Source organism: Choloepus didactylus, chromosome 10 (assembly GCF_015220235.1).
Source record: "Choloepus didactylus isolate mChoDid1 chromosome 10, mChoDid1.pri, whole genome shotgun sequence".
NCBI classification, from domain to species: Eukaryota; Metazoa; Chordata; class Mammalia; order Pilosa; family Megalonychidae; genus Choloepus; species Choloepus didactylus.
The window spans coordinates 100,354,393-100,409,632 of NC_051316.1; the positions used below are offsets into that span (position 1 = coordinate 100,354,393).

Below are 55,240 nucleotides of genomic sequence, written 5' to 3' on the forward strand. Positions count from 1 at the left end.
TCAGATATGGCCCTCTCTCTCTCTCTAACTGAGCCACCTCAGCAGGTGAACTCACTGCCCTCCCCCCTACGTGGGACCCGACTCCCAGGGGTGTAAATCTCCCTGGCAATACAGGATACGACTCCCAGGGATGAATCTGGACCCAGCATCGTGGGATTGAGAATATCTTCTTGACCAAAAGGGGGATGCAAAATGAAACAAAATAAAGCTTCAGTGGCTGAGAGATTTCAAATGGAGTCGAGAGGTCACTCTGGTGGACATTCTTATGCACTATATAGATAACACCTCTTAGGTTTTAATGTATTGGAATAGCTAGAAGTAAATACCTGAAACTACCAAACTCCAACCCAGTAGTCTGGATTTCTGAAGATGACTGTATAATAATGTAGATTACAAGAGGTGACAGTGTGATTGTGAAAACCTTGAGGATCACACTCCCTTTATCTAGTATATGGATGGATGAGTAGAAAAATGGGGACAAAAACTAAATGACAAATAGGGTGGGATGGGGGGGATGGTTTGGGTGTTCTTTTTTTACTTTTATTTTTTCTTCTTATTCTGATTGTTTCTGATGTAAGGAAAATGTTCAGAAATAGATTGTGGTGATGAATGCATAACTATATGATCATACTAGGAAGAGTTGGATGATTGTATGGTATGTGAATATATTTCAATAAAACTGAATTAAAAAAAAATAAAAGGCAAAATATTTCCTGTGGGGAAAAAAAGAATCCTATGTAAATTCTAGAACGTAAGTGTTGGTAGGAGGTTTTGAAAATTTGTTAAATTTCTGGTCATTTGTTCAGATATGTTTATAAAATTCTAATGACATATTGTGAAACCTGTGCCATACAGACTCCGTACAGTGACTTCCCTATACTTAGCCACTATTCCTTCCTGCAGAACTGTAAAAAACTGATCCCAGATGGCTGAGCACAATGGGGATGTAGTGCCTGGAGACAGGTAAGGGGAAGTCGTGTCTTTCTAGGAGTCTGGAGAGCCCCTTGGGCTCAGGTCCTGAGGCATGGAAAAGCCTTTGCTTCAAAGGTGGGGAATGATGTAGCTTTGTCAATGTGGGGACAGGCCAGCAGCTGGCCTGATAAGAGGTCCTAGGAAAATCTGGGGCCTGTGCTATACTTATAAGTTGTTTTCTATGCTGTAATTCCCTTTCAACATTCCTGAATCTTCAGTGATGATGATGATGATGATGATGATGATGATGATGATGATGATGATGATGATTACTAACAGGTGTGACCTTTTCTTTATTGCATTCAATTCCCTAAGGAAAGGTTCTGTGTCCATGTCTGAAGTGCAATGGTGCAGGATAGTCATGTTCCCTTCTCTCCAGCCAGACTAGATGTGTGCCTCTGGCTGGACAGCTCTGTCAGGAGAGCAAATCCACAGCAATCAGCCTCATGACAGAGGCCTGCACAGAGGAGCACACCCAGATTCTACGAGGCAATTCCCAGGAAACACTCAGAAAGATCTGGAAAACAGAAATACAGCCTTCAGGGCTCCATCCCAGATGAGCTGAATTGGAATCTCCAGAAGAGAGGCTTAGGAATTTTTCCAGGCTTCTTGGGTGATTCTGAGGCAATTGGCTCTGTTCTATGCTATGGAACAGCATTTGGAAAAGACCACTCATTCTATACCAGGGCGTCTCATAAACAGCTACCTGAGTAAGAGGAGGCCAGAACTCAGTAACTTCAACAGCCCTCTGTTTGTTGCTATAGTATAAGGTAGACCTGGAAATATCTATCAGCACCTCAGTGGGCATCTTCATCTTCCTTCCCTCATTTGCCTTCCCAAATCTGCTTGCTCCATCATGCTACCTAGAATTAAAGATGCTTCCCCTTAGACTCACCTTCTGTTTCCCTGCCTAGTTGTCACTGGAGCCATTAGTTTTAAGGACAAACTGCCCAAAGACCTCGGTCTATTATTGCCCTGGAAAAAAAGGGGGGGAGGCAATTATAAAGAGCATGACTCATCAAAAAAAGTTAAATTAAAATTTAATATCCATTCCATAGAAGGCAGAAAAACTTAAAATTCAGTTTAGAAAGATGGCTTACAGTGGTTGATTTATGTTGAGTAATTAGGAAAATGCAAATCAAAATCACAGTGAGATAACATTTCACATGCAACAGATTGGTCAAAATATATATATACATTGCTATATGTATAGGTATATATATATTGATACAAATGTAGATAATATTTCTGACATTTTTGAGCATTGGTGAATGTAGAGAACAATGAAAAGTCTCCTATAATGTTGATAGATGGATAACATTGTCTAGTCACTTTGGAGAACAATTTGGCATGTTTTTTCAGTACTAAATTTGAATATTTGCATACCCAGTGAAAAAGTAATTTGAATTCTAATTATAGAAATTAAAGGAACTCTGGCATCTGTCTTCAAGGAAATAGGTACATAGAATGTTGATTGTAGCATTGTTTGTAAGAGAATAAAAAAGTAACCAAACTAAATTTCCATTGACACAGGAAAGGATAAATAAATTCATGTAAAAAGTATTCATATAAAATGGAATGCTGTGCAGCAGATAAAATTAATTAACTAGAGCTACACTGTATCATAAGAAAAACTCTCAAAAACATGTTTAGCAAAAAACCATGTTGGCTGATGGGTTTGAGGCTAGGAGAAGTCCAAATCAAGGCCTCATCAAGGCAATGCATTCTTCTCAAAGACTGGCATTCTGGGGCTGACTCCTTCCAATCCTTAGTCCTGGCTTTTCCGTCACATGGCAATGCACATGAGGCGTCTCTGGGCCTCTCTCTTCTCTTTTGGGTCCATCAACTTTCAGCTTCAGGCTGCTTCCTCTGTGGCTTTTTCTTTCAGTGGCCTTCCCTATAAGGCCTTCTATAATAGGATTAAGACCTATCCTGGGCCACAGCTTACCTGAAGTAACCTCATCTAAAGGCCCTATTTATAAGGGTTCTCACTCACAGGAATGGACTAAGTTTAAGAACATGTTTTTCTGGGGCACATAGCTCCAAACTACCACACTGTGTGACAAAGGATAGCCTGAAAGTCATCACCAGAACATTCCAGACTTTGGAGAAAGCATGGCCTTGTCAATACCCTGGTTCTGGACTTCTAGCTTCCAAATCTGTGAGACAATAAATTCCTGTTTAAGCCAACCAGAATGTATTGTTTGTTATAGCAGCCCTAGAAAACTAACACAAGTGGAAACAATCCAAATGTCTATTAACAGATGAATGGATAAGCAAATTATGGCATATACATACAATAGAATATTATTTGGCCATAAAAAGGAACGAAGTACTGATACATGCTTCAATATGAATGATCCTCAAAAACATGCTAAATAAAAGAAGTCAGACACCAAAGGTCACATATTGTATAATTCCATTTATATGAAATCTCCAGAAAACATAAGTCTGTATACACAGAAAGCAAATTTGTGGTTGCCAGAGGCTGAGAAGAGGGAAATAAGGGGAGAAATTCTTAATGGGTATGGGATCTCCTTTGGAAATAATGATAAGGTTTGGGAACTAGATAGAAGTAATAGTTATACAACGTTGTGAATATAATAAATGCTACTGAATTGTCTGTTTTAAAATGGTTAATTGTATGTTATGTGAATTTCACCTCAATAAAAAAACATAAACGGTTGGAGAAAGATGTACCATGCTAACACTAACCAAAAGAAATCTAGAGGAAAAAAAAGAAGAGTACCAAGCAAAAATAAAGAAAGCTGGTGGTAACTATAATAATCTTAGACAAAGCAGACTTCAGAATAAGGAAAGTTATCAGAAATAAAGAAGGTTATGATTCCAATTATTTGGTATTTTGGGAATGGCAAAGCCATAGAGATAGCTCAAAAATCAGGGGTTGTCAGGGTTTTGAAGGAAGTGAGGTAGGAAGAATAGATGAAGCACATGGAATTTTTAGGACAGTGAAACTATTCTGTTAATACTGTAATGGTGGATACATGACATTATGCATTTGTCAAAACCCATAGAACTATATAACACAAAAAGCAAACCCTAATGAAAACTATGAACTTTAGTTAATAATAATGTATCAATATTGGTTCATTAATTGTAACAAATGCCTCACTCTAATTTAAGACAATCATAGTAGGGGATGCTGGGGTGAGGGATTGGAAATATGGGAATTGTCTGTACTATGAGCTCAATTTTGTTGCAAACGTAAAATTGTGCTAAAAAGTAAGTCTATTTGACAAAGTAAGTGGTCTAAATATTCTAACTAAAAAACAAGACCCAACTATATGCTTTCCACAAGAAATACACTTTAAATATAAAGACACAGATAATTTAAAAGAAAAAAGATGGGAAGAGATATACTATGTGAACATTAATCAAAATAAAGCTAAAGTGGCTCTATTAATATCAGGCAAAGTAAATTTCAAAATAATAGATATATCAGGGTTAGAGAGTGAGATTATATAATGATGGAGTCAATCTATCAAAAAGATATGAGAGTCCTAAATGCATATGCACCTAATTTTAAAAGTTTCAAAGTATATAAAGAAAAATTGAGAGAACTGAATGGAGAAAAACACAATTCCACAAAGTTAGTTGAAGATTTCAACACTCTCCTCTAATCAATTGATAGGACAAGTAGACAAAAAGTCAGCAAAATACAGAAGACTTGAACACTATCAACCAACTAGACCTAACTGATATTTGTAGAACACTCTACCTGGTAATAGCAGGACACATATTCTTTTCAATTTCACACGAAAAATTCACCAAGATAGACCATTGGCAGATCCACAAAAACCAATGTCAACAAATATAAAAGAATAGAAATCATAGAAAGCATGTTTTCTGACCACAGTAGAATTCAATGAGAAATTAATAACAGAAAGATAATGGGAAATCCCCCCCAAAAAAAATTTGGAAATTAAACAATATACAACTAAATAACTCATAAGTCAAAGAATAAATCACCAAAGAAAGAAAAATATTTTGAATTGAATGAACATGAAAACGCTATATATAAAAATTTGGAGGATATAGCTAAACAATGTTTTAGAAAAACTTTATAGCTTTAAATGCTTATTTTGGAAAAACATTCCACCTTAAGAAACTAGTAAAAAAGAAAATACTAAATTTAGCTCAAAGCAAGAAAGAGAAAGTAAATAGTAAAGCTAAGAGCAAAAGTCAATGAAATAAAAATAAAAACAATAGAGAAAAATCATTGAAATCCAAAGTTGGTTCTTTAAAAGAACAATAAAATGTGTTAACCTTTAATCAGACTAATTAAGAAGAAAAAAAAACACAAGTTTTTGACATCAAGAATGCAAGAGCTGACATCAATACAGATACTACAGACTTTTAAAGGATAATAAGGGACTATTATAAACAACGCTAAGATGATAAATTCAAAAATCTTAAACAAAAAAGACAAATTTCCTGAAAGACACCAATAACCAAGGTCACTAAAAAATAAATAAGTAGCCTGAATAGCCTTATAACCACCAAAGAAATTGAATTTGTAGTTAAAAACATTCTTGCAAGGAAAACTCCAGACCCAGATGGGGTCATTCATTTTATGAGGCCAGCATTATCTTGATAACCAAAACCAGACAAGACACTACAGACCAATTTCCCCCATAAACACAAATGCAAAAAAATTTAACAAAATAATAACAAAGTTAATCCAGTGATATATAAAAAGATAACTCATCTAATCAAGTGGAGATTTATCCCAGATATGCAAGTTTGGTTCAACATTTGAAAACCAATGTAATCCACCTTATTAAGAAAGTAGAAAAGAAAAACCATTTATTTGACCATCTCAATAAATGTTTCAAAAAAAGTATTTCACAAAATTCAACATCTACTTATGACAAAACAACAACAACGAATCTTTTAGCAAACTAGAATAGATCTTCCTTAACATATTAAAGGGCATCTAAAGCTAACATCATACTTAATGGTGAAAGTTTGAATGATTCTCTCCTATGGCTGGGAACAAGCAAGGGATATCCCCTCTCACCACTTCTATTCTACAATGCATCGGAGCTCCTAACCATGCAATAAGGCAAGAAAAAGAAATATAGGTATAAAAAAAGAAAGAAAGAAAGAAAACTTTATCACCAACAACATCTTTGTCTATGTAGAAAATCAAAAAAATTTGACAACAATACTACCAGAACCAGAAGATGAGTTCAACAGAACTGCAGTATCCAAGGTTAATACACAAAACTCAATTTGTATTTCTATAAACTTGTAAACTAACAATGAACAGCAGAAGTTGAAATTTAAAATATATACATCCAATAATTTTTCATCGTAAAATATGAAGTACTTTGGGATGAATTTAAAAAATAATTACAAGACCTGTACACTAGAAACTACAAAATGCTGATGAGAGAAATTAATGATAAATAAATTTAGAGATACATCGTACTCATGGATGAGAAGACCCAATAATGTTAAGATGTCAACTATTCTCTAATTGAGCCATCACAGTTGTCAGCAAATTATTTTCTGTAAAGAGCTATACAGTAAATATTTTAGGCTCTGTGGACCATGTGGTCTTTGTCACAGCTCTCCAACTCTACCATTTCAGTGCAAAAGCAGCCATGAACAAAACATAAACAAATGAGTGTGGCCATGTTCCAATAAAACTTTATTTACAGACACTGAAACTTGAATTTCATAAACTTTTCAGGTGTCATAAAACATTATTCTTCTCTTCAGTTTTTTCAACTATTCTTAAATGTAAAAACCATTCTTAGCTTGCAGGCCACACAAAAACAGGCAGTGGGTCAGATTTGGTCCATCGGTCATAGTTTACCAACCTCTGAGCTATTCAATCAAAATTCCCCAGTCGAAAATTCCATCAAACATTTTGTAGATACTGAAAAGCTGATTCTAAAATTGAAATGGAATCTAAAAGAGCCAAAACAATTTTGAAGAAAAAAAAAAGAGGAACTCACACTACCCAATTTCAAGACTTACAAAGCTCTAACAGTCAAGATAGTGTTGCATTAGGTTTGTGGATCAACAAAACAAAAGAGAGAGTTCAGAAATAGATCCACACATATATGGTCAATTGATTTTCAAAAAGGTGCCAAGGCAATTCAATAGATAAAGTATACTGCTGGAAAAACTGGATATCCATATGCAGAAAAAAAAAGAAGAAATTCAGCCCTTACTTTATACCATAAGCAAAAATTAACTCACAACAGATCATAGATTTAAACTTCTAGAAGAAAACTTAAGAGAAAAGCTCTGTAACATTGGGTTAGGCAGAGATATCTTAGACAAGAAACAAAAAACACAAACCACAGTTAAAATTTTTAAATTCAACTTCTTCAAAATTAAAAACCTCTGCTATTTGAAAGGTACCGTTAAGAGAAAGTAAAGACAAGCCTCAGGCTGGAAGAAAATGTTTGCAAAGAATATGTCTGATAAAGGACTTGTATCCATAATAGATTTTTTAAAACTCTCAAAACCAATAATAAGAGAAATAACACAATTAAATAATGGGTTAAATATTTGAACAGACATTGAGTAAAGAAAATATAAAGATGGCAACTAAACATATGAAAAGATCCTCACCATTGTTAATCATTAGGAAAATGCAAATTAAAATCACAATAAAATACCACTACACACCCACCAAAATGGCTAAAATCAAAAATACCAAGAGGCGGTGAGGAAAGCACATGGAAATCTTATACACTGCAAAATAGAATAGCCACTTTGGAAAAGTTTGGCCATTTCTTAATGAGTTTAATATATACCTACCATATGACCTAGAAATCCCACTCTTAGCTATTTATCCAAGAGAAATGAAAACACATGTTCCCATAAAGCACTGTACAGCAATATTTATAGTTTTATTCACAGTAGCCATAAACAGTCCATTAGTTGATGAATGGGTAAAAAAATTCATAAATACATGGGCACATCCAAACATGGAATATTATTCAGCAATAAAAAGAATGAACTACTATATACATGCAACAGCATGGATGAATCTCAAAAGCAGTATGCTAAATGAAAGAAGCTAGACAAAATAGGCTACCTACTGTATGAAGACATTCAGGAAAAAGAAACAGGAAATCAGATCAGTGATTGCCTGGGGCTGGGAGTTGGGGGAGGATAGTAACTACAGAGAGGGAGGAGGGATTTTGGGGGATGATGGAAACATTCTGCATCTTGATTGCGGTTGTTACATAATAGCACACAATTGTCCAAATTCATCAAATGGAATACTTAACAAGAATGAATTTTATTGTATGTAAATTATACTTTAGGAAACCTGACTTTAAAAAACAAAACCCTAGTAGAAGGTAAAGATGTTTATATTTTAGCCCTTGGGCTAGGGAAGGATTTCCTAAATAAGATCAAAACACATTGACAACAAAATGTCTCAGCATTAAAGCCAAAATCTTTACAACGATTTATCTACAAGGCCCTATGTGAACAGCCTCCGGTGATGGCTCTGACCTCATCTCCAACCTCTCTTGGCTCATTCAATCCAGTCCCTTCCTCAGGGCTTTCGCCAATCCCATTTTGTAGTTTTAAGGCTCCTTCACTACAGTGGACATTATTAGGGACAGCCATGGCCATGCAAGACCCACCCCCCAACTGGGTGCCTCAATTCTAGGTAGAATTCCAGACGGATTCAGGTAGGTCCTGCTTATCTGTTGGAAAGTGGGCAGCTGTGTCTGAGGAAAGAGACTCTTCCTCTAGTACTTCAAGTTGACGACATTGAAGGGCTGTGTTTCCAGTGAAGAAATTGCTCCACTGAGATACTGCCATGCCTAATCACCGCCAAACTTTTAACCACAGATGCCACTTAATTAAACCAAAAAGAACGTCCTTGAGTGGCTAATTAGTGCCAAAGCAGAGGAGCCAGGAGATCATCAAATGGAGTTTCTCTGGGGCCTCGTTAACGGGGCCATGGAGTGGACCAGGCCCCACAGAGGCAGCTCCAGGTGCACTGAAACTTTTCTGATGCTTCACACTCAAAGCCTCCTTAGAGGTTATAATCACCACCACCATCATCAGAAGCCTCTTTACAGCCTGGGTTCTGCCTAACTCTCCAGCCTCATTTTTCTTCATGACCTATCATTCTCCCTATTCCCAGAACAACAAATAAGTTTTCTCTGTTTTGCCACCACTATTTAATTAAAGGTAGCTGCCTAGAGTGCTATTTTGAAAATGATTCAAAGGCTTTGTTCAATCTCAGTGAGAAACAATTCTCTGAGATTAGCAATGTCTGCCATGGACATGGAATGGAGGAGTTTGTAGCATACAAGCTATATTCACCATCTCTGGCCTCAACCAAATCCTAAACCATGATGCATTCCCTAAATACTCAACTCTTCTTCACACCTCCGTTTCTTTGGTTGTAACATCCTTGCCTCTCTTCTCCACTTAGTGGAAGCCTAACTGCTGTCCTTCAAGACCTGACTTCTCTATAGCATTCTCTTAGTGGGATTAATAACTGTCTCTTCTGCATTCCCACTGTGATTTGAACATTCACTTATCGTTGCAATTATTATACTATCCTATCATGATCTGGGTAATTGGGGTGCTGTGCAAGAAAAACTTCTAGAGAGTTCTTGGTGGATGGGCCAAGAGGACAGGCCACAAGGGAGACTAGTAGTGACTCTCTAGTAGGAAAAGGAAAACAAAAAAGTAGAGATATTGGGTTGAAGAGGGGGTGGGAAGACCAAAAAAAAAGAGAAGCTACAAGCACATCCATGAGACACCCTCCCCCTTAGAGATACCAGTGAGGGTTTAGGTACATAGTAGCCCAGGAAATGGAGTGAAGAGTGAGTAATCAGTGAAGAGAGGACAATCTTTTCACCAGAAAAGAAACACTAAAGGATGTTCTTTAGGGAAAAGAGCACAGTTCTGATTCCAGTAATGGCAAACTGGCTTGTCTCATACTGACCTCCTAAATTAATAATTATAAACTCTAGGAAAAATATTAGTTTGAAGGCATTGGAGACTAACCAAAAGCAGGCAGAACTGAGACTGTTGAACTGTAATGAAGTAGCCTTGATTCTCAATGATGATTGTATAACTATATAGCTTTTATTGTGTGACCGTGTGATTATGAAAACCTTGTGACTGACACTCCCTGGATCCAGTGTTTGGGTAGATGAGTAATAAAACAAAGACAAAAAAATATATAAATAATAGGGGAGGGATAGAAAGTATGGGATGTTTTGAATGTTCTTTTTTATTTTTGGGGGGATTAATGAGGATGTTCCAAGATTGATTGTGGTGATGAATGCATAACTATGATGACATCATGAGCCATTGATTGTTACTTTGGATGGTGTGCTGGTTTGGATATATTATGTTCCCCAAAAAGTCATGTTCTTTAATGGAATCTTGTGGGGACAGATTTATAAGTCTTTTAATTAGGGTGGAAACTTTTGATTGAGCATTTCCATGGAGATATGACTCACCCAACTGTGAGTGATTAGATTATCTCCATGGAGATGTGGCCCCACCCATCCAGGGTAGGTCTTGATTAATTCCCTGGAGTATTAAGACAGATGCTAAGAGCCAACCCAAACCCAGATGCTTGCTGATGCTTAGAGATGCAGACAGAAGAATGTTTGGAGATGCTAAGCTAAGAAATGAAGCCCAGAGTTTGCCAGGGAGAAGTTAAGAGAGGACCCCCAGACACTTAGAGAGAAACACCCTGGGAGAAAGAAGCAAGGATGCACATTTGCTGAGAAAGAGGAGCTGAAACACAACCCAGGACCAGGAGACACCAACCACGTCCATTCCCAGATGACAGAGATATTCCAGACACCATCAGCCATTCTTCAGTGAAGTCACCTCTTGTTGATGCCTTAATTTGGACACTTTTATGGCCTTACAACTGTAAATTTGTAACCTAATAAATCCCCTTTATGAAAGCCAATCTATTTCTGGTATTTTGCATAATGGCAGCATTAGCAAAGCAGAACAGGGAGATTATGAACAACTTTATGCCAATAAATTCAACAAAGTCAGGACAAATTCTCTGAAAGACATAGATTACCAAAGTTGACTCAAGGAAAAAACTGAAAATCTGAATAACTCTATATCTATTTTTAAAATTTAATTCATAAGCAAAAACCTTTCCAGAGAGATAACTCCAAGCCCAGATGGCTTCACTGATAAATTCTATCAAACATTTAAAGAATAAATAATACTAATTTTACATAAACTCTTTCAGATAATGAGTGACAACTTTTTATAAAACCACATTATCGGGGGGCCGAACACACAGCACAGAGCCCAGCCGAGAAACCCAGCCTCGCAGCCGTCTCCCCAGCGGGCGGGGCTACTCCTGCCCGGCTGAACCCACAGCACAGAGCTGAGACAAGAAACCCAGCCTGACAGGGTGTCTTTCCCACAGCACCGCTCACATGACACAATATCGGCTGTGGACAGTGGCCTTGAATACACCCACAGCTGATTGTCCCGGAGCTGGGAGAGCGGAGCTGTGCGGAAAGGGGGAAGTTAACGCATCCCATTCAACCATCTTTGAAGCGGGCTGGGAACGCCCCTACACAGCCTGGTGGCCCAGGGCTTCCCTGGAGGCCGGCACTCACTTGTGACATGGCATGGCCCATCCCGCCTCAACAGAGGTCCTGGAAAAGCACAGCAGGGAGTGGGGAACTGCTCGGAAATCCCAGGGAACCTACGCCAATACCAAGGACTTCTGTGTCAGCGGCAGAGAACAGCCTTAAATCTCCGGGAACACCTGGGAGGTTTGATTGTTAAACCTGCCCTTCCACCCTAACCACTCAGGCACACACCCCTCATTGAGGGCAGACAGCACCGACAACACACCCAAATTAAGAGCACCAATTTTACCCCAAAAGAATCAGATCCCCACATACCACAAAGTTGGGGAGAACTGACTTGAGGGGAATAAGTGACTCACAGACGCCATCTGCTGGTTAGTTAGAGAAAGTGTATGTCACCAAGCTGCAATTCTAACGAAGTAAAGAGCAAGTAAAGCAAATGCCAAGAGGCCAAAAACAACAGAAAATCTTAAAGCATATGAGAAAACCAGATGACATGGAGAACCCGAACCCAAACACTCAAATCAAAAGATCCAAAGACACACAGTTCCTGGCAGAATTAATCAAAGAACTACAGACAGGCAAGGAGAGCATGGCACAGGATATAAAAGACTTGAAGAAGAGCATGGCACAGAATATAAAAGACATAAAAAAGACCCTAGAAGAGCATAAAGAAGATATTGCAAGAGTGAATAAAAAAACAGAAGATCTTATGGAAATTAAAGAAACTGTAGGCCAAATTAAAAAGACTCTGGATACTCATAATACAAGATTAGAGGAAGTTGAACAACAACTCAGCCTCCTCGAGGACCACAGAACAGAAAATGAAAGAACAAAAGAAAGAATGGGGAAAAAAATTGAAAAAATCGAAATAGATCTCAGGGATAGGATAGATAAAATAAAACGTCCAAATTTAAGACTCATTGGTGTACCAGAAGGGGAAGAGAAGGGTAAAGGTCTAGAAAGAGTATTCAAAGAATTTGTTGGGGAAAACTTCCCAAACCTTCTACACAATATAAATACACAAAGCATAAATGCCCAGCGAACTCCAAATAGAATAAATCCAAATAAACCCACTCCAAGACATATTCTGATCAGACTGTCAAATACTGAAGAGAAGGATCAAGTTCTGAAAGCAGCAAGAGAAAAGCAATTCACCACATACAAAGGAAACAACATAAGACTAAGTAATGACTACTCAGCAGCCACCATGGAGGCAAGAAGGCAGTGGCATGACATATTTAAAATTCTGAGAGAGGAAAATTTCCAACCAAGAATACTTTATCCAGCAAAACTCTCCTTCAAATTTGAGGGAGAGCTTAAATTTTTCACAAACAAATTCTGAGAGAGTTTGCTCATAAAAGACCTGCACTACTTCAGATACTAAAGCAAGCCTTACTAACAGAGAAACAAAGAAATGAAAGAGAGATATAGAGACTTTTAACAGACATATATAGAATATTACATCTCAGGTCACTGGGACACACACACATGTTCTTCACTAGCGATCACGGATCTTTCTCCAGAATGGACTGTATGCAGGGACATAAAAACAAGCCTCAATAAAATAAAAAATAAAAAAATGAATTCGTTCAAAGCACATTCTCTGACCACAATGGAATACAAATAGAAGTCAGTAACCATCAGAGACTTGGAGAATTCACAAACACCTGAAAGATAAAAATGAGAGGGAGATGAAAACATTCCCGGATAATCAAAAGCTGAGGAACTTCATCACCAGTAGATCAGTCCTAAGCAGGCTGAAAGGAAGGGACACTAAACAATTGACTGAAACCACATGAAGAAATAAAGATTTCGAGTAAAGATCACATGGTAAAACCACATTATCCTTATTCAAAAATAAATCTACACTGGAACACCTCTGTCAGCTGGGAAGGCACGTGGCTGGCATCTGCTGTTCCCAGGTTGCGTTTCAAAACGTCATTCTCCGAAATGTCTCTGGGCTTGTCACTCGTAGCCTCTTCAGCTCCTGTGCATCTAACCATCTGGGGGTCCTCTCTTAGTTTCTGTGGAGAAAACCCTGGGCTAGCATCTCTTAGCTCAGCATCTCCAAAAGTCCTTCTTCCACATCTCCAAGTACCGGCTTTCAATGGCCTTCTCCAAAATGTCTCTCTCAGCTGCTCTGAGCTCCTTCTGTTTGTGAGCTCTTTTATAGGACTCCAGTGATTAAATCAAGACCCACCCTGAATGGGTGGGGCACACCTCCATGGAAATAATTCAGTTATCACCTACATTTGGGTGAATCGCATCTCCATGGAAGCACTTAATCAAAAGGTTCCAGCCTAAGCAACACTAGTACATCTGCCCCCACAAGATTGCATTTAAGAACATGGCTTTTTCTGGGGGACATAATATATCCAAACCAGCACAAGGTGTGACTGTGTAATTGCGAAAACCTTGGGACTGACACTCCCTTTATCCAGTGTATGAGCAGATGACTAATAAAATAAAGACAATAAATAGATAAATAATAGGGGGGAATAAAGGGTATGGGATGTTTGGGGTGTACTTTTTTTATTTTTATTCTTATTTTTATTTTTTTGGAATCATGAAAATGTTCCAAAACATTGATTGTGGTAATGAATGTGCAACTATATGATGATACTGTGAACCACTGATTTACACTTTGGATGAGTATCTGGTATGTGACTATATCTCAATAAAATTGCATTTAAAAACAAACAAAAAATCTACAAACCATTATCTCTCAGGAACATAGACACAAAAATCCATAAGAAGTATTATCAAATTGAATGGCAGCTTCAATTTCAGCTATATTTATAAATCAGGATATAAAAATATTTCATTGGAGACATTTAGTTGGGGAGCTTAGGACATTTCCAAATCAGCAGAGAACTCACCTCTGATTGCTTGTTTGGTTGCATGGTAGGGATGGTCAGATTCAGACCAATGTACAGAATGCTACCCAGAAATGATATTGCAGAGTCAGCCAAAGAGACCCCAAAACCAGGCTATTCAATAAACTAGTGGGCAGAGCTGACGATCAGTCACTGAGCTTTTCAAAGACTTACGGAAGTACATGAGATTTGAAAGGAAGAATGTATCATCCAAAAAACTGAAATGAAATGACAAAATTGAAATTATAAATGTTTAATTGAATGCCTACAAAATGTAATATAACTAGTCAATTAAAACTCCCCTCAACATATATATATACAAAGTATACATATGTAAATTATATTAAATGTAGTATATATGAATTTTCACATGTTAGGTATAATGTAGAATGGGGGTAGCCAAAAACTTAACAGCCCAAAGGCCAGAAAAATATTACTTTGATTACGTGTCATATGGTAACTTTTCTGTTAGCCTAATAAACTCCCCTTTCTTTTTGTGGACAAGGAGATTGCAATTGCTTTTTTTCGTTTCCGGGTTCCTGCGTCACATTCTATGGGATCTTGCCATTGAGCTAATTTTCTTAACCCAGCATCTTAGATCCTGGGAAATTCCTAGAGCATAAGTCATCTGAATGTGTGCTGACTGCATTTTTTATCACCAATGACCTTCAGAATGGGAAGAATATGGATTTAGAAGTCACCCAGACCTGTGCTTGTTCACGACAGGAAAGGGTCTTCGATGGTGTCATCATTTAGCAGAGTAGAAACAGCATTGAGCTGGGAGCACTAGTCCAGGATTTGCCACTTAAAGGTTTTGTGACCTTGTCAAAATTCTTCTTTCTGAACCTTGATCCTCTCATCTATGAAATGGAAGAAAGAACCCCAGTTTCACAGAGCTTCTTTTGTAAGGATTAATAAGATGTTTGTATAATGAGATTAATATAATTCCTGACATGTAGTGGATGCTCAAAAATTGTCAGACACCATTCTCCACCCCAAGCTGTGAATGAGAAGGAGGAAGAAAATAGGCTCTGTCCTGAGATCCTCCCATGGGGACAAGAATTGAGAAGGAACCAAGACAAGAAAAGGCACATGAGTATCACATAGGAATGGGTGGGGTTGGGAGGGGGGGCAGGTGACAGAGCTCTTGGCTACAGGGGAGGGAGGGAAGGGTAAGAGAACCAACACAGGGGGAGATAAATGAGCAAAGTTGTATGTGCCCATTTGTAGGGAGGTGGGGATGGGCTTATGCTCTTCTGAGACTTCAGGGAACCAGTTACATTCAGTGAACATCAGAATGGTATGCAGAATGCAAGTCACAATCAGAAAGGAGAGAGTAAGCCTGGAAAAAGTGAATCATGGACAGAGGGAAGAAAATGTCACTCATCCAAAGAAAATGATGGCCAAGTCTCTACCTGAGGTTTATTAAAAGAATAAGTGGGAGTTATATTAACATCACCAATGCCCACCACATCACTACACTCCCCAACTCTACTGTGATTCGGTTCTGGAGGACTTAGGTGAGGCTATTTGGTGGAAAGAGGCCAACCTTGGGAATTTCAGTGCTGTCTCCCACCACTTCATAGTTGTATGACTCTGGACAAGTCACCTAACTTCTCTGCATCTTAATTTCCTCTCTAGTGAAATAGGAAACCTATTCACAGGGCTGTTATGAAGATTTAACAAGATACACAGATATCGAGTAGGTTCTTGACAAACATTTGTTTCCTTTCCTCTTCTCTCCTGGTGCATGTCACACTCATGAATCTATTTTCTCTTTCCATCAGCCCATAAAGCAAGAGAAGACACAGCAGGAGATTTTGAATAAAGAACAGAAACCCATTTCCATAATAAATATGTTTAAAAGATAATGTTTGAAATAGAGCCTTTTTATGGGAGCCAACATCTGCCATAGAGGCAGCTTTATTCATAATAGCCAGAAAATGGTAACAACCCAAATGCCCATCGACAACAGACTAGATAAATTAATCATGGTTTATTTATACAATAAAATACTTATACAGCAAATAAAATAGATCAAACCACCAATACACACAACAACATGGATGTCAACAGACATTAGGTTGAATAAAAGAAGCCAGACACAAAAAGTACATACTGTTCAACTCCAGTAGTGTGAATTTCATGAAAAGGCAAAACTAATCAATGGTGATAGAAGTCAGAATAATAGCTGTGTGTAGGGGGTTGTTGACTTTGAAGGGCACAGGAGAGCCTTCTAGAGTGCTGGAAATGTTCTATGTCTTCATTTGGTGGTTACTTAGGTTTATTATACATATGTAAAAATTAATAGATCTGTGCACTTAAGATCAATGCTCTTTATTATATGCATATTATACTCCCAAGGGAGAGGAGAGATGTACTGCCATACTGTCCTGAAACCCAAAATACCAAGCCTGAAGTTGTGCAAGCATCTCAAAAGCCCATTTGACTAAAAGAATAAATATTGAGAGTAAAAGTAGTCTTTCGACTAAGACTGAGAGAAAAACAAATTTAAATTAAACACAAATAACAGGTAAGATGGAGAGAAAAGTGTTTCATTATAGCATCTCTAATAATGCCCCATAAAAATACCTTTTAAGTTTTAGTAATCTTTAGTGCCATTCACACATAGCTATTTTAATTTAAAAGTCCATTTTATAGGAAAAGCCTAATTAAATAGAAAAGTGGGTTGTAGGAGTGTCTAATGTCACATTTTTCTTACTCAGACATTATTAGAAGATTGGATTACGTGTACTCTAAAGTCCTTTGCATCTCTGCTATTCTTCTATAATTTCACTTCTTCAGTTCTTTGCTTGCAATTATATTTAGCTGCTACCAGGTCAACATTGGCATCACTGTGATGTTCTGTGATATTCCATGGATAGGGGCCCACCTAGTCAAAGCAGGACTAAGAAAACTCGGATCCACTGGGACAGATTTTTCACGTTTCCCAGCCCCTTTGACCCTCCGTCCCATGGATGGGGAATTTCCCCCTTATGGGTCCCTTCCGTACAAGCCGGAAAACTCATCTTCCCATCGTCCCTTGGAGCTGGAGTACAGGCACGTGAGCTAGGCTGCACCCATCAGATGTGCATTAGAGATGACTTTAATTCTAAGTAGAGCAAAGTGAGGAAGGGGGCACCACTCAGAAACCATTTTCTAGTAAGGCTAGCTGTAGAAGCAGCCAACTTTTGGGGCCACAATAGTGGGTGCCATTGGAGATGCCTGTGCCTGGTGGCAGCAGTGGCATCTCACTGGGGTAGTGGGTGTTCCTTCTGGGGATGAGCATCCGTCTAATTCCCTGGCTCTCCCAGTGGTTCCGTGAGCTACGCAATGTCCTACAATAAATTGCTTCCTGCTTAAACTGGCCGGGGCAGGGTGGGGGGAGGGGGTTCCATTGTTTACACTAAGAGCCCTGAATGAATCACCCACCAAATCAAAACACCAGGAATGCTCATATTGTGAACATCAAGATCATTCACTCCAAAGAGGTCAGCTTGGTACATTTGCAACAAGTTTCCATTTGTAAAATTTCCTACATAGGCTTTCATACAAAACACGGTCCCCCAGTCTAGTCACCTGCATTTAAGAGAGGAACGTCCCTGGACTCCATCCATCCTCCCCTCCCCTCAGTCTTTTGCTTGGCCCCAGCCTCCTCACTGTTCTGCAAGCATCCAAGTCTTCCTGCTGTAGGCTATTGTCCATTCTACCCCAGGGCACTCCTAAAACAAGATCTAATTGTGTTTCCCTGATTAAAATTCTCTCCAAAGCCACCATACTGCTTCTGCACCTCAGGGCACAACCTCTTGGCAGCACCCATTAGGATTTGGCAAGCAACTCACACCAACTCTGACTGATTTCAGCAAATGAAGAATTCATGGAGCAACCCCAGGATGAAAGGAAAAGCTAAGGTGTTGAGAAGGCCAGGAATCTAGGATGCCCCTGGGATACTGGAAGCAGGAACTAACAATCTTTTCAGAGAGACCAGCTATGTGTAGGAATCACAGCCCGCCATCTTCAGTCTCCACGTAACTCCACTCTGGAGTCAAACTACAAGGACAGAGTGTCTGACTGGCTGGGATTGATGCTCAGGCCTCCTCCTTGGCCAGGACAAGGACACTGACAGACCCACCAAGACTGAAATTAATGATGGGGGCCTGGGGATTCTCAGACAAAGTAGGGGTGTTAGCAGAAGAGGCAGAATAGATACTGAGCAAGCAAGAACAAGACACAGATACACCAAGCTCAATTCCAGAACCCTGAAGGATTCTTCTACATCAGAGCAAGCATCCTCTGCCTTCAACAGTGCCCAGAAGGAATGCTGGAAGCAGCCCCAGCCAACTAAGAAAGAAACAAGGATTTTCTGGACTGCAGGACAGTAGACTTAGTTCCCATGACCCTCTCCTGCACCTGATTTCTCCTATTGTTTCTGGACCATCATTCTTTCTGAGGAACTCTAAGCCTGTAATTATGGAGTACAATGGGCCCTTTCCCTTTTCGCCTCTTGCTTTACCCCTTTGTCCTCTCCTCTGTCTTTGCTGGCCATGGGGAGCCCTTTGGCTGGGGAGATGTTCTCAGTGTTAGGACTGGAGGGAAAAGGGGATGTACAGCCTAGAATCACTGCTGCTCCATCTCAGGTCTCCAGAGTGAAGCAGGAGAGAGCAGAGTGGAGTGGCTTAGAAAGGATGTCACACTCACATTGTATTTATCTTATTGAGTTTTTTGTTTTGTTTTGTTTTCTTGCTTATTGTCTGTTTTACCCCACTGAAATAAGAAGTCCATAAGGACAGAGCTTTTTCTGTCTTGAGTACTCAGTGCTGTCCCCAAACCAATGAAACTAACTGGCATGAAGTAAGCACTTAGGAAAATAAATATCTGTGATTTAATGAACAGCATGCATGTAAAGTGGAGGCTACACAGTTCCATCCCATTCTTCTGCATTTGACCCTGGGCCAGACAGGCAAGATCAGGCCTGGCACTGAATCAAACCAGGAAACAGGGAAAGCTGGACTGTCAAAGAGCATAAGCTGTACACTCAGACCTGGGTTCCAGCCTGGTTGGCACCCAGGGGGCACGTTACTTAACCACCTAGGTTTTAAAATGGGGATTATTTCACCTACCTTGTACTGTTGGTGTGAAGATAAATGAGAATTAAAAGTGTAAAACTGGCACACAGTAAGTGCTCTCCTCCCCACATGGCTTTCATCTATGTTGTACCTTCTGTTAGGGAGGAAGTTGTTTTAATCAGATGGTGGGAATGGAACGTGTACTTGGGGATTGTGTACTTTCAGAGATCAGCCTGGAAATGGTAATGCCTAACCCACAAGGAGAAATGAAGCATCAACAGTGAACATTTACACCATGAAAGGTTCCAGGGATCCCAGTGGGAAGTCTCATGCTGCAACCGCTATCACACCTAGCTTGTGGCTAGGAGAAAGGCCCTTTCGCTGTTGCCTCGGCTTGTGAGGGTGGGACCAAAAGAGATACATAGCAGGCAACTTTGGAAAGAGAACTTTATTTAGCCTCATGAGAAAACCTCAAGATCTGGATGGGGACTGAGCTCTGGAGTTTTCCAACCAATGGCATAGAAAACACCCAATCATTCTCCCCACATCCTCAGACCAGGGTCTAAGTGGGGGTTCCAAGAACACCCCATCTCCTTGCATCCTCACAGATTCAGGCAATGCATTCTTGTTGTACATTAGATTCTCCTGCTTTCTGGATATCTCATTGAACAGGAAACTTAATCAAACCAACATTCTAGACATTCACATCAGTTCTGATCTGACACACTAGCCACTATTCTGGAACATTAACCAGGAACACAAAATTCTGGATCACCAATCAGAAAAATCAATGTTCTGGAGAACCACCCAGAATTCTAGAATGGAAGAAAAAACTTCCTAGCTTTCTAGATTATTTAATCATGAGTTCTACATCTAGAATGCCTATATTAGAAGTCAACCAGAAATCTGATACTCTAGGTTGTCAACTAGGGGCCCAATGTTCTGACATGCCAAATGAGAACTACTCCTAACATTCCAGATCATTAAACAGGAATTCAGCATTCTAGAATGACAAACAAAAACACAATATTCGAGATAATCAGTGAGGGACCCAAGATATAAATGTCAGCTCCAACACTCTTGATGTCAAACCAGAAACCCAACATTTAAGACTATAAACCCTGGCCTCAGCATTCTGGAATGACAAGCACAAAGCTCCACCCTCTAGAATGCTGCTGCCCTGTCCCTCAGAGTTCTCTGGGTGGCCACTCCACACCAGGCCTGTGGTCCAGGCTGGGGCTGGGCACATGGAAAGAAACATAGGGACAGGTCTTGGTGTTGAGGCAGACCAGCTTCTTCAGCGTGGCTGTCTTGACAATGTTGAAGCCTATCTCACCACCAAACGTGCTGGACTTCCAGTACTCTGGAGAACAGACGGGATTCCCTAGGAGGCCCTTGAGGGAAAAAGGAGCCCCAATTTCTATCATACTCTCCCCAAAGATGGAGTTTGGATGGCACTTCTCAAGAAGAAGCCCCGGGTAGAACTCCAGGGCATCGATGTCTCCATACAACTCCTCCAGCTCAGCTGCCATCTCCTTCTCTCCTACAAAGAGAAGCTAGGTCAGAGCCACGGTGCCAATAAGGTAAGTCTCGGGAGGGAAAAATTCCCCATCCACCTTTACCTGGGGAGAATAAGGAACTCCAGAAGAGTAATTTGAGCAACTGAGCACATGCATAAAATCTAGCCCAGCTGACACTGGGGCAAAGGGCCAGGAAGGAAAGCACAGATTGATCTTCCTCCAGGGTTGGATCTAAGGAAGGAATGTGCTACTAAGGAAAAAGTCAAGTGGCCTGGATCTGCCACAAAATAGCATGTGACCAGGAGCAACTCACCTCACTTCTCTGGGCCCTCACTACCTGATCTTACAACAGGAGAATGCTTCCCATCTTACTTCCTTCACAGGCAGGTTTTAAGGCCTTAAACTAGTTCAAGCCTCTTCATTCTACTGAAGCTCAGAGATGTAATGTAACTTGTCTGGGCTCACATGGAGATTTAGTGGCAGTGTTCTTTCTGCCACTCTAGACTGTTTATCACGGGAGATTAAAGAGTGAGCGCTCTTTGGCAAACCCAAATATTGCTGTGTCAGGATTATGGGGAACTTATCCACTGGTCCCAGGAACTGCCCAACTCAGTGAGACATTTTCAGAGAGTTACCAAGGGAATGCAGACATTGAGCTTTCCTGAAGGACTTTCCTCAAGTCCTTCCTCCATGAACTCTTGCAGTCCTGTATCAGGTCATACCTGCTCAAAACCCTTCAATGACTCCCATTATCTGTGACAAGGGATCCCCAGTGTGACTGCCCAATAGCTGGGGATCGTGAATATATATATATATATATATGTACAGATTCTTGGAACTACCCTGGCCTACTGAATCATAATCTCTGGGAGAGACATCTGGGATTTGGTCATTTTAATCAGTTTTCTAAGTGATTCTTATGCAGCTGATCCATAAATAGGCATTTAGGAACCATTAGACAGAATAAAACCCAAACTCTTCTTAATGATATCCAATATTCTATCCAATTTGGCCCCTACCTCCCATCACTAATCATCCACATATGCCCCTTGCTCCAGCCACACCTACCACTTAATGTTCTTCCAAATAGGTGTTTTCTTTCTGACCTCTGTGCCTTTGTACTTTCTGTTCCTCTCCCTAAATTGCCCTTCTCTTTATTCTCCACCTGAAAAATTCCATCTATTCTGCAAACCCAGCTGAAAAACCACATTCTCTCCCTGAGCGGGTTACTTACTCCAACATCCCTTTCCCCTCATCACTCTCACAGACACAGTGCATGCCACCATACATTGTCCAAGTGTGTTCGCTCTGTGTATCACTTTACTGTAAGTCCCTCAAGGGCAGAGGCTGTGTCCAGGACAGAGCTGCTCACCTGTGAGCTCCTGGAAAGACGTATAGGGCTTCATGGCAAACCTCTTGCGGTACTCATTGAAGGGCTGCAGCCGCAACTCTCGAGACTCCCTGATAACCTCCGCGGCCACATGCAGGACGTGCTGGTTTATGTTCCTGCCGCCACCGATCTGCCAAAAGATAAGCACAGCTGTAGTCTGAGAGCCAGGCCAGACTGTCCCAGAGCCTGTGTTAGGACCCCAGGAAAAGGACTGCAGGTCAGGAGTCCTCCCTGAGCTAGAACAGAGAGCATGGCTCAGCCTAAGTCACATTGCTGGGGATCTGGCCCCAGATCTGCCACTGTCATGCTTTCAGGCACCCCCTATGAGTCTCATCTTCCTCATCTTTAAAGTGTGGAGCGTGCCAGGAGAACCTTTCTGGGGCCCACCTTCTTCCCCAACCCTTTGAATCTAGGTGGGAACACACACACACACAAACACACACACACACACACACACACACACACACACAGGCCCTGTTAAGGAGAATGCAGGAACTATTAGATTCAGCAGCTAGGACTCTGCAAAGGCCAGCACTGCCACAGCCAAGAGCTCAAGCAGATGTAGAGGGTGCCCTATCTCTGGAGAGGAAAGTTGGAGGGGCAGAAAGGTCTCTGAACCAACAACAGATGGGAACAGAAGAATGGAAGAGAGTACTAGTTTGGGGGTCCAAGAACTGAAGGATCAGTTAATAAATCTGCTCTATGGCTTTCCTGAGATATCTTTTAAACTATGTTCTGGCAGAGCTGACATATGTTTGTCACTCTCCAAATCAGGTTTGTTCACAGAACAGAGATTATCTCTTAAGGGATCCTGCTAAGGGACCTGTTTTTACTGCTTTTTATTCTCTGTATCATAGTATTGAGATTCAAAAAAATTTACTGAGCATCTAATATTTAAAAAGTGAGCCCCGGAGGATCCAAGATGGCAGCATAGAGAGGAGTGGAAGCTAAGTAGTCCCCCTGGAACAACTGAAAAAAAACCAGAAACAACTAGTAAATAATGCAGAATAACTGCAGGGGGACAAAGGTGACCGCCCACTCATCATACACTAACCTGAATTGGGAGGAATGCCCGAGATCACAGCATAAAATCTGTAAGTAAGAACTGCAGATCCAAATCGGGAGACCCCTCCCCCACAGCCCAAGTTACAAAGCCTTGTGGTGCCAGAGAGAAGCTTTCTCCCAGCAAGCGAATAAAGCTCAGCTGAGCTCCAACTTGGGTTTTAATTAGCGAGTGTGAACTGCTCACTACAAGCTATGAATCCCCAACAAGTAGACAGAGGCTTTGGGTGACGACTGACCTTGGAGAGCCGGAGGGTCGCCTCAGACTAGCTCTGTTCCTTTTTTGACCCAGTGGAGAAAGCCTCAGCCATTTTCAGTTCCCAGTTCTGTGACCCAGACGGGTGTGGCACAGGCAGAGAGAGACCATTGAAATGCTAATGATCTCCCCCTAAGGCGTCTATCTTCTGTAACAGGAAAGGGTGGGGCCCAGCTCTACTACCTGCCTTTCATTCAGAACTTACACCAGTCAAGAATTATAGGCTAATCTTTGCATCAGGCAGAGAGCACCCCTGCACGGCCCGGCAGCCCAGGGCTTCCCTTGAGGGATGATGCACACTAGTGCAATAGCACAGCCTTCCCTCAGCAGAGGTTCTGGAAGATCACAGCTGAGAAGGGGTGCCTGCTCGGAAAACCCAGGGACACTACATCAATGCCGGTGGTTTGTGGGTCAGTGACAGAGAAAATCTGGGGCAAAACTGAAATGAAGGCTTAGACTCTTGCAACAGCCTTGAATCTCCAGGAACACCTGGGAGGTTTGAATATTAAAGCTGCCCTGCCTGCCTAACCACCCAGACACATGCCCCACATTCAGGGCAGACAGCTCTAACAACAAACCCAAACTGAGTTCACCAACTGAACCCCACAAAAATCATTTCCCCACACACCACAGAGACAGAGTTGGGGAGAACTGACTTGAGCAGTATAGATGACTCGCAGACGCCATCTGCTGGTTAGTTGGAGAAAGTTTACGCCATCAACTTGTATTTCTGAAAAATTAGATTGGTAATTTTTTTTACAACTTGAAAGAACCCTAACAAGCAAAGCAAATGCCAAGAGGCCAAAAACAATAGAAAATCTTAATGCATATGATAAAACCAGACAATATGGAGAACCTGATCCCAAGCACCCAAATCAAAATATCAGGAGAGACACAGTACTTGGCACAATTAATTCAAATAATTACAATCGAGGAATGAAAACATGGCACAGGATATAAAAGACATGAAGAAGACCATGGAACAGGATAAAAGGGACATAAAGAAGACCCTAGAAGAGCATAAAGACAAAATTGCAAGAGTAAATAAAAAAATAGAAGATCTTATGGAAATAAAAGAAATTGTTGGCCAAATTAAAAAGACTCTGGATACTCATAACACAAGATTAGAGGAAGTTGAACAACGACTCAGTGTCCTAGAGGTCCACAGAACAGAAAATGAAAGAATAAAAGAAAGAATGGGGAAAAAAAATTGAAAAAATCAAAAAGGATCTCAGGGATATGATAGATAAAATAAAACATCCAAATTCAAGACTCATCGGTGTCCCAGAAGGGGAAGAGAAGGGTAAAGGTCTAGAAAGAGTATTCAAAGAAATTGTTGGGGAAAACTTCCCAAACCTTCTCACAATATAAATACACAAAGCATAAATGCCCGGCGAACTCCAAATAGAATAAATCCAAATAAACCCACTCTGAGACATATTCTGATCAGACTCTCAAATACTGAAGAGAAGGAGCAAGTTCTGAAAGTAGCAAGAGAAAAGCAATTCACCACATACAAAGGAAACAACATAAAACTAAGTTGTGACTACTCAGCGGCCACCATGGAGGCGAGAAGGCAGTGGCATGACATATTTAAAACTCTGAGAGAGCAAAATTTCCCACCAAGAATACTTTATCCAGCAAAACTTTCCTTCAAATTTGAGGGAGAGCTTAAATTTTTCACAGACAAACAAATGCTGAGAGAGTTTGCCAATAAAAGACCTGCCCTACTTCAGATACTAAAGGGAGCCCTACTAACAGAGAAACAAAGAAAGGAGAAAGAGATATAGAGAATTTTAACAGACATATATAGAACCTTACAACGCAAATCACCAGGACACTCATTTTTCTCTAGTGATCATGGATCTTTCTCCAGAATGGACCATATGCTGGGACATAAAACAAGCCTCAAGAAATTAAAAAAAAAAAAAAAAAAAAAACAGTTGAACATATTCAAAGCACAATCTCTGACCACAGTGGAATACAAATAGAAGTCAACAATTTTTGAATTGTAACTCCACTCATTTACTTTCTACATGATATAAAATACACAAACTCTAATGACAAATCAGTGGTTTTGAACTCAATGTAAAATATGTAATTTTTGACAAGAACTATATAAAGGTGGGGGAATGGAGGAGTATAGGTACATAGTTTATGTGTCCTATTGAAATTAAGTTGGTATCAAAGAAAAACAAGATTGTTATGGATTTAAGAGGTTAATTTTAAGCCCCACAGTAAACACAAAGAAATTGTCAGAGAATATGACCGTAGAGATGAAAAGTAGAGTATGGGTTAAGAGAAATGGGGGAAGGGGCAATGGGGAGTTAAGAAATGAGTGTAGGGTTGCTGTTTGAGGTGAAGAGAGATTTCTAGTAATGGATAGTGGGAAGGTGATAGCATTACAACATTCTAAATGTGATTAATCCACTAATGGAATGCTAGGGAGGGGGTGGAATGGGAAGATTTAGGGTGTATGTATGTTTCCACAATTGAGAAAAAAAAAAAAGACAGTCTAAATAGATGACAATTGAATGCTAAGGATGACCCTGGATGGGATCTGAGGATGGAGGACAAGAGGCTCAAAGGGACACAGTTGAGACATAAGGAAAAGGAAATATAGAATGTAAGCTCTATATTATTGTTGAATCTCTTGTACTTCTTAGCTGCGCTTAATGAGATTGCATAAAAGAATGTTCTTGTTCATGGAAATTGTATATGTGAATTATAGTGCTTGTTCAAGGATGTGTGCAGCTAGCTCTCATGTTCAGACGACAGAGCAATAGATGATGGATGATAGATAGGGAGAGAGAGAGGGAGGGAGGGAGGGAAAGAAATAGCGGTGTGACAACATGTTAAAGTTAGTGGATCAGGGTATCAGGGGGGTCAGGGAACGCTGGAGTTCTGTGTATGGGATTTGTATTATTTTTGCAACTGTTCCTATAACTTTGAATTTATTTCAAAATAAAATTAAAAAAAAAAAAAAGTGAGCCCCTAGTAACTGACCACTACTAGGAAGCAGAAACTCAGAACTAGAAGGTAAGAGCAAAGTGTCAAGTCCCTCCATTCAGAAGAGATAAAGCCAATCACAGGAACACAGACCACATCTGTTCTTTCTTCTTCCTTCTGCCAATTTGCCTGGAGGGGAAAGGTCATTAGCGAAAATCTTCCCAGAAAACCATGGTTTAACTAAACTTAGAGTTTAACTCCTGTGAAGGGAAGGAAAATAGGGTTCAAAACCCAGGCAACCTGATGATATAAAGAAGGCTCCAGAAAAAGATTCTGATGCATAACAGTTAAGCAGCATTGGTCTCAAGAAAGCGCTATTGCTCAAGATGAATTTATAATGTTAATGCCTAAGAAAAAGTTCTGTTTAAGGTAGAGAATGTGTAATTAGGAGGGAGAGAGGAAAAACATTGTTGCAGGCAAACAAGAACCTTAGAGCAAAAGAAGCAGAATCTGGTTCCAGTCCTGGCTCAACCAAAGCTATGAAGCATTGGGCAAGTTACCTGAGCTCAGTCTCAGTTTCCTCATGTGTAAAAATGGAAAAAGTAAGAGCACCTATCTTGTAGGATTATAGTAAAATAAATGAGACAAAGCATGCAAAGCAGTTATTGGAGTGAGTTACATAATAATCCCCAAGATGTTAGCCATAAGTGATGAACATTAGGGGAAATTCTGCTCTATTATTTCTCATACTCTTTTCCATATCCTGAGAGCAACACACTTCTGTCACACTTCTGCCTTGACCCAAGTACCATCCTGGGCCTTTTCACACACATCATCCTGGTCATTCCTTGAAAATGCTTTGGAAGCCACACAGCACCACACAAATGCTATTGTCTCTGCTCACTTCTGTGTCCCACAAAGAACAGAAACCATAAACCAGCCAGCAGCTGCCCACTGGTGGCAGCACATGCTAAGTGCAGTCAAATTACAGGAGGAAACCTAAATCTATATGGTACCACAACTTCAGGATAGAGCTCAGGGACAAGGATTAGAGAGAAGCAAGAGAATGAGGGTGAAATGAGGGAGCCAGAGAGCAAGGATGAAGGAGCTGGGAGCATCCAACTCAGGGGAAAGGGACCTGGGAGGGCATCGATTAGGAATCCCAGGGAAAGAGGCCTATGATTTAATACACCAGGCACTTCTGCATAAATTACCTTACCCTGAATGTCCTCCTGTTTCTCAAATCACCATGCGCCTTGACTTCCAAGCCTTTGCCCCCATGCTGTCCCCTCTATCTGGAACACAATCATCCCCTGCCACTAATGCCACCTTCTCCCAGACACCTTTTTCCTGGCAAACCCTTACTCGTTCTCCAGATCTCCATTCAGGCATCACTTCCATACCCATGATCCCCCAAATCTGGGTCAGAAGCTCCTCTCTGAGCTCCCAGAGCACCCTGGGCTTTCAGTATTATGGTTCTTATCATGCTCTTACAATTTTGATAATATCAGAAAAGCACTTAGCACAGTGCCCAAGACATAGTAAGTGAACAACTGATGTTAGCAGTAGTATAACTATTATTTATTTCTAGGATGTAAGCTACAAGAGAACAAGTACCCAAGAACCATATCTGTCTTGTTCACCACCATAACCCCAGTACCTGGCATATTGTTGAATGGACAAAGGAACCAAAGAATTAACTAAGGAATGCTCACAATCACCATCCCCATTTTACAGAAGAGGAAACCAGGATTCGGACCCAGGCCTGTGGGATCCCAGAGCTACCCACCCTAACCAGTGCTGCCTCTGAGGCTTACCCGGCCAGCACCCTGGCGAGAGAAGGCATCCACCAGGGCCTCGACTCCGTAATCCAACAGCATGGAGGTGTTGAACAAGAACTGCTCGTAGCTGTACTCTTGGGAACCCACCCGGAAGGAGTCGGGCATGAGCGGGTGCCAGTGGTAGAGCTGGTTGAACTCCACGGCAATGCGGTTGCGGTACTGGAACTGGGCATTGAAGAGCAGCTCTGGGTCAAACTTGAGGTGCAGGAAGTAGCCACTCAACTGCTGCACGTACTCCTCGATTACAATCTTGATGGTCTCCCCTGCACACGGAAGGATGGAAGAGGGTCAACAGAGCACAGAGGCTTGGGAAGCAGGTCAATTCATGGAAAAAGAGATTCTTGTTTTTTACTTCTTTCTTCTTGTTATTATTATTTTAAATTTTAGTTGGCCACTTTCCACTTTGTCTTTTTGTAATAGGATGCCAAAATGGAACTTTCTGTCTCAGTTTTGACTGAGATCCCAAGACAAGACCAGCCACTCCCATGTTTCAAAAGAAGCTTTCTAGGCCAAGCTAAGCAGGACGTGCAAAGAAGGCATCTAAAGACTGGTTTTGTGGCTCTTTGGTGATCACCGTCAGTCAGCCATTAAAAGAGGTTGGAGAGACCACAGAAGATGGGAAAGTGGAAGCTTTGCTTAATGAGAGCTTGCAGCATGCTAACCCCTCAGTGAGTGAGGGGCTTTGAAAAGACCACTCTGACAGCTACTGAAGAAGGTGCCACTGAGGCATAAGGAGAACCTAGTACCCAATATATCTGAAAAGATATATTTCTTATATGTTCTTATATATAAGAATTCTTATGAATAGATTTCTTCCTCTCCCCTGTCATTAACCATCTATAACAGTGAAGTGTCAAGGAAGAAGCAAATTGAACAACCCATAACAAAATGAAAGCTGGTCAGCTAGATATTAAGAGAAACTGATATTTTGGCTGATTGGCCATCAGACAAGTTGGATTTTTGCAAATTGATCTGGAGCCAATAGTTTAGGAACCAGCAGACCTGAGTCCAAATCTTGGCTCCACTGTTAACATGTTACCACAGTACTTAATCTCTTTCCTTATCAGTAAAATATTTTTAATAGCAGTAGGATAATAATGGTTGTGAGGAGTCCACAACAAATGCATCTAATCTGCCTGGCAGAGGGCCTGGCACACAGTCAGGGTCCATACATGTCTGCTAGAAGTACAGGTACTAAGTGTAGGCATGAGGGGAGAATCCCCTCCCCACACTTGCACATCACGAAAGATCAGACTGCAGCTTGTAACCCCTAGTGGTAGACTGAATTATGTATCACAATTTAAACATGTTCTTAGTCTTAACCACTTTCCTGTGAGTGTAAACCCATTGTAAAGAGGACTTCTTGAAATGCTATTTTTACATAAGGTATAGCCCAACCAAATGAAGGTAGGTCTTACTCCATGTTACTGGAGGCTTTATAAAGAGAAGAAACCAGAAGCCAGAAGTTGGAGAAGGCCACGGGGAGAACCCAGAAGTCAGATGAAACCAAAAGAGCAGGCACAAAGAGAGATCGCCATGTGACAGGAGTCAGTGATGCAAGTCAAAGAACCCCAAGTTTGCAGCAAGCCAGTGCCAGAACGTTAGACTGCAGGGAGAAAGCATGGTCTTGCCAACACCTTGATTTTTGACTTCTTGCCTCTGAACCCACGAGCTAATAAATTCCTGTTGTTACACTGGTCCCCTGAGGGGTATCTGTCATAGCAGCCTGGCAAAGTAAGAAACCCCTCGCCACTCAGGAAAGAGCTCCCTTTATGACATGGTAGAAAGTAGCATGAACTTGGTGGTAGCCAGACCTGGTTTCAAGTCTGTCTCTGCTGGGTGGCCTTGGAGAATTCTGAATCTTAATTTCCACAAAGATAATCATATCTGGCCGATAAGGTTGTTGGGAAGGGCTAAGTGAAGACCTGGATGTACAGTGCCCTAGTATGTCCTGCCTTGGGTCACTCACTTTGCTGGGCAGCCACTGGCTATAGAATTTCCCTCTCTGGTCAAACTCTCTGCAGTGCTGGGACTTCAGGACCAGCTCCTCCTTCCTCTCCAGTCCATTCCTGTCCTCAGTGCCTGACTCTTCCAGGCTCCAGTGAATCAGGCACTATAATTGGGACTAGCCATGCCCAGTGATGGGTGGAAATGGGGGAAGGTGGTTACTGGTGACTCAGAAAGAACGTAGTCTGGACAAGGGTGTCTGGGGCCAAGCTACTGGGCAGGAAACCATCTGACATTTTAGGATGCAGACTTGCCCCCCGTGGAGGACATAAAAATATCCTATCCCTGAGTCACTCAGAAGCTTCCAAATTCCAGAAAGGCAGATGCACACAGGGTAGGAAACGTGAGGATTCCTGAAGGCTGGGCAAGCTGGGGTTTGGCTCTGCACACACTGGGGATGTTGTTGCATGCATCTGGGTACAATACAACAAGGAAATTGAAATTTGGAGTGGATAGTCAAATTTTCTATATCACCCAGCTAATAGTCCACCATCATGGCCACCCATTTTCTGAAGGCCTGCTCTGTGCCAGCTGCTTTCCCATTCATCATCTCAACACATCCTTACAACCATCATTATTCCTGATGTACAGATTTGGAAATTGAGGCTCGTGGAAGTGAAGGAGCCTTCTCAGGTTCTCATACTAAGCAGCAGAGCCAGGACTCTGACCGCAACTCCCTGTCCCCAAGCCCACCCGTCTGGGGTCGGCTGGTTTGGATCCTCACCTATGAGGATGAGGCGGGCCGTCTGGAAGAGCTGCTCGTCGTCCCAGGTGGGGTGCTCGGCCTTCAGCAGGTCACACACACGGTTGTGCTCGCGCAGCCAGAGTGTGGCATACAGCATGAGCCCAGGAAGCAACCCAAACACCTCCTGGCCCACAGCCATCTGGCTCCGAGGAGGCACGCCCTGTGGGTAGTGCATCAGCACGGGCGCCTCCTCCACAGACGGTGGGTACATCTCTCCACCCAGCACCTACGGGATGGGGCCACCTGGCAACTTGAGCGCAGGGTGCCTGCACCTGCCAACGGCTGACACCCTCCCACTCCTAGTTACAACTCCCAAGTCACAGCAGGGCAGCTGCTCCATCATCCTTAAATAGGGCCTCTTGGTTCTACCTCCTAAATCTCTTTTAAAATTGGCCCCCTTTCCTCCATCCCCACTACCACCACCTTCGTGCAGGCCACCCTCATCTCCCACCCTGAATCCCCTCCAGAAGTGGGCTCCTTTTGTCCACTCCTACCCCATGACAGTCCATCTCTGCAATGCAGCCAAAGAATCCACTTAAATAAAAAAAAAAAAAAAAAACCACAAATCTAATAAGTACCCTGACTTAAAAATGTTTAAGATCCTCCCTCTACTCTTGGCAGAAATTCCAAAATCCTCAAAATGCTCCCACAGACGTCTCCACCTTCATCTGGATGCATTCTTATCCTCAGTTTCTAGGTTCAGCAACACGCCCCTTCTTTCACTCCCTCTAAGTCACCCAAGCTGCTTCCCACCCCCAAGCCTTTGCACGTGCTAAGCCCTCGCCTGGAAAAGCCCTTCTCCCTCTCTTCCTGGCTACCTCCTGCTCATCCTTCATGCAGCTCTCGGTTTATTCATAACTTCCTAGGGAAGCCTTCCTGATCCTCTGAACACTCTGTGGCCCCAAAGATTCTCCTTGGTGGCACTAATTACATATGCAATTAATTATTTGGCAGTTTCTTCATTCAGTTGATAAACATACATTGAGACCCTACTGTATGTCAAGGACTGTGTTTAGCCCTAAAGATTCAACTGTAGACTTCCTGTTCTTGTTTTTGTTGTTTGGTTTTGCACTGTCTGGTGTGGTAGCTGCCAGCCACATGTGGCTGTTGAGCACTTGCAAAGTAGCCAAACCAAATGAAGAACTGAATTTTTAATTTTATTTCATCTCATCTAAGTTTAAATTTAAAAACGGATACTTCAGTTACTGGAAAACTTTTAAGTACGTTTAGAACAACCTAGGTAGGTGAATCTACCTTTTCAACTGTAAATTTTATGAAATTTAAATACAGATCAGGCATTTCCAATGAAAATTTAGCAGCAAAATGAGATATACTGTAGGTATAAAATACATGCCAGATTTCAAAGATTTAGCAGTAAAAAAAGAATGTGTAATATCTTAATTTTCACACAATTACATATTGAAATGATAATATTTTAGATATATTGGGTTAGATACAGTGTGTATATTAAAATGGATTTCATCTGTTTCTTTTTACCTTTTTTAAGGTGGCCACGAGAAAGCTTTTAATTACATATGTGGCTTACATCATATTTCTATTGGACAGCTCTGGTTGAGAAAAAAAGCCTTCACGAAGCTTTGTCTGTGGCCCCTGTGAGCTCCCTGTGGGCAGGACCCATGACCATGATGTTCCTTGTTCTGTCACCTGTGCCAGGACATTGTAGTGGGATAATTGAATAAGTAAATGCAGCCTGGGAACATCCATGTCCTATGGAGCCCCCAAAACCCACCTCCCAAGAGGACACAAGAGGCCATATCTGCTCCCCGTCTGCCTCTCTTGCCTGGCACCTTCTCCCAGAGACTTCCTGTTGCCCCCAACTCTCTCTCCTCCTAGCACACCCACCAGCTCCTGCAGCTGGCCCTCTCAGGACACCACCCAGGACCCCCCACGGCCTGTGCCAGGGAAGATCCTGGGAGGCCCTTCCCACCCCCACCCCCAGGTCCAGTGCTACCTGGTACTTAAGTTTCCCATCCTTAAAGAGCCGCAGATGATACTGACGTTCCAGATTGTCTCCATAAATATGGCCAAGATCCACCTGTGGACAGAGAGATGGTCCACTCGGATTACCCAGTCCTGCCCCACCAGCAATGACCTGTTGTGCCAAGGTAGGTCCCGAAGAAGTCCTGGACTCCTCATGTGTACTCACCCCATGGCCCAAGGCCTTGGTGAAGCCGGGACCCATCTTGCCAGAAGTTTTGAAGAACTGGTGGGTGAAGTGTTGTGCAAAGAAGGCAAACATGAGGTTGGTGCCTTGGGGGTCAGGTATGAACTTCCTCCTGAGCAGGAAGTGATGGACCAGGAGCTGAGCATCTGGCAGCTGCTTCTTCCCTGGGTGGAGGAGATAGGAAAGAGCAGGAGCTGCCTTCCGTCTGGATCTTCCTATACTGGGACCTTCCGGGATCACCCGGCCAACAAAGCCAAGCAGGAAGCCAAGAGCACCCTTTGCAGGCCCACCTCCCTCCCACCTGATGGCCCCTTGAGCCTTCCTCCTTAACAAAAGACCCTGCAAGTATTGATGGGTGAAATGCCATGAGACCTGGACTTTGCTTTAAAATGCTCCATAACAAATAAGGTGGGAGGGCAACCAATGAAATAAGATTGGCAACTTATGGACAAGTGTTGAAGCTGGGAGATGGGTATGTGGGATTCCTTATACTTTCCTCTGGGGCAAGGCAGTCTGTGTTTGAACCTGGCTGTGCCATTCACCAGCTGTGTGAACGCAGGTAAGTCATTTGGTCTCTCTGAGCCTAAACTTCTCATCTGTAAAATAGGGCAAAGGATACCTATTTTATACAGTGGATATGAAGATTACATGAGATGATTAAGCGTGGCAGGGTACTATTGAGGTAGGATCTAAATCAAGGGTCTGCAAACTTTTTTTGTAAAAGGCCAGATATTAAATATTTTAGGCTTTGCAGACCATCCCGTCTCTATCACAACTGCTCAGCTTTGCTGTTTAGCATGAAGGGAGCCACTAGTAAGATGTAAACAAATAAGTGTAGCTGTCTCCCAATAAAATTTTATTTACAAAAACAGGAGGTGGGCTGAATTTGACATGTAGGCTGTAGTTTTCTGACCCATTGTAAATGATGCCAATCTTTCTATGTCTGGGATAAAAACATGAAGTCATCTGGAAGCAGGTATCTGTCAGAGAATAAGCACTTGAGAGGACTTCCTTAATTACATAAATGTCAGAGGAGTTAGCACCCAATGCCCTAGCCAAAAGGAATGATAGAATTTTTTATGTTCTGGTAAAAGCATCCCCTCATGTTACCTCTTATGAGGACCAATGTTGAAGGTTCAAGATTAAAAGAACCTCTCTGGATTAGGATGTCCAACTGGATTCCACTGGCAGAAAAGGATACCAATCACTCCAAAAGGAACTCAGCAAAAGGGAATTTGGAAGGGGTGGTCTATGCCCATAACCTTGAATCATCACTAAGGTTGACTTTGGTTAAGTACTGATTCCAGCAAAGTGTTGGCAGAGTCCAGAAACTCTGCTAGACCTGACAATGATTATGTTCTGCAAAGAGTAGCTAAACACGTGAGTGCAAACCATCAGAGAAATACCCTTGAAGCCTAAGTAGGGACTTCAATACATATGCAAGATTCTGAATCTACAAAAGCACACATCCATGGGTCTGCACAAACCAGCATTCAACAGTGACACCATGTGGTAGCAACTAAAATTATGGCAACCGCGGGCTGATCAGCCTCTCCTGTCCTCTCTGTACTTAAAGCTGAACTGATGGCTCTGAACGGAGTAAAACACCAGGTTATTAGAAGTAATATGGATGGAGTAGGAAGAAGGCCTTAGGACAAAGACCCTTGCCAGTGAGAAGACATGGAGTTCTGAGCAACTGAAAAAATATAAATATGCCTTTATTTGTACCCTACCCTGATGAAGCATGTGAAACCATTTACAACTGTAAAACAACAGGCACCAAGCTAGCAACCAATAAAAAGCAAGCTTTTCCTTTCTTCCCCTTTCTCAACTTTCAAGGCATCCCCACACCAGCAGGGTCCCACCTCATTCAGAAGGCAAGGTTCAGGCAAAGCGGCAACCTGGAAATATGAAAGCACTAGTCTGACTCTGCCACTGATTTTCTAGGTGACCTTGGGCAAGCTCCTTCACTGCCCTTTCCTGTCCTCATTCTGGATATGTCATATATCTAGTTCTGGATACGTCATAAGTCTTGCCTTGGCCCACCCATCTGTGAATTGGGTCAATAATTGCTCTTCTACCTGCTTTTCCCCAAAAGGAGAACTGCAAATCTCTTGTGATCCCCAGGCCCAGCCCCCAGCCCCCAGCCCCAGCCCATCTCCATTACCTTTGGTTCCCATGGGTGTGGGGCAGTCTTGGGGCACAGCGGGCAGAACGCGAGTGTAATAGCTCACGTTAGAGAAGGACTCCCAGCTGATGTAGTCATGTGCAGAGTTGTAGGTAGGAGGGCTGGGGATAAGGTTGGAACGTGCTGCAGAGGGTGAAAATAATGATGACAAGGGGGTTCCCACCCCCCACCCCCAGTTACATCCCCTCCCCCCCCACCCTTGAGTTGAGACTTGTCTTATCTGGCATCACAGAGTCTCCCCACCCACTGCCCTTATCAGACATCAAAAGTCCTGAGAACCGGCGGCCATCTTGTTCTGATGCTCCTCAGATTAGAGGGACCCTGCTCCCCACCCACCTGAGAGTACCAGGCGCATGAGCATGTCACGGATGAAGGTGGCATTGACAAATTCCCAGAACCAGCGCCCATGCGTCAGCAGGAAGTGGAGGAAAGAGGGGCTGGGCCGCAGGGAAACCCGGAGCCAGGTCCAGAGCTCAGCTGCAGGGGCAGTGGGAGCCACTCAGTCAGGCAGTCCGGGCTGGACCAGCAGTCGCCGGAGTGGAAGGTGGGAACTGGGGGTGAGGGCCAGGAGGGAACAGGGTCACGCATAAGGGATGGGGAGGGAGGCTGGGGTTTGGGGAGGATGACATGACAGAGCTAGAACCAAAAATGAGAACAAGGGACATGGCCAGGGAATGAGGTCAGGGCTGGGCAGTGAAGACCCACCACAGAGCCCACACCTGGGAGTGAGAGCTCATGACGGAGCCAGGGCTGGGAGCGTCAGAGCCAGGCGAGGAATGAGAATGTGGCCATGGCCAGAGACAAGGGCAGGAAGTGGGGGCCCGAGAGGAGGAGCCCATGGGAGCAGGAGGGGCCCAGGAGAGAAGGGGTGGGGTAGGGGGCTGGAGGTCAGCTCACGGACGGTGCAGTTGGGGCCGGAATAGCCCGTGCGGGTGCAGTCACACTGGTAGCGGTCAAGGCCGTAGCGGACACAGATACCCTGGTGCTGGCAGGGGTAGTAACAACAGGGGTTCACTGTGGGTGAGAAACAGGGATCAGAGACCATTCTTGGGTGATCCCTGGATCCCTATCCTGCCCCCAATGGGGAAATGGGGGGCCAGGGGTATGGATTCAAGTTCAGGCTCTGGCCTTAATTACTGAGTGTCCCCTATTTAGACTTCATTGTTGCCCTCAGGGCCCTCCCTGTTTCCCCAGCTATTCCCCCAGCTACCAGCATAAATCCCCCAACCCTGCTGTTTCCAGGCTCTGCTCTGGATCTCCAGCTTTGCCCACTTCAGGCCTCAAGGGGAAATAACCCCCCTCGTCCCTGCTGTCACCAGAGTGGGGTCCCTGCTGACCCCAAGCTATGACATCAGAGGCTTGGAAATAGCTGATAAGACACCGAAGCCACAGGCTTCTAGATCATTCGCTTCCTGCCAAGTCAGGGCCCCGCAGCAAAGGGCAGGGTTTGTGCAGTTCAGAAAAGGGACAAAGATGGTGGGGAGGGTGTTCCCCCAGCTCACAGCCCCCCAGCCCTGAGCACTTGGACACTAGGAAAATGAAGCCTCCCACCCATCCCTCCACTTTTGCAGGAGGAAGGGAACAGCAGGCTTCACCGTCCCCACTTTGCATACAGGGAAACCAAGCCCAGAAACGAGGAAACCCAGAGGGGTCACCCACAAGTGCCATCCCTTCGCTTCCACCCCACCTTCACAAGCTCAGCAGTCAAGTCCACAGAAGGAAGTTTTCCAGAACCCTAGGATGGTGTGGGTTTGAAGCAGGTAGGGTGATCCCCTAGTCTCAGCTGCCTCAGCCCCAGTTCCTGAGGGACCCAGACTTGGATCCCAAGGAAGGTCAGGGACCAAGGGAAGAGGAAAGAAGTGGTTGGAAATTCTGGCATCAGCCCCTCTGCTTCCTGAACAAACCCCTAGAAGGAGGTTATTCCTTGCAACTAACCCAGTCTCACCGACCATGGCCCCTTGCTCAAATCGATTCTGCCTCAGTGATTCTCCCAACACAAAAATTAGAGAGTCCTTAGAGCTCATTCAAGTCCATATCCCAGCACAGAGCCCTCACATGCTGTTCAGCTAGGGAAACTGAGGCTCAGGGAGAGGTGGCAACTTGGCCCAGGACACAGAGCAGAGCAGGGGCTCCTGCAGCCCCAGGACTCCAGGCTCTTGGCAGGAGGCTCCTTCTCCAGCCCCTCACAGCCAATGCCAGGCCCCCTCTGCCAACACACGTATTTCCTTAGCTGGGCTCAGAGCCAACATTGCAGGGAACTTCTATTCTCTGTGTGATTACTGGGGGTCAAAAGGGTAGCGAAAGGAGGGGGCAGCAGCCTGGGATGAAAGTTGGGTCACCTCAGGGAACTGCGATCCTAGGACACAACCTTAGACAAGTCTTGACCCTCAGTCTCAGCCTAAGGGCCTCCTTGCCCCTACCTCAGAGAAGGCCCCCAGCACCCCACCTGTTTACACACTGACACACATACACACACACACACACACACACACACATGCACGCACGCACCCGTGCGCACAGGCAGCAGGAATCATGCAAATAGTTTTGTTTAAGCTCTGGTGACTCCCCACTGCCCCACAATGGGGGGGCGGAGGGAGGGGTCAACGGGAAGAAGCTGGACACAAAGGCCTTATCAGGCTGACCCAGGCAGACCTGGCAGCCAGGACTCAGGGAAGGGGCCTGCAGGACCCCAGGCTTCCCCTTCCACAAGCCCAGGAATGCCAAGGGGAGCCTCTGATCACGCCCCTAGCTGGCAGGGATCCAGTCCCTCGATGGAAGATTCCTCACCTTTTCCTCACCCCTGCCCCAGCTCTCCTCGTTTGCTTCCTCCTGCTCACAGCACTGCGCTCCCCTGTCTGATTCACCTGCTGGGAGCCCTTATAGCTCCCCTGGGCCCAGCTCCCAACTCGGCACACAAAGTCCTTTGTCACCAGTCGGTGCACACAGGGGCAAAGGTCCACCCCTTTTCTGGGCTCAGTTTCCCACCCTGTCATAGAAGGGGTCTCAAAAGGTCCTTCCAGCTCAACATCCTTGGCAGCCCCTTCTCCTAGTCCCAACGCTGAAAGGTTTTCATCCTTTAGCCAGCTAATACATTTCCTCCAAAACTACCTGACCCTCAGGTAGACTGAACCAATGCCTTGTCCCCAGCAGCAAGCCTCTCCTAAATATCCACGCTCGGCTCCTGCCGCTCTCCCTCTCCCTGGCGCCGGGTTCCAACGTAACCTGCTCTGCTCCACCATAAACCCCCAAGGGCAAAGGCCACAACTTCCCATCTTTCTCCTCCCCCTGACATGAGCTGTGCACAAAGCTGGGTCTTAACCCAGGTCCTGGAGAAATCCAGCTGCTAGGGAATCCAGATGCAGTGTCCAGATGTTGACAAATACACGTTGAATTAATAAAATGAAGTGAGGAAACTGGCCAACCCCAGCTGGGGTCAGGACTCTGGAGTCTAGCTTGAAGCCCTCCTGCTGTAAGTCTAGAGCTCTGCCCCAGCAGGCAGCAGAGCCGGATGCTCCAGACGCCAAAGCTCCCGCCCACATCCTTCTACTAGAGAGAGCAATGTATGCAGAACTGAGGCTCCTCCCTCCCAGACTGGCTGTCCAGCTTTCCCTGCTTCCTCCTTCACATTTTTTCCATAAACACCAGCTGCCCCAGGGCAGGAAGATTTCTCTCCAGCAAGCGGTCAGCTGCCACTGAGGCCCCAGGGGTGCCAGGTGGGCAGAGAGGAGATTGGGTGGTCTGCCTTCCCCAAGATGAGTTTCCCTTGGCTGGATTATACAGTTGGGCCCAGGACGCCAGGGCTTTGACTGACCAAGTCCAGGACATTGCAAACCCACCACTCATTTCTCCTCCCAGCACCCACTAGGTGGAGAGAGGGCTAGAATCCCCATCACATAGAAGAAGAATGTGAGGCTCACAGAAGGCAGGAGACTTGTCCATGCCCCACTGCTTCAAAGTTGCAAAGCCAAGATGTGAAGCCCCTTCTCTTTCCCTACCCACTTCCCACCCTCCACCCCCTCCCACCCACAGAGGTGCCCCAGGCCTGGATCTGGAAAAGAGATGGGGAAGGAAAGTCACCTTGGCTCACAGGCTGGGAACAACCATCACCCTTCCTTCATGGCAGACCTGAAAATCCCAAATGAATATAGCTAGTATTCCAGAGGAATCACCATCCCCTGCCACAACTAGAGCCCAGAGAACTATTCATACAGGGAGGTCTTCCTTCAGTCTAACCTAAAGCCTGCATGCTTTCACACCAGCCCAGCTCTGTGCTCAGTGGAGGACATCCTTGTATAACAGACCACGAGGGAAGACAACTGGGGAGATGCAAGCACTAGGAGCCTGAGCACCTAAAACAGGGCTAGACACCAAGTAGGTGCTCAGGAAAGATGTCTTAGCTCTGCTCCTGATTGGCTGTGTGTCCTTGGGCAAATCCCTTCCCTGCACTGGGCCTCCATTATCCCATGAGGATAAAGCAGATGGGCTCCAAGGAAGCCCTGCTCTGACATCCTGCCCCCAACTTGTTCTCTACTCTGGGTGAAGCCAATCTATCCCTCTCCATTATTTGTATCAATATGATTGCCCCTGCCACATCAGCAGAGAATGTACAACTCGCTCTCACTAAGCCCTCGACAACCCCGAGGTGCAGGTCATCAGCACGCCCAGACTACACGTGAGGTGAACAGGACCCAAAGGCCAGTGACTGGTCCATGTTCACCCCAACGAGGACCGTCCAGGATGGCCGGGCTCCAGAACCCTTTCCAAGGATTTGGGCCAGGCAATGTCCCCTTCCCACTGGCCCCAGCCCAGGAGTCATGGCTCCAAGCTCAGGGCTTAGCGTGACCAGGGGTGGGGTGCAGCAGGGGAACACCAAGCCCTCCAGGATGCGGAGGCGGCAGTCTGGGAGAAAGGCCCATTGAAGAGGCTGGACTAAAATCCCCTAAGAATAATATTTAGAGAAGGTCCAGGAGCCTGGCATCTGAAAGCACAAAAATAGCCCTGACTAGCCAGGCCTGGGACCCCAGCTCCTACAGGTCAGCAGCCAGAGGCCAGGCACCACCACACCGGGCCTGGACAACGGGGCCCAGCAGCTGGAAGAGCACAGCTGGAGAGGACGGCCCCTCTCGGGCTGCAGGCCCAGCCGATGCTGGAGATAGGAGCAGGGAGGGCAGCAGGGAGGCCTTGGCTCAGGCTGGACTATCCACACCCAGTCCATGTGCCAGGGTAAACTGACCTAGGGCCCCTCCTCCTGGCGTGGAAATCTGAGCCTCCAGGTCATCTCCAGGTCATGCCCTATCCCTGGTCAGGAAAGCCAAACCCAGGGGCTGGAAGGGGTGAACCTGGGCATCAAGAATCTCCTGGCACAGCCTTGCCCTCCAAGCTGGACTCCATCTCCTCCCCTGCAAGAGAGGCAGAAGCAACACTCTCTACCACCATCTGCCCCCTCCGATGACTCTGCCACCCTCATCTCCAGGAGATCCACCTTTGCACCCCCTCTGGGGACTAAACACAGGCTGTGGCTTCCTGGGGCAGATATCAAGCAGCTTGGGCCTCAGTTTACCCACAGCCTGGGAAATTCAGAGGCAATCCAAACCCTTTGACCCTGCACCCCATTTGTCTTGCCATCTGCTCCTCCCTTGACCCCCGCAGCAGCCACTTGAGTGGTTCCTGGGCCTCCAGTCTCACCCCCCCTAAGCCATCCATCCAACCTCACCCTTCTGCTCCCAATTACCCTCAGGCCAACTTCTGAGCACCTCGCCCTGGCAAAGGCCCCTGTTTCCCAGAACCAGCCTCATGTCCTACTGCCCCCTGTGCTCCTGCCTTCCTCCTGTAGTTCAGACCTTTGTGCCTCGGCTCATGCCATTGCTTCTATCTGAAAGACCTTTTTCAGGGTGCCCCCACTTCCTGCCGCATCCAGTTCACAGGTCACCCCCTCCATGAAGCCCCCCTCAACTCCTCACACTGAGAGGTAAATGCTCATCCCACCCCTGAGCTCCACAGACCCCTGAGCTGCCCTCAGTCATGGTCCTGATCCACATAGACTGTGAGCTCCTCCCCACTCTGTATCTCCAGATCCCAATCAGTCTGGCACAAAGCAAGCCCTTTGGAACATTTGTGGAGTGAAAAAACAATCCCGTTTAAACACGATATACATGCAAGTAGAAAAGTTAAGAAAAAAAAAGGCGGAGATCACAAGTGTTAGCGAGCAGACATGGGTAGACAAGCGTGGGAGGAGGGGGTGCCTTCTGCACCCTCAGGCCTGAATGGGGACAGATGGGGTCTCAGAGGGGGTGCTGGGCTGGTCAGAAGACTGACAAGTAGGGACAAGTAGGGACACTAGCACAGCCTGGGCAGCCCCGGATCTGCCACCGCTCGGGTCTTAGACAAGTGGGCTCACCCTCTACACCCATTGGCAAAATGGGTCTAACACATCTCCCTGGCAGGGCTATTGTGAGCACCAAAGAAGTGGATGCCTATAGCTGTGCTGTGTAAAGTGTTAAAAGCTGGACATATAAGTCTTCTCCACTTCTTTCCAAACTCTTGCCTGGAGCACCCTCCATCTTCTCCTTGACTTCACCAAATGCCACCCACTCAAACCCCCTCCTCCAGGAAGCCTGGTCTAATTTGCAATTCACATGGAAATCCTTCATCTCTCCTCCAGAGCATGGAATCCCTAGAACATCACAGCAGAAAGCTCAGATCCCCTCTCCCCACCCATGCACCCTCACCACCATTTTACTGGTGGGAAATGGAGACCCAGGTCACACAGCTGGGTGATGGTGGAGGCTATGTCCGACAGGCTGCCCCTTCCACCACCTCCCCCCATACCTCTAACCCCCACTACCACCCCACCCCCCACAGAGAGGTATGCCAGGGGAGGGAGCTGCCTGAGCAGGGAGCTGAATCCCACACCTGGAACCTCATGCATGTGGGGGGCCGGGTGGAGAGGGGGGTGGATTTCACAGCTCTGACTTTCCCCATCATCCTCTGGATGATGGAAACTAAAGGGGCCCAGGGTCCATAGAGGAGGGAGGGAGCAAACCGTCCAAGCTCCCGGTGGAAAGTTCTTGCAAAGTGCTTGGAGTAAAATAGACCCTGGTTCAAGTCCTGCCTCTACCATGCACCGTGTGGCTTTGGGGACATCACGGTACCCATGTGAGCAATCGGGAGCTCATGGGTGAGGATTAAACTTCAGGGATGCAGCCCAGCTCTCTAAATGTACCCGAGGTCCTCACCAGAGACCTGCTACCTGGGGCTGGGAATCAGGATGGGTCCACAGAAAGTGAGAGGCCAGAGAAAGGGAACTCGTCCTCAGACCGCTTTTCCCCTGCACCTCCTGCTTCCTCCCAAAGAGGTCCCCACAGGAAGCAGTGGAAGTGTTGGGGACGGAGGTGGCTTGACAGCTGGAGGCCCAGGACAGGTGAGGGGTCTGGAGAGGGGCTGTCCCTTCTCCCAAAGCTGGCCCGATATGCTAGTCTGCCCCCCACCCCGCCAAAAAAAAAAAAAAAAAACACCCGGTAGCCCCTTACCCAAGGCCACACCCCCAGTCTTCAGAGAACCCCCATCCTTCTAACAGACTCAGCCCCTTGTCCCATCCTACACTCTCCAGGCATCTCCAGCAGAAAGGGGAGGCTGGGCCCGCTGGAGGGGAAAGGAGAATGGGACGGGCCAGAGGGGCGGAACCAGCAGCTTCCCGGGGGCGGGGAAGGGGCCACCTACCCGGCGTGGGCGCCCCGGGGCCCGCGAGCAGGACCCGGGGCAGCGGTGGCAGTAGCAGCAGCAGGAGCAGCGGGAACCGGAGCGAGAGAATCCGCCCTGCAGAGGGAGAAAGACGAGGGACTGAGCCTGGCATTCAAGGCTCTGCCAAAACGGGGAAAGGACTCCTGGGTGCTCTGGGGCACCGGGGCCGGACTCACGGCTCATGGTGCAGGGGCGGCTGGGGTGCGGCACGCAGACTGCCGGCTCCTGGGCTGCGTCTCTTACACTGCCCCGGGAGCCTGGGCCCGGCTGGCCCGCCCCCGTCCCACCCCTCTCGGGGCTCCGCCCCCACCCCTCCAGCTGTCACCTCGGCCACCGCCCACTTCCTCTGTACCCGTCCCAGCAAAGACATTTTATTAATTATTGTATAATTGATGGTACGGAGATTATTCACCCGAAATCCTTGAGGCTCTTAATCTTTTAAAAGCCCGGTGGGCCGGAATTGCGTCCATTTGGTAGATAGGAAACTGAGGCTCGCAGAACTGCTGTGCAATGCTGAGGTCTCCCAGGGCTTAGGGGCAGAACCGAGAGTACCTCAGGCTGGAACTGGCTGGTCTGAACCACACCACCTGAGGCTCCCCACCCCCATTATCCCCCAAGAAAAAGGGCTAGAAAAGGGGCAGTCCAGCCTGGTCTGCACATGGTTTCCTTCAGACAGCTCCATCAGAGGGAACTTCCTTCCTCCGTGGGCTGGACTCTGTCCTCTGAGGCCACAGATCTCTTCATGAGCTTCTGCAGCCTCCAAGTCAGGCAGAGCTGAATTCAAATCCAGACTCCACAGCTTACTAGCTGTGTCACCTTGGACGAGGTACTCACCCTCTCTTGTCCTCAGTATTCTCATTTGTAAAATGGGAATAACGCTAAGAACCACCTGGAAGGTTGTTGTCAGATTCAATGAGATAATGCACCCAAATCTCCAGGTGCAGTACCTGCAACATAGAAGGTACTCAATTGTCAGAAGGCTTTTTTTTTTTCCCCAAAGATTCCAGTTGTTGAGTGTCAGTGCTCCAGCTGAAGTCACACCTACCAGCCAACTTTACAGAATCCGAGCATCCAGCTCCTCTTTTTACAGCTGGGGAAACTGAGCCTAGAATAGGAAGGGGATGGACCTGAGGTCACACAGACTCTCTTAGTCCCCACACCCACAGGCTCTCTCCCTCAGTTTCCCCAACACACCCAGCTGTCCTCTGGCCTGGCAGGGGGTCTCAGAGGTCCTTGTGCAGCTCCAGGCATCCCCAGGTGAGGGGTGGGAACCATGCCAGGGGGAGAGGTGAGACTGGCTGGCAAGCCCCTCCTCCTCCTCATCTGAGCTGTTCCCATGTTCCACTGGGACAACAGCCAGCTTCCCCAGGGAAATAGAGGCAAGCCAGGGCAGAACCAGGGAAGAAGTGGGGCGTGTAGAGGGCATGGGGCCCTGGGGTGCCGGGAAGGAGTCCAGCCCTCCCCACCACCCCAGATCCACTGGTTAGCTACCCTGACAGAGCAAGGAGTTGTGAGTCCTGGGGTTATCAGCCAAAAGGATGGGGTCAGAGCAAAAACTAGGGGGTCTAGTCACCCAGAGAACTATGCTCCATTTTCCACTCCCAGGCTCTCCCTAACCTTCAGGCCCTGGGCCAGCATTTACCACTCCTGTACCTCCTACCAGCTCCTTACTACCAGGCCACATACCTAGTACTCAGAAGAACAAACCTGGGAGTCAAGAGAACTGAGTTCAAATCTTGGTTTTTCTATGGTATGACCTTAGACAAGCCTCTTGACCTCTCTGGACCTCTGTTTCCCCATTTGAACAATAAAAAGCTTAAAGCAGATGGTCACTGAGAACAGGTCCAGTTCCAGCATGCAGTGATTGAGCCCTCACTGTGCCCAGGCTCTGTGACCTGCACTGGAGAGCTTGAGATGGTTGCAGTCAAGGAGAAGCCAGAAGCCAAGATAGCAGAAAGGGTGCCAGTGCAATCCCCCAGGGACAGGGCTTGGACCAAGAGGGTGGGGGGCAGGTAGTAGGCAGAGATGAGAGAAATCTTGGCAAAAGTACCAGGGCTTGGCAACTGACTGGCACTGGTGCTTCAGGGAAAGAGAGGTGTTGAGAGGACATCTAGGCTTCTGCCTTGATGCCAGTGGCAATATCTAGGGAGGGACCCAGAGAAGCAGATAGGTGGAGTTCAGCTTTGAACTTGCTGTGTTTGGGCAATCTCAGGGAAGGGGTCCAGCATGCAGCTGGATGTGTAGGGGAGAGGTCCAGGCTAGCCCTTGCCCCATCCCTGGGACAGGGACCACAACATAGGGTCACTTTTCCCTCCCCCTCTTCTCCGAAGTCTATGGTCTAAACATCTAGGAAATTTCCTAATCCTTGGGATGGTGAATTCCACTCAAGAAGCAAGGTCTAACTCAAGTGTCCCTGGGAAGTCTCCTGTGACATGCCGCCCCCTCTAAGGAAGCCCTCGTGCCCTCCCTGTTCACAGCAAGTAGCACGCTGGATTGAATTGTCCCTCTCTCTCCTTATTGTCCTGTGAGAATCTTAATCTTGTATCTCCAGGACCAAGCACAAGATTCGGCATATAGAAGATGTCCAGCAAATGTTAGTCAGTTGAATAAAGGAATGAATGAGTGTCTACATGAGGGATTGAATGGAGGGAAAAACATAGACCTTCTGTAAGTGAGAGTCCAGAGCCAGCCTCATCAATGTGTCTGCCAAGTCATCCACCTGCTCTGACTACCACTAAAAGTATCAGTGCCCTGCCTCAGTTTCCCTGCCTCCTCCAGCTGGGCCCATTCACCAGCACCCCCCAGTATTCCTATAGGTCCAGCTCCATCCCAGGTCCTGAGCCTCTCCCAGATAAGGTGGCAAGGGCCCCCTTCCCCCTGTATCCCATTGGTGATGTGTGTGGGAGTTCTTTCTCCGTACACCCCAACCCTGCTCCACACAATCACATCCCTCTTGCCCATCCTGGCCGAGGCCCTAGACGAGGTCTGGATTTTAATGCCTGTGGACCTGTCTCACCCCTACTGAGCCCCACCCGCTCTTTGGAAATCTGTAGCTGACTCTTACCTGAGTCACTTATGGGTGCAGCCCCACCCAACCCCACCTTTGCAGACAGGTTCACTGCCAGGCAGGAAAACCCTGGAATCAACCCAACATCTCTTCAAATCTCAGTCCCCCCACCAAGGCTTAGCGTGACCTTAGGCAGCCTGCTGCCCGCCTTGGGCCTTAGTTTCCCCATCTGTAAAATTCTTGCAAGAGTTATTATGGGGATGAAATAAGATGGTCTATGTGAGTGGACCAATAGGAGCTCAATGTTAGGTCTTTACCTGCCCTCCTTCCCATCCCCTACCCTAGCAGGAAGGTTTCATGCAGAGTTCTTCCTTCTTCCTCTTTACCTACTCAGTGCCAGGCTACAGTTGGGTATTGGAGGTAATAATTATAATTGCTAATATTTCTTAAACACCTACTATGTGTCAGGTAGAGTGCTGTGTGATTTACATGCACTCTTACAACCCAGTGAAGCCCTACAAAGTCAGTATTATCACTTCCATTTACAGAGAAAGAAACTGAGGCCCAGAGAACTGAAGTGACTTGCCCAAAGCTGCACAACTAGTAGGGGTTAGGTTTCAAGGCCCAACCCCTTTGTCTGGAATGCCAGGTGCTACATACCTAAGCCCCAACACAACCAGTGTTTGGAATTAAGAGGGAACAGAAATGCAGTGTTGGGTGACGGTCAGCTGTGAGGAGATGGGTGTCCAATTTGTGCAACACAGATCAGCTGAGAAGCTAAGAACTGAGAGTCACAAAATATTTTCACTTCCCCTTCTTGGGGAAATACAACAGCTCCAAAAAGAAGGTATCATTATCCCCATTGTACAAAAGAGGAAACTGAGGCTAAAAGATTTCCCTAGATCATGCAGTTAATAGTAGTTGTGATAATAATAATAATTAACAATAGCCACTTCTGGGGCACTTACTTTATGGTAGGCATTATGCTAAGGGTTGTTGGTGCGTCGTCTCATTTAGACCTCATAACAGCCCCCACGAGATATGTTTTCTTCTTGTTCCCATCTTTGTGAACAGGAAAACTGGTAGAGCTGAGATTTGAACCCCAATCTGTTTCATTTCAACATCTACATGCTTAACCCCCTGCTACATCCCATCCCTGACTCACTTGAGTCCCAAATCCTGGATCTTTAAAACAAACACCCAAATCCTGGCAGGAGTGGGCCAAGAAGGCAGATAAACAAGCAGGACACTGGCAAGTGGAGAGTCTCCGAACCTATCTGGGGAGTTTCCACTGCAGGGTCCCCTGCCCTACAAGCCTTTCCATTAGGCAGCTGGCGCCATCTGATCAGCACAGAACGGTGATGCGGTCACACCACACTTCCTCCCTGGACTGTCCCACCAGCAGTGTAATCTGCTGAGCATCAGGCAGCAGCTCCCAGCTCTGGAGGCCCAGCTGCCTGTGATGGAGGGGTTGGGGAGAGAGCCATTGTCTGGCTAAGGGATGATAGTTGCTCAGGACGTTGCTAGGGCTTAAAATGTCTGTCCCCTCCTCCTTTGGTGCGTGAAATACCCTCTTAATTCTGCCGAGGACCCTTCATAGCTCCCACTGTCCCAAGGCCTTAGCCTGGCCTTGAAGCCCCTTCACTTGCTGAGCAGCGGGATGTCACAGAAAGAAGTCTGGAATGGGGACCCAGAAGGCCTGATTTCTAGGAACACGACCTCCCTGAATCCACTGCGTGACCTTGGGCAAATCACTCTCCCTCTTGGACCTCAGTGTCCCTATCTCTTAAATACGCATGTTGATAATGAGTAGAGTTTCTGCTTGGGGTGATGGAAAAGTTTTGGTAATAGATGGTGGTGATGGTAGCACAACATCATCAATGTAATAAACACCACTGAACTGTATACTTGAAAGCAGTTAAAATGGGAAACATTATGTTGTGTATACATTATCACAAAAATTTTCTTAAAAAAATAGAAAGGAAAAGAGCACGTTGAATGAGATGTACTTAAGGTGGGGAGCAGGCAGGCATGAGTTTGGATCCAGCTTTAATACTTGTAGCTGTATTGAGCCAATCATCTGTGAGTCTCAGCTTCCTCACCTGAAAATGGAAACAATAGTACCTATTTCCTAGGTATGTTATGAGGTAAGGATCACTTCATTCAATTCCTTGTACTGGGGAAGCACTCGCTAGATAATTACTGGCAGAATAATTATAATTAATCCAATTCTGCCACTGTGGTCCCAGATGAAAAAAACGTGTACTAGATACCTAGAAAGAGTTTTAAGAGAGAATGGGCACAGGCGAGCACTGGTCTAGTAGATCAGGAATGCATTTGGCTGCATATAACAAAGGCCTCAAACCTGGAGGCTTTACAAAAAAAAAGGGAGGGAGGATGGGCCTTCTTTTTCTGAAACAACAAGAAGCCCAGAGGTAAGCAGCCCAGGCCTGGTGCAGCTGTTCAGTAATGCCGTCAGGAGCCCAGGCTCGCTCCGTCTTTCTGCCGAGTCATCCTCAGAATGAGTTGCATCCTTGCGCTTAGCACCTCATGCCCACGTTCCCGGCAGAGAAAAGGAGGCAAGGGAAGAGGCAGCACCAGCACTTACATCTTTTTCACCCACCTGTATCATGTGACCTCACTTGGCTACAAAGGAGGTTGGAAATTTTAGCTTTTGGAATGGGAGGCAAGGGGCAAGGAATTGGAATTGGAGACTGGAGCAGCCCATCTCCTGTTCTGCCTGACTCCAGATAGAGTCTCTTTCTGGTGTGGGCTGTGGTTTAGCTTCCCCAGAGAACCCAGGAATGGGCATGTGCCGCAGACTGCAGAGGTGAGCAGACACTCCTTGTCCCTGGGTAGAGTACGGGAATTGCCGGACTGCAGCAGGTCAGAACCAGGAGCTCCCTAAGAGATGGTCCAATCCAGTCCCCATCAGGAGACAAGTATGGAATCAGAACACAGCAAGGAGTTGCCCAAGGTTCTATGTCCGGTGACTCTCAGGTTCAGGCCTGAGAGCTTTTCTCTGTATCCTGTCTTGGAAAATAGCCAACCTTGAAACAGTCACATAAGAAACAGTCATTCCTCAATCCTAAGTACACTTCAGCCTTTGAAAATCTGCATGCAATGAACTGCAAATTAAGGGGGCAAGAATTCACATTTCTAAACGACCCTTCAGCTCTCATGCAAGGGCCCTTAAAAGTCCATTTTTCTGAGCCTTTCAGAGAGAACTGGACTGACTCGTCATTCGCATGGAATGTGTGTGCTCCTGCTTCAACACCCTGTTAGTAACTCACCGTCATTCAGCTATATACAGTTTACAAAAACATTTTCACATATATCGTCTTTTCCTTTGATCCACACAGAAACTTTTTGACGTAGGTTTTTTTTAGCCCTAGAATAAGTCAGGATTCTTTCCATTACAAGTGACAGACACCCAATTACAACTGGTCTTGGCAAAAGAAGGGGAAAGTATTGGTTCCTGAGCTGAAAATTCAGGATCTTGTGAGGCTGGATCCAGGTCTCAGATCGATTTTCTCTCTCTCTCTCCCCCATCCCTCTGTTCCTGTCTCCCTCTCTCCGTCTTTCTCTCTCTCCCCCTCCCTCCGTCCATCTCTCCCCCTTTCTTTCTCTCACCCCTTCTCTCTTTCTCTCTCTTTTTGTTTGGAAACAAAAAGTAAATGAAAAATAGGGGGAGATGGGGGATGGAATGATTTGAGATCTCTTGATCTCAATCTCTGATCTTTCTTTTCCTCTTTTGGCCTCATTCTTAGGTATGCTCTCCCCAGGTGACATTACAAAGGTCTCAGGCAGCTCCAGGCCTGTGCTGTCCCAGTGTCCCAATATCATATGAAAAGAGAATGCCTCTTTCCTGGAGGTCCCAAGTTCCTGGGAAGCTTCTCACTTCTCTGGTTTAGCTCATGTGCCCATCCCTGAACCAACTGCTTTGACCAGGAAGATGGAATATCTTTATTCTGATTGGCCAGTCATAGACCATGTGCCCACATGAACGGGGAGAGGCAGAGGGATGTTCATCCAAAGGAACCCAGTCACTGTTGTCAAAAGAAGAGGGAAGTCAGGGATGAGCCTGGAGCCGGCATTGTGGGATTGAGAAAATCTTGACCAAAAGGGGGAAGTGAAATGAAACAAAATAAAGTTTCAGTGGCTGAGAGATTTCAAATGGAGTTGAGAGGCCACCCTGGAAGGCATTCTTATGTGCCATATAGATATCCCTTTTTAGTTTTTAGTGTATTGGAACAACTAGAAGGAAATACCTAAAACTGGCAAACTGCAGCCCAGTAGCCTTGACTCTTGAAGATGATTGTAAAATGATGTCGCATGTGTGGACAGTGGATTGCATATCATGGATGATTGTATGGTGTGTGAATGTATTTCAATAAAACTGAATTTAATAAAAAAAAAAAACGATGTCGTATGACTGTGTGGTTGTGAAAACCTTATGGCTCACACTCCCTTTAGCCAGTGTATGGACAGATGAGAAGAAAAATGGAAACAAAAAGTAAATGAAAAATAGGGGGAGATAGGGGTGGAATGTTTGGGTGTTCTTCTTTACATTTATTTTTATTCTTATTTTTATTTATTTATTTTTTTGGAGTAAGGAAAATGTTCAAAAACTAATTGTGTTGATGGATGCACAACCATATGATGATACTGTGAACAGTTGATTGTACATTGTGGATGACTGTATGGCATGTGAATATATCTCAATAAAACTGAATTTAAAAAAAAAGAGGAAAGGGATGACAGCAGGCAGAAATAGCAAGTGTCTGCAAGAGCTCCATTTCTCCATTTGACAGACAAAGAAGCCAGGGCTCAGAGGGCTGGCCTGAGCCCTCCGAGCTGATGGTTAAGGAGCCTTACTGGTCTTTGGCCCCGGACTTGGGTGGAGAGAAGAGGGAAGGGTGATGTCTGCGCCTAGCCTGATTAGAACCTCCTGGGGAATTTTCCTCAGAGCCTCCCCAAGAAGGAGGGAGAAGGCTTTGGAGGGAGGAGGGTTTGGAGCGGTGCTGGAAGCATGACCTGCTTCTCCTTTGCATCTCCTGTCATTTGCTTGGGTGGGAAAGGATGCCTGTGTTTGTTGAGTCATCAAGGCCTGCTGGGCACTGCTGGGACTTCACATTCATAATCTCTCCAGCCATGTTTCTCAGAGAGGGAAGCAGAGGCTCAGAGCATGAAGTGGCTTGTCCAAGACCACATGACCTTAGAATGGAAATGCCAGGACTCAGTCCAGGTCTGGGATGACTCTAAAGCCTGAGCTCTGTCCTTGAATGGTTTCTCTGTGGGGTGCTATTGACACTTTGTGTAGGATTGCCCCACATAGGGAAGGAAATTTAGCTGGCTAATAATAGACTCAGTCATGGTAACAATCAAAAACTGTCCGCATGCATTTCCAATCCCACCCCCCACCTCCCAGGGCCTGACTTAGAAAAAGCACTTAATACATATTAGAATGGATGAATGAAATACTCTTGAATCAAACAGGTCTATGTTCAAATCCCAGCTCTACCATTTACTAGCTACATGACCTTGAGCAAATTACTAACTCCTCTGTGCTTCAGTTTCCCCATCTGTAAAATGGGGGTGATACTAGTACTTTCCTCATAGGATTTTTATGAGGATTAAATGAGTTGACTTGGATAAAATGCTTTTCTAAGTATTGCCTGATGCTTAAAAAGCACTGCATCAAAGGAGAAGCTAAGCCTGCTAATAATTATGCCTAAGAGTCACCCCCAGAGAACCTCTTTTGTTGCTCAGATGTGGCCTCTTTCTCTCAGCCAACTCTGCAGGTAAACTGAATGCCCTCCCCCCCCTATGTAGGCTATGACTCCCAGGGGTGTAAGTCTCCCTGGCTACAAGGGACAGGACTCCCAGGGATGATTCTGGCCTTAGCATCATGGGATTGAGAATGCTGTCTTGACCAAAAGGGAGAAAAGAAATTAAAAAAAAATAAAGCTTCAGTGGCTGAGAGATCTTAAATAGAGTTGAGAGGTCAATCTGGAGGTTATTCTTATGCATTATATATGTATTCCTTTTTAGTTTCTACTGTATTGGAATAGCTAGAAGGAAATACCTAAATCTGTTGAATGGTAATCAGAAGATCTTGATGATAATTGTATAGCTATATAGCTTTTATTGTGTGAGAGTGTGGTAGTGATAGTGAAAACCTTGTGACTGAAACTTCCTTTAACCAGTGTATGGGTAGATAAGTAATAAAATAATGACACAAATATATAAATAATAGGGGGGACAAGGGGTATGTGATGGTTTTGGTGCTCTTTTTATTTCTTTTTTTTTATATATATTTTTTCTTTATTTTGGAGTAATGAAAATGGTGATGAATGCACAACTATATGATGATACTGTGAGCCATTGATTGTATACTTTGGATGGATTATATGGTGTGTGAGTATATCTCAATAAAATTGTATTTAAAAAAAGCACTGCATTAGTGTTTGTTAAATAAGCAAATGAATGAATGAATGGCTATCACTTATTAGATATATATAAATGATATATACACACATATGTGCATATACATAGATATATACACACATATGTATAAATATGATCAGGAGTGTGCAGTTTACAAATGCTTTCATATTTGCTGTCTTGTTTGATGCTCTCCATTACCCTCTAAGGGAACATTATGCACATTTTACAGAAGAGGAAACTCAGGCTCAAAGAGGTGAGGTGATTTGACTAGCGTTTTCTGCTTGTTCAATTGCAGCTCCAGAAGTTCAGACTCTAGCTTCTCTGCTCCTCCCATCCCCTGCAGATATAAATGTTTAAGCAAAGAGTGAATGAGTAAGTGAAAGAGCTGCAGGAAGCCTGACCTCTTAGAAAGCCTGGACAGGGAGACGCTGCCCTGGACCCCACAGCCTGGAGGAGGCAGTCTTCCATTCATCCAGCATGGGCTTTCCTGGAGCCACCCTGTGGCATGTGGTGTGTGTGTGTGCATGCACACGCCTGCATGAGTCACTGAGGGCTGGGGAGGGAGGAGGCCTAGCCATTGGGCCAAGACCACAGGACCGCAAGAGAGAACTGAGTGATGGGTGAACGCTGGTCAGCTGCCTGCCCACAGCTTCCACTCTATGAGGAGAGGTGTGCTGGCTCTGTGGGGACTCCAGGGCCCCAAACCTGAATACCTCCCCAGGCCACCCACAGGACAGAAAGTAGGTGTCTCCTCAGAGCACGGCACCCAGCACACAGGAGTGATCTCACTGCTTTGTGAGTCCTTTCAATTCCATTCCACCCATTTTACAAATACCCATGAGATGGCATCTTGGCCAACCTCTAGATGGGCTGCTGGAGACAACTGCTCCCAGGACACCCTCAGACGATGAGGTGAGCCTCAGAGGAACAGAAGATGAAGGAAGGGGGTTGGGGGAGTTGCAGGGTTGGGGAGGTGCTTGGAACCTCCTTCAAGGCTCCACTTGCCCAGTATTTAGGATTCCAATTCCTAAGTGTGGAAGGTCCATAAATCAAAACCTGGTCCTGCTGCTTGGCTGAAGTAATGCCTTCTATGATAAGGCCTCCATTAACATGATGCCTCTGGGCTGCCCCTATCTTCCTACTTTCTCTCCAACCCTTCAGTCTACCCTATCTTACCACTCCCAACCCCCAATCTCCACTCACCCTCAACCTTACCCTCACTTTCCCAATATTTTCCCTGACCCCCTCCTCTAGTTTTTCACTCCCTCTCACCTCCTTTGCCCATCCAAGCCCTTTAGGTTTTCTCTTACTTTCTTGGCATAAAGGAAGGAGCACGGACTTTAGAGAAGTACTACCTGAGCTTGTATCACACTAGCTGTGTGACCTTGGCCACGTGGCTTCAATTCCCAGGGCCACAGATTCCCCACTGTAAAATGGAGGGATTTTGTGAGGATTTAATAGAATGAAGAATGTGAAAATACTTGGCACACAGTGGTTGCTCAGTAAACACTATGTTCCCTTTTCCTCAAAGGCTGCCACCCAAGAGTTTGGACTAACAAACTGAATAAGGAAACTTCCTGGCCTTTGCTCCCTCCACCCCCACCCCCACCCCCACCCCCACCCCAACACACACATTCTTATTTAAAAGTATTCATGCCAGGGATTAACCCAAACAAAAACCCTTCTCTGCAGAAGTGAGGACTCTTTGAGATAGTGATTCTCAAAGGGAGAATGCCCCAGCATGGATGGTATTTAAGAATCACCTCCCTGTATTTTTTTCAAATTATACACATACACACATTCACACAATGAGATTCTGATATTCCCTTTCTTCTCGTGTGTGGTGGTTTAGAGCTATGTACCCCAGAAAAAAACATGCTCTTAAACTTAATCCATTCCTATGTGTGTGTGAACCCATTTTATGCAGGAAGTTTTGAGGTTACTTCAGTTAAGACGAGGCCCAACTCAATTAGGATGGGTCTTAATCCTATTACTGGAGTCCTTTATAAGCAGAATGAAATTCATACTGATAGAGAAAAAGCCACAGGAAGCAAGAAGTTGAAAGTCAAGAGAACCCGGATGAGAAAGGAGAGACCAGGAGAGGCCACCATGTGCATTGCCGTGTGACAGAGGAGCCGAGGAACAAGGATCACCAGCAGCCCGCCCCAGAACACCAGTTCTTCAGGAAGAAAGCATCGCCTTGATGAGGCCTTGGATTTGAACTTCTCCTAGCCTCAAAACTGAGCCAACAAATTCCCATTGTTTAAGCCAACCCATTTCATAATATTTGCTTTAGCAGCCAGGAAACCAAAACACAATTCCAAGATGCAAATCACAGTCTGTTACCAGTGGAAGCATAGAGGAGAAAAAAGGAAAAGAAAC

General features: G+C 45.1%; 1 protein-coding gene across 6 annotated transcripts; it reads right to left on the reverse strand.

The window, feature by feature from the left end:
• Nucleotides 1–16,433: 16,433 nt before the first annotated feature.
• PTGS1 (prostaglandin-endoperoxide synthase 1) lies at nt 16,434–44,254 on the reverse strand. 6 transcript variants are annotated; one of them, XM_037797778.1, is made up of 11 exons: nt 44,236–44,254; nt 43,381–43,476; nt 36,559–36,675; nt 35,998–36,138; nt 35,641–35,784; nt 33,456–33,637; nt 33,261–33,344; nt 31,268–31,514; nt 28,513–28,799; nt 22,411–22,558; nt 16,434–21,061 (listed from the first exon to the last, which is right to left on the reverse strand). In XM_037797778.1, the coding sequence occupies exons 4-11, from the start codon at nt 36,020–36,022 to the stop codon at nt 20,706–20,708; spliced, it is 1,473 nt and encodes a 490-aa protein (XP_037653706.1). In that variant the 5' UTR covers nt 36,023–36,138; nt 36,559–36,675; nt 43,381–43,476; nt 44,236–44,254; the 3' UTR covers nt 16,434–20,705. The 6 variants fall into 6 exon arrangements, with proteins under 6 accessions (XP_037653706.1, XP_037653707.1, XP_037653708.1 ...); XM_037797779.1 differs by lacking the exon at nt 44,236–44,254 and adding an exon at nt 43,578–43,647; XM_037797780.1 differs by lacking the exon at nt 44,236–44,254 and adding an exon at nt 43,578–43,646 and having other exon boundaries at nt 31,268–31,448; nt 43,381–43,500.
• Between the last annotated feature and the right edge of the window lie 10,986 nt (nt 44,255–55,240).

Coding starts and splice junctions, on each gene's coding strand:
- PTGS1 (XM_037797777.1), bottom strand. Junction 33,638..35,640: donor CACACCCATGGGAACCAAAG/GTAATGGAGATG, acceptor TCCTCCACCCAG/GGAAGAAGCAGCTGCCAGAT. Junction 22,559..28,512: donor CTCGCCAGGGTGCTGGCCGG/GTAAGCCTCAGA, acceptor ATCTTTTGGCAG/ATCGGTGGCGGCAGGAACAT.